The following is a 72,089-nucleotide window of genomic DNA, read 5'->3' as shown; positions in this document are numbered from 1 at the left end:
TGCAGGCAGGATGCTGGCCCACCTGACCCAACAATCCCCCCCAGCACCTGCCAGCCAAACTAGCTGCACAGCATGCCTTCCGTGGGATTCGAACACGGGACCTGGCTCTGATACCACTTGTAGGATCACGCGCTTACCACTACGCCAAAACCAATTGGTGTTAGTGAGGGCGCAACATTATTTCTTATAGCGTAGCAGACAGCGCCCCGTTTCGAATGCTACCTGCAGGCAGGATGCTGGCCCACCTGGACCCAACATATTTCCACTAATTAAACATGCATTTTAAATATTTTCACTAAATAAGAAAAATAAAATCTGGCTTAAAATACGGTTAATCATTTTCCATACTGAATACGGTAAATCATTTACCATATTGAAAACGGAAAATGAATAACCGGATTTACAGTGAAACCCATCCACGACCGAGCACTGCAACCCACTCGTACCCATACTCATTTCATGCAATTTCGGACAACACAACTTACCTCTAATCATCAATCGACTACCCTAGTGTTGAATCATTCACCTAATTTAAACTTAAATGAAATCAAAAGGGTTCAAATCAAGACTTACGTGTTTGATGGAATGAGGGACTGGTTCAACTTTGATGGAGGTTGGATGATGATGAGATAACACCTTTGAAGGAGTTCTGGTGAAGGAACGAAGGATTGGAAGCGATTTGGAAGCGACCTCCACCCACCCAGCGACGGCGGTTCCCGGCGACCATGGTGGCCTCTGCGGTGGCGTTTTCCCGCGAGAAGCAAGCATAACATGCGATTCTAACAGGAGAAGTGAAGAACAGAGGATCTGCAACAGAAACCATTACCTTGAGCGCCGGCCTCCACCCTCCCTGCGACGACGGTTTCCGACGAACGTGGTGGCCTCTGCGGCGGCATTTTCCAGCGAACAGCAAGCACAACAGGCGGTTGGAACAAAAGAAGGGAAGAACAAAGATCTGGTGCATTTTAATTTCAAAGGGACAAAACAACACTGTTTTAGAAGCCAGTAACGTTGTGGACTATATTTTGGCTCTTGTAATTTTACTTTACAACAAATTATTATAATTTATAGATATAATTCAATGAGGAAAGGATTATTTTAACAGATTATTTTGTGTTTAAAAACATTATCACTTGTTATTTTCTATTTGGTTTTTTTTTTATAGCCAAAGAAGGTATTTTCTATTTGGTATTTAGTATTCACAAAGATGTCATATATTATCTATAATTTTTTATATGTATATAAAACTATATTATTTAATTATTACGGTTCGACCTCGGTTCAACCTCGGTTCAACTTTTAAACCTTAAACCAGTATCTCAACCGGTTCGATGTCCGGTCCGGTTTTCAGAACATTGGAAAAGAGAGTGAGAGAAAAGTTAATTTTGATTGGGTGGGGTGGGACCGACGCAAGAGAGAGAAAGTGATAGGAAAAATTGAATGTGTGGTGAGGATGAGAGGAAGTGATGTGGAATTTGAATTTTGAATGAGTGGTTGTGGGGAAAAAGGAATTAAAGATATTATTTTGTGATAGGCTATCACAAGTAAATAAGAAAGGTGACCTGTTAGTGCAGGTCATCTCTTTATAATGGAAAAAGCTAACTTGGGAATATAATTTCTTAAATTTAAAATAGAATAATACGCACAAAAATAATTAATACATCGAAAATAAATTATTAAAATGATTATTTAATTTAGGGTCTTACACCCTCCGCCCTCCTTGAAGAGGAAATCCTAAATATTTCCCCAAATTTTGGACAAAGGGAATTGGAGCAATATTGCGGATTTCATTGCGAGTAGCCTGACTAACTCCCCTTGAGGCAACGGCTTTGGACTTAGATATATTAATCTTCAGTCCAGAGCTATCACAAAAGAGCCTCAGATCATCGACCACCAATTGAACCTGGGTTCCCGAGGCTTGGCAAAACAAAAGAACATCATCCGCAAAAAATAAGTGAGAAATCGGTGGACCATCCCTAGAGAGCCGGATGGGCTGCCAAGAATTCTCCTCCACAAGAGATTGGATATGCACTGAAAGCCTCTCCATGCACAGAACAAACAAATAAGGAGACATCGGATCCCCTTGTCTCAGCCCTCTCCCCGGATTGAAAGCAGGAAGACGCTCTCCATTCCAAAGAATTGATGAGGAGGAAGAGGTAACACAACACATAATCAGATCAATGGTACGACGGGAAAAGCCAAAGAGAATCAAGGTCTCCTCCAAAAAGGTCCAAGACACAGTATCATACGCTTTTTCCAAATCTATCTTGAACGCCAAACTACCCTTCCTAGCACGAGAGTTACTCATATAATGGATAATTTCTTGTGCTAGGAAGGCATTGTCCATGGTACCTCGCCTTGGGAGAAAGCTATTTTGCATTGGGATAACAATCCCATCCAAGAAGGGTCTAATACGCCCTACCAGGACTTTGGTAATAAGCTTATAAATGACGTTGTAGAGACTAATTGGTCGAAACTCCTTTATGCTCGCTGGGTGATCAACTTTGTGGATCAACACAATCAAAGTCTCCATAATACCACATCCACTGCTCCTGTATGAAAAGCATGAAGGCATGAAAAACGATAGAAAGGGGGGTTTGAATAGCGTTTTCAGATAAAACTTTTCCCACTTGAGATTTTAACAAATCTCTCAAACAAAGAATGCAAAGTGCTAAGATAAGAGTTGAGGAAAGCACACAAGGATTTTATCCTGGTTCACTTGATAAATCCTTCAAGCTAATCCAGTCCACCCGTTAAGGTGATTTCTTCCTTCTTAGAATGAAGGCAATCCACTATTCAGAGTTTGTTACAACTGCACTAGCAACCTGCTCAGTGACTAACAATACAATGAACTAGTAAACACTAAGATTCACTCTCTTATTCTTCTCAAGGATCTGACCAACCTTGGTCTCTTAGGGAAAAACAAACTAACTATTTGAATGTTTGAGTTTACAATGAAATGCTTCTCAGAAAGCTAAGGTAAACACAATGAGATCGGTTTGAAGAAAGATTTCTAAGAGAATATTTTGATATTGCTTGAGCTTGAACAAAGTTTCTTGGGCGGCATCTTTCATCTTCAGCCTCTTTATATACTCCAAGGATTAGGATTGTATCCGTTGCATGGATTGCTACCGGTTGAGGGCAACTCTGTAACTTCCAGATTCTGCTGTGGCTGAATATCATTGGTAAGGTCGTCAGGATAGTACAATTTCTTTTGTACTTGGACAACGACGTGACCTTTATCCTAGTTGACTTCTGATCAGAGCGATGCTTCGTGTTGGAACTTGTGAAGCTTGGTGATCAAAGTCAGAGGGAAGCTTGGATCCTCTGACCTTCGTAACTTCTGCTTCTGGACCTCAGAGTAGAAAGTACTTGGTCTTCAGAGCCAGCTTACTCTTGGACTTCAGAGTCTTCACTTCTCAGCTTCTGGACCTTCAGAACTTCTGATCCTTCAGAGCTTCTGGACCTTCAGAGCTTCTGGACCTTCAAAACTTCTGGTCTTCAGAACTTCATGTGATCTGAATCCATATCAGAGCTTGTAAACTTCAGAACTTCTGAAGCATATACTACTGTTCAAAAGAACATAATGAGTGCGAAAGCGTTGCACAGGTTACTCTTTGGGCATAGTGCTTCTGATAAGTGTGAGTATTGACCAGAGTCAGAGCCTGTCACATAAACACTCAGAAAATAACGTTAGAGAACCATAATTGTTCATACACAATAGTTAACATGTAATCATCAAAACATAGAGTTGTACTACATGATCAAATCTTGATCTTACAATCTCCCTCTTTTTGATGATGACAAAACCAAGTATTTTAATGAACAATTCTTAAACAATAAACTGAATTCACTCAGAGTTTAGAGAGCAGAGATAAACTTGTCCTGAGATGAATGGTTTATGTTGCTCATTCTGAATACAAGTCACAGCTTGATTCTGAGCTTAGCTCCCCCTGAATCTAAGACTTAATGAAAACATTAGTAATATCTAGATTCTGAGCTAAATAATAAAAGATATCAGAGTGAGAATTTATGACATAGATAATATGTGAATATCAGAGCGCATAAATATTTAAAGTCACGAGCAAGGTAAAGGTAACAGAGTCAACCTATTGAGCATACGATAACTTCAGAAGAAGTGAAAATGTATTCCTTGTATGTGCCCAGTGACAAATCTATGGTCATAAAGGTGGAACTCTTGAATTCTCCAAAAGAAAAAGAAATCACACTAACACATCTTACACATCAAAAACTGGGTTGTACTCCCCCTTTTTGTCATTAGCAAAAAGAATGGGGTGTGAAAAACTTAGCTTGAAGTACAAGGTACTCCCCATTAGAGAAGGTCTAAGTTAAAAAAAAGGAGAAAAAATAAAAAATTAAAGAAAAAGTAGTTAATTAATGCATATGCAGAAAATTAAATGAGAGAGTGGAACGTTTACCACCAGCCAAGGAGTTAAAAGTAAGCATCTATTTCCAATGAATAATCCTCGAGAAACTGCTTCAGCAATAACGTCCGAAGACTGAACTGAGCTTATAAATAGCGGTTAAAGCATAACAGTCTTCACATATCATCTGCTTCTGAAATCAACATTGCAATGACATCTTACATAGCTTTCATCGAAGAACTAAGGAAGAAGGCCTTTGATGAAGATCTCTTCATCAATGTGCGGCATCCAGAGGATCCGAGTGTCTATAGTCTGACAAACCAACTATTAGGCATGGGCCTAAGTCCATAATTGGACAACATCCTCAGAGGTTTCCTCGCGTTTGTAGAGGAGCTTCAAGATCTTTTCCAACGGGAGCTGGATAATTCTGCTAATATAGAAGCGGTGGAGACTGCACTGGAGACCATGGCGGAGGGTCCTGAGAGGCAGGAAGTGCGCTAGAGCTTGGTCCAATTAGAGTATAGGCAGCATCGTCTGGAGCTTGAGAAAGCAGCGATGCGTAGGCAGTGTAGATCTTTGAGGAAAAATCCTCCTTTTTGAATGTATGAATGCAAATGTATGAATGATTTTATTAAAAGAAGCTTGTTTGTTGATTAATGCATATGTGTAAAACTAAGTAACAAAGAACAAGTAATTATGCAAGCACATAAGAAAGAAAAGGAAATAGTCTGATAAAAGGAATAGAGTTAAATATAAGAAACGATAATAACATAATAATAAAAGCAGAAGAAAAGAGAGATCTTAAACTAAGGTTTAGTTGTCAAGAGCTTCTTAAGAATCAAGTCTTCTTTCAATAAGGTCAAGTCTGGAGTCTGACTGAACTGGAGCAGACGAAGCAGCTTCATCAGAGTGAGGAGCTTGTGCAGAGGATGAGGCGATCTTTGTAACCTGAACAGGAGCAAGCACTTGAGCTTTAAGGGAAGCAGCCTCAGTTTCTAGTTTTGCAGCCAGTTCCAAAGCATCAAGCCTAGCAGACTCATGTAGAGCTGCTTCAAGCCTTGCAGCAACTTCTGCTTCCTCTTTCTTGTTTCTTGTTTCTTCTATTTTAGTGTAGAGCTTTTCCCTTAAGCGTCTTTCATGTAGAGCTTGTCTTCTCATGGTTCTAGCTTCAAATCTCTATCTAGCAGCATTAATTCTGGCCTCTCTTTCTTCATTGTAGAGTAACATCATCTCATCAATATGGTCATGCATCCAATTACACAGACGACTCCAGTCTTCAGCAACCAAGTTGGGTTTCTCACTGTGGTCAGTCTGACCATACAAGTTGCGAATGCGTGTTGATGCTTGATCATGAAATAGGTGGAGGCAACCAAGTAGAGTGTCTGGTTTAGGGTAAGTGTATGAGATGATGGACAGATTGGTTTCAGGTGAGGGAGAATGATTACTGCTAGTGGCTTCAGAGGTACCTTGAGGAGAGCCAATATTCAGAGTCTTAGGAGCAGTGGTATTGGTCTCAGTGTTTTGGTTTGAAGTGCCAGTGTCAACATTAGGAAACTCAAAATTAGCAGATTTGACTGAAGAGGGATTTGAAAGGGACACTTTGGAGAAATCTTTTTCCTTCTGAGGAGGAGGAGAAGAAGGAGGAGAGGGAGGAGGAGGTGGTGCTGAGTTTAGAGGGACCGCATTGATTGGAAAATCAGGTGCAACCAGAGGTTTTGGTCTAGGTCCAGGATAGTGGTTTGGACTTGGAACATTGATGAAATGCTCAGGAATTTCTGAGATCCTTTCACTTGCAATTTGAACGAATTGGCGATTGGATTCAGATTTGTTGGATGGTGAGGAAAATGGAGTATTGGTAGGAAAATAAACAGATGGAGCGAGAGAGAGATTTTCTCGATCAGAGTGATCAGGTGATTTTGGTTCAGAGTCTGGCTTTTCAGAGGTTTTTGTTTCAAAAGCTTTTGTTTCAGAGGCTTGTGGATTATATGGAAGTATAATAGGTGAGGTTGGTTCAGAGGGTTTGGGATTTTGAAGCATTTGCCAGAGGGGTTCTTCCTCAATGGAAGGTTGAAAGAATGAAGGCCTAGGTTGTGAGATGTGAGTGGTTGTTTGGACAATAGGTGTGGTCTCCGGAAGATGAGAAGGTAAAGCTAAGGTTGGAGTGGGGTTAGACACAGCATCAACAACATCAAGTTCATCTTCATCAGTAAGGACAACGAACTTACTTGAATTTCTGACTGAAGATCTAGTAACTCTAGAGGTAATTGCTGCTCGAGTAGGTTCCAGCTGAATAACCTTTGTAGCAATTCTGACCTTCTTTTTCTTCTTCTGAGGTGGTTGCTCATCATCATCACCATCAGAGTCATCCTTTGTTTCAGCAGTATCCTCTTGCTTCCTCTTGGTCTTCTTTTTCTTGGGTGATTCAAAATCAGGAGCTTCTGGTAGAACTCTGAAGAACTCATCCACATCAATTTCAAAGCCTTGCCTCTTTAGATCATCAAGATAGAACATGATTGCCTTTGGATCATCAGCCTTTGACGAGAGGGGGTAGTCTGTGAGAGGGACTCTTCTTTTCCTGACTTCATCTGTTGTGGCAGCTGATTCAGCTTCAACTTTCATATCTATCAGACCCATCTTCTTCATTGATGTAGGAGTGAAAGCATCTCCAACAATAGTTGAGAGATCTTCAGAGCATCCTGCTTTGGTCAGAGCTTCTATCAACTTGCTCTCAATGAAGAAATCAGATAGTAGCCTTCCAAAAGGAATGTACTTGATTGTAGGCTTGGTAGAGGCTGCAGTTGTTCTCGACTTTCTGATGCAGTCCTTGAGATAGGTGAACAAGAAATAAGGAAGACAGATTTTATTGTGAGCCTTAATCAAGTACAGCATCACCTTCTGATTGAAGTTGATATAGTCTGGAGAACTTCCCTTTGGTCTGGGATTGAAACATTTCAGTATAATATTGTGCCAAATCCTCAGATCATGATGAAGATCCTTTGTCTTGCAATCACCTTTACCTGGTTTCCAGGTAGAGTACAACACCTTGTTGATTTTGTCTTTGGTTCCCTTTGTCTTGGGTTCTCTTGTCTGAAACCTGTAGCCATTGATGGTTTCTGCACCCAGAAGCAAAGCAATAGATCTCTCAATGATGATGATCCTTTTGCCCAGCACGTAGGAAACCACTTGAAGATCATCACAATCAGCATGTTTCCAGAATTCCTTCACCAATTTGTAGTAGACTGGACCGGTAAGTCTAGAGAAGTACCCTTCCCAGCCTTGAGCTTGCACTGCAGGACGAATATCAAACCCATTTGCAGCAATGTTGTTGAGGTCAAAACGCATCTCTGAAAGAACCTGAAGTTCTTCTGGAGGAGAATTGCAGGTAACTGCACAACCTCTCTAAGCAATTGGAATAACATTCCCAGTTTCTTGATTCGCAGCTTGAGTAGACTCAGGCGATTTTGAACGAGGAGCCGGACCAACTTGACCGGTTGGAAGACCCATGTAACACCCCGATTTCGGTGGCGTCACTTTAGTAACCAAAAGTAAACTTAATGCGGAAAACGTGAATATATTTTTTTTTTTGATAATAACTAAGACAAAACTGAATTAAATAAAACCCAACAGTAACGATAAACAGAACTAATATACAATATATAAAACAGCCCCCGCTGTAAGTAGCTAGCCACGTCACGAGTAAACCTCCAGTGACGGGTAATAGAAGAGTGAAGCCCGTAGGCAATATGTACAAACCAAATGAAAAGGTTAAGTGTCCGCAACACTATCCCTCAAAATGAGAATAAGCTGGCCCATCGGCCTGAAACAAGACTTCCTAAGTCCAACTAACTCTCTGTGATTCCCGTAAAGAAACCACACAAAAAGCTATAGGTGGGAAACTACCCTGTCCCAAATGAAACAAATGATGTTCAGAGCTAAGACTCTACTCCTACACTAATCCCATCTCGAGGAGCTCACACTAACACTCAATCCTACATGCTAGCGTGATCGTCGTCCGAATCTGAATCCAGTACGACCAAGTCTAGGTACATCCTCCGTCCTCCGCTCGCTATCGCGATGCGCTCCTGTTCCAGCATCCCAACTCTAGCTCTCCCCGAAGGGTGAACCGTCGTGAACCAGCCCGCCAAAGACATCTGACAAAGGGCGTTTGTCCGCCAAAGCACACACAGAAGACGCGAGGGTCAACTCCAAAGAATTATGTAAATAATACCACCAATAGATATAGATAAGAGAATAGCCGCTTAGGCTTATAGCTAAAGATAACATTCCTAGGGTTGCACATTCCACAATAACATAAACAACAACGATAACATTTAGCATGTTCCAAATAGGATTAACAAATAACAATCACATTCGCCAACTAAATTAGTATGCATGTTGCATGATATGCAAATGACGGTTAACCCAGTTAACCAAATGCATTCCGGAAACGGATGGACATCAAACGGATCAATCCTAGCACCAGCAACGGTGGGGCCATTTCTGCCCGCGTGCCTCTTACACCAAACAAAGGTATGGACAACAACGAGTCAATCCTAGCACCAGCAACGGTGGGACCATTTCCGCTCGCGTGCCTCTGGGATGGACATCAACGGGTCAATCCTAGCACCAGCAACGGTGGGACCATTTCTGCCCGCGTGTCTCTTACACCAAACCAAGGTAGCCAGATCAGCAGTAAACCCGTAGGTCTGCCATTTCGGTCTGCTACAAGAGTCGTCTACAAACGCTCTTACACGGCATTCCGGGTCTTATGACCATTTTGGAAACCGACGAGGTCCAGAGTACGTCCTGTGTTAATACCTCATTAATGTTGCATGAATGCAGGATGATTAGTCAAACAACGTCTCCGAATCTCACTCGACACGTCGCCACGTGTTCTAGCTAAATTAATGTCTCTAAAAGCTTACCCTAAGGTAAAGTCGATTCTGCGACAAAAGACACTTCTTCACAACAAAACACATGTAACTCATGATGATCTCCAAATCATCCGACTCATCTCAATCCGATGGTCAAAACTGCTCAACGAGCACAGAGTATCACACTCTCGGAAACTAACGGTTTCCCGGACTTATCCCCAGGATAGCCCAACAACATAGCTGCTCCAACAGCACGACAACAAACGCTGCTCCAACAACACAACAACAACAACTGCTCCAACAGCACAACAACATCAACATACTCAACACTTGGATCCGACGACACTTCTCGTTTTCCGAAACTAAGATTTGCATCCGAAGCTTCCTTTCGAGTTTATTATCCTTATTTGAAGATTTAGAGGTTGTTTAATGTCTTATGAGTTTTCTTTTCAAAATAATATCCTTTTTAGTCTTATCGCAATTCCTATAAGTTCTCGGGATCTCCTAATCCCCAAAAGACTCCAGAGAATGTCTCGATCCATAAACATCATAACAAGGCCCGAATCTCATTCGTCCTATCAACTTTCTCAAAACTCTCAAAATAAAATCGGCATGACCTGCCCGCTATTCTCACCATTCAGAAACTCAGATTTCATTGCAAGAGCATAAATAACTCAACACAATCAATCAACATGTCATATATCAACATATTAAGCAATAACCACATAGCACTTAGCATATAAGGCATGCACCACACATCCTAGATTACCCACATAGCACGTAGCATGTATGTCAATCATCAAAAACATTCAGTAGATGCATCATCTACATTGTCAGCCGAAGCCTCAGAAAACGTTTTTCCAATCAAACACAGACAATTGCATAAACAGTAAACAATGTCGAAAACATCGACCCTAAGCATTATCTAGAGATTCAGTGAGAAGCCCTCACCTGTAGATTCTCCACGACGATTTTTCGGGTAAAATCGATTTACACCGACTTTTGATCGTTTGCCTTAATTCCAAGAAACCTGTTTCGAGTTCTGGAATTCTGTTGCCAGAACCTATCTTAGAATTCACAGAGGAATGTCCGGAAAAACTGGAATCGCGAAATTTTCATTTTCCCGCATTTTCCCTCACCTATAAATAGGTGAGAAATAAAAAAAAAAAACTTCATCACCATCAACTAGGGGTGTACAAGACCCGACCCTACCCTCCAACCCGTCCCGGCCCAAGCCTTTAGGGCCGGGTTGAACCCGGCCCGATCATTAAAAGAGACCGGGTTCGGGTTGATCTTTGAGTTACCCGACTTCGGGTAGGGTCGGTTCGGGTTGACACTCGGGTCACCTGGCCCGTCCCACATATATATTTTATAAAATTTTAATTTGTTATAGTGATTAAACTGTGATACATGGTGCTCAAATTTATCTTACCATGTAGATGAGATTAAAATGTTTAACATCTACCTTATGAATTAAATAAACGTTGGTCAAACTATGGACACTTTCATGCTCTAACAAGAGAAAATCATGTGTGCGTATTATGCATATGTGAGACAAGTGAAGAAATGATCAAACAAAATGTAAACATCTCAAGTGCAATAGATTATGAAAGAATTGGATCCTTTCAAGTTATTTCTTCTAAAAAATAGTTCCAACTTATAACTCTTTTAGTATGTTATTATTTTTAAATTTTACAATTAGTATCAAATAGTCTTAAACTTATTGTCCCTCGGGTCAACCCGGTCCCGTCCTACATAGACCCGTCCTAAATTGGACCCGCATAATGTCGGGTTGCTTCGGGTCTAGGGACGAGTTAGGGTCTATGAATTGACCCGATCAACATTTAGGGCCGGGTTAGGGTTAACCAAAACCCGTCCCAACCCGTCTCTTGTACACCCCTACCATCAACACCAAACCCGCGAGCTTGAGAGGAGAAAGGGGAGAAGAGATTTTCACCGTTTCTTACCTGATCGTCGCACTGACAGTTGCTACGTGTAGACCTCGAGGTATAGATGTTATTCTTTACTTCTGATCGTCAATTCTGTCGCTTTTCTCTATGTTTTTCTGTGCTCAAAGTTTCGAGCTTTTTGTAAAACTGTCCAAATAACTTGATTTTTACTGTTTAAACATATTCCCTACTAACCCAAGAGTACTTCTAGCGGATTACATTTCGCCGAATCGTCGCCGAGCTTCGATTCTGCTCAAATACCCATTTTTCGGCTAAAGTTTCGCCCTTTTGACTTAAAACTCTCGACTGAGCTTAGCGCCAGTAGGATTAGTTGTCATAAACGTCGTTGGTGACGTCCCTATCCAATTTGTTTTTCGAAATTCCAATTTTGAATTTCTGAGCTAAAAACACTAACCAAAATACCCCTGCGTCAGTTTTCGATCCGATAATTTTTCCGAGCTTTAATTCGCCTTAGTTACGACTAATGATAACCTAGGAATCAAGTTTGATCGAAGAAAAAGCGCCAGTACACTAAAAATAAGTGCACGGCCGAGAGCACCCTAAGGGGGGGAGGAAAATTTCCTTTTTCGAAAACTTGTCTTATCGCGTTAGGTTATCGTACTTCGGAGTTTATAATGCTTCGTGTAACCTTAGTAATTATTGTTAGCTGAGTTTCTGACTTGTTGTGATTGAATTCTGTGATTTCACATTTTGAGGTTTATACACGGCGGGAAGTCGGACCTCGATGGATTCCAAAATGGTCCTAAGACCCGGATTTCCATATAAGAACACCAAGAGTGCTTCTTAGTAGCAGACAGAAATGGCAGGCCTACGGGTATACTGTTGATCTGACTACATTTTATTTGGTATAAGAGACACCCGAGCAGAAATGGTCCCACTATAGCCGGTGCTAGGATTGACTCGTTGGTGCCCATCTTTCCGGATTGCATCTTGTTCCTCGTCATATCATTCATGCACCATGCATACTAACTTAGCTGCCGAGTGTGATTGATACTTGTTAATCTTACTTGATATATGTTAATTGTCAGTAATTATCATTTATATTCAATTGGAAGATATACAATTTATAATGCTATCTCAAACCTCTAAGCCTAAGTAGCTATCCCTTAAACTTTATCTACTGGGTGTATTATTTATGTAATTCCTTGAGTTGACCATCTCACCTGCTGTTTGTGTTTTTGCGGACTACGCCCATTGTCAGATGTCCATGGCGGACTGGTTTACGATGGTCCACCCTTCGGGGGGGACTAGGTTCGAGATGCTTGATCAGGAGATCCCCGGCTCATGGGTGGTCGACCCCGCCGGCCACCGAGCGATCTACTCGGGGAGAGTAATGGAGGATCGTGTCGACAGTCTGGGACATTTGACGGAGGAAGTACTGAGGTGTTACACTGTCAGCTTTAACCTGCCACCCGGCGTGCATTGTGGACCCGGTGTAGGAGCACCCCCACCACCGTCGTCTTCCGACGGCGAGGACCTCTCGGAGGAGGAGCCCGTGGGAGGGACTTCATCGGACTCTAGTTCACCTACTGTTGCTGTTGCTGATGATTTTGGATCGGGTTCCGGACCCGCGAGACCAGCCCAGGAGAGTGTTGCTGTAGCCACCCTTCGCTTGAGGACATCGACTTCTCCCCGTGGTTATCTTGTTGTGCCTTCGGCGCGCCTGATGGAGGAGGACGCGTTCGTCCGCGTAGTGGATGCGGTGACGGGAGTTCCTAGGTTTGAGACCCAGGCAGTAACGAGAGAGGAGATGGATGCAGACAGTGACCTAGTCGTCCTGGATTCTGATTCAGGCGACGATCATGCCAGTATGTAGTTGGGAGTGCTATGGTGCGCTCCTCTGGGCAGGATTAGGGTAGGAGTAGCGTTACAACTCTGGTCGTCATGTTCTCATTTTGGGGCCGGGTAGGTCCCCGACCTTTAGCTTTTTGTGTGGTTTTCTTTATGGAAATCACAGAGAGTTGGTCGGACTAGGTGGTCTTGTTTAGGCCGTTTTAGGCTGACCTACTTTCGTTTTGGAGGACTGTATTTCGAACACTTGACCTTTTATTTTGGTTTGTACATACTCGCCCACGGGCACTACTTTAGGTTACTTTCCCGTCACTAGAGGTTACTCGTGACGTGGCTTACTTCTTACAGTGGGGGCTGTAAATATATTGTACATTAGTTATGTTTATCTTTCGTTGTAGAGTCTTTATTTCGACAAGTCTTTTTTTATTTAAACAAATCGAAAAAAATATTCACGTTTTTCCGCTTTATTTTCTTTTTGGTTACTAAAGTGACGCCACCGAAATCGGGGTGTTACAAAATGCCTATATGGTCTTGGTGCAAGAATGACTTCACATTCTACCCTAAGTGTGATGTGCTCCTGAACAATCTGAGTGAGTCCTTCAATGCAACCATCCTTCTGGCAAGGGACAAGCCAATCTTGACTATGATGGATTGGATCCGAACTTACCTAATGGGCAGATTTGCAACTCTAAGTGAAAGGTTTCAGAAATATGGAGGAGAGGTGATGCCCAAACCCATGAAGAGGTCAGCAGTGGAGATAGAGAAAAGTGCATACTGATTTCCTACATGCAGTTCAGAGGATAAGTTTGAGGTTAAGTTCATGGGTACTAATGGTGATAGCTTCATTGTAGATTTGAGGGCACATACTTGCACTTGTAATCTGTGGGAGTTGGTAGGAATACCATGCAGGCATGCAGTTGCATACATATCATACAATTGTCTAAACCCACTGTCTTTTGTGCATGATTCCTACAAAAGAGCAGCATATGAAGCAACCTATGGTCATGAGATCAGTCCTATTAATGGCCAGAAAATGTGGGAACCTACCAATGACCCTGACATACTACCACCACTGTTTAAAAGGAGGCGTGGAAGGCCTAAGAAACTGAGAAGAAGAGACCCTTATGAAGATACAGAGCAGGAACATCTAAACAGAGGAGTTGCAAGGCATAGGTGCAGCAGATGTGGCCAGCATGGCCATAACACAAGGAGGTGCAGTCTTCCTCCACCTGTAGATGAAGTGTAAGATCATGTTTTGATCTAGTAGTACAACTCTATGTTTTGATGATTACAAGTTAACTATTAAGTATGAACAATTATGGTACTCTAACGTTGTTTTCTGAGTGTTAAAATGACAGGCCATGACTCTGGACCTATCTCACAAGAATCAGAAGCACAATGCTCAAAGAGTAACCTCTGCAACGCTTTCGCACGTACTATGTTCGATCTGAACAGTAGATCAAGCTTCAGAAGATCTGAAGACTACAAAGCTCTGATATGGATTCAGCTCACTAGAAGCTCTGAAGGATCAGACGCTCTGAAGGATCAGTAGCTCTGAAGCATCAGAAGCTGAGTAGTGAAGACTCTGAAGTCCAAGAGTAAGCTGGCTCTGAAGACCAAGTACTTCCCCTCTGAGTCTAGAAGCAGAAGGTACAAAGGTCAGAGGATCCAAGCTTCCCTCTGACTCTGATCATCAAGCTTCACAAGTTCCAAGATGAAGCATCACTCTGATCAGAAGTCAACAAGGTTGAAGGTCATGTCGCTATCCAAAGTACAAAAGCAATTGTACCATTCCTGACGACCTTACCTAACTGATTCGATCATAGCAGAACCTGGAAATTCCAGATCTGCCCTCCAACGGTAGCATCTCCATGCAACGTTCAAACCCTAATCCTTGGAGTATATAAAGAGGTTGAAGATTGAAAGATGTCGTCTAAGAAACTTATTCACGCGCAAGAAATATTTCAAATCTTCTTAGCAATCTTTCTTCAAATAGAACTAAGTGTGTTTACTATCAGCTTTTGAAGAAGCACTTATTTGTAAACTCAATACATTCAAACAGTTGTTTGATTTACCTTTAGGAGATCAAGGTTGATCGGATCCTAGAGAAGACTAAGAGAGTGAATCTTAGTGATAGCTAAGTCAGTGTATTGTTAGTCACTTTGTAGGTAACAAGTGCAGTTGTAACAAAACTCTGATTAGTGGATTGCCTTCATTCTAAGAAGGAAGAAATCACATTTGTGTGCTTTCCTTATCTCTGATCTCTGCACTTTTATCATTGGTGTTTGAAGAGATTTATTTAAATCTCAAGTGGGTTGAGTTTTTAGTTGTAAAACGCTATTTAAACCCCTCATTTCTATCGTTTTTCATACCTTCATGAAGAACCAGAAAGTTCTCAAGCACAAAATGAAAGTCAGGTTATCAATGAAACTCAAGCACAAAATGAAATGCCCACTGTAAGTATATTTGTTATTTGTATGGCTAGATCTATGGATTTCACATACCTATATGTTAGTTCTATGATAGTTCTATGAAATTAAATTATTCAACCGGTGAATTAAATTGCATATGCACTGAAATTGAACTGCAGGATGGAGGAACCTCTCAAGCTGCATCTCAGGCTGGGCCATCTCAGCCCCGTCCAGTTGCTAGGCGCAAGTGCAGCAGATGTAAGCAGGTTGGTCATAATTCAAGGATATGCAGTCTTCCTGTGATAACACAAGACCCAAATACAACTCCAGCTGCTAGTTCTCAAGCTGTTGATGAAAGTATACTTGACAGATCTGCCTTCAAATACAACAAATCATGAATCTGAATTAATTTCTGAAATTGCTCAGGTTGGAGGGTCCTCTCAAGCTGTGCTATCTCAGGTTGGAGCTGGAGGACCAACTCAGGAAGAAGGTGTGGGAAATCTGGCAGCATCTGGAGCTGCATCTCAGGTTCATGGTGGGGAAGATCTGGCAGCATCTAGAGTTGAAGGAGCTGCATCTGGAGCTGTTTGATGAGAAATGAATGATGTAGTTAGGGTTAATTATTGTGTTGTTGTTTTTTGATAGCACATGGGGGCTCATTTTGATATACTTTGTGTAACACCCCGATTTCGGTGGCGTCACTTTAGTAACCAAAAAGAAATTAATGCGGAAAAACATGAATTATTTTTTTTTTTTGATATCGAATTATAACTGGAAGAAATGAAACTCAACAATAAAAGATAATCAGAATTAATATACAATATAAATTACAGCCCCCGCTGTAAGTAGCAACCTCGTCACGAGTAACCTCCAGTGACGGAAAGTAGAAAAGTGTAACGCCCGTAGGAAAAATGTACAGACTGAAAGTAAAGGTTAAGTGTCCGCAACACAAACCTCAAAAATGAGAATGAGTTAGCCCAAACGGCCTAAAAGAAGACCTCCTAAGTCCAACCAACTCTCTGTGATTCCCGTAAAGAAACCACACAAAAAGCTATAGGTGGGAAACTACCCTGTCCCCAAAGAAACAATTGACAGTCAGAGCTAAGACTCTACTCCTACACTAATCCTATCTCGAGGAGCTCACACCAGCACTAAAACCTACATGCTAGCATGATCGTCGTCTGAATCCGAATCCAGAACGACCAAGTCTACGTACACCGTCCTCAGCACTCCTTCCATCAAGTGTCCTAAGCTGTCGACACGATCCTCCATGATTTTCCCCGAGTACGTCGCTCGATGGCCAGCGGGGTCGACCACCCATGCGCCGGGGTCATCCTGCTCCAGCATCTCAAACCTAGTTCCCCCCGAAGGGTGAACCATCGTGAACCAGCCCGCCAAAGACATTTGACAATGGGCGTAGTCCGCCAAAGCACACACAGAAGACCCGAGGGTCAACTCCAAAGAATTATGTAAATAATAATCCCAATAGGTACAGATAAGAAATAGCCACTTAGGCTTATATGTTAAGGATAGCATCCTAGGGTTGTATATTCCACAATGAATATAAACGACAGTAATAACAAATAGCATGCATCAAATAGGATTAACAATTATCAATCACACTCAGCAACTAAATCAGTATGCATGTTGCATGAAATGCAAATGACGGTTAACCCAGTTAACCAAATGCATTCCGGAAAAAGGATGGACATCAACGGATCAGCCCTAGCACCAGCCACGGTGGGACCATTTCGGCCCGCGTGCCTCTTACACCACACAAAGGTAGCCAGATCAGCATAAAACCCGAAGGTCTGCCATTTCGGTATGCTACTAAGAGTCGCATAATAGCGCTCTTACGCGGAAATCCGGGTCTTATGACCATTTCGGAATCCACCGAGGTCCGGAGTTCGTCCCGTGTTAATACCTCAAAATGTGTGCATGAATGCAAAGTGATTAGCCAAACAACGTCTCCGACCTCACTCGACACGTCGCCACGTGTTCTAGCTAACTTATTGTCTCTAAAAAGAATACCCTAAGGTAAAAGTCGATTCTGCGACAAAATACAATTAATCATAAAAAGAGTGCAAACACTCACGATAACTGTTCGAGTCATCAATGCTCTCACGAAGTCTCACGCTTCAGTGGAGTCTCACACATTCACAAAGTCTCACGCTTCAGTGAAGTTTTATGCTTTCACAAGGTCTCACGCCTCAGTGAATTTACACACTTGCACGAAGTCTCACGCTTTAGTGAAGTTCCATGCTATTCACGAGGTCTCACGCCTCAGTGAAGATCCATGCTTTCCACAAGGTCTCACGCCTCAGTGAAGATTCACGCTTTCACAAGGTCTCACGCCTCAGTGAAGCTTCTCGGCTCATCCCTTGAATGGCTAAACAAACTACTCAAAGAGCGAAGGAGTATCAACATACTCAGAAACTTATTAATTTTCTCAACACTGGGATCCGACGACACTTCTCGTTTTCCAAACTAAGATTGACTCCTAAGCTTTCATTCGAAATTGTTATCCTTACTTAAAGAATTTAGAGGTTGTTTAATGTCTTATGAGTTTTCCTTACAAAATAGATTCCATTTAGTCTTATTGCAAATCTTATAAGTTTTCAAGATCTCCTAATCCCAATTCAACTCCCAGAGAATGTCTCGACCCACTAAAACAATACAAGGCCCGAATCTCCGTTCGTCCTGTCAAACTTTCTCAAAACTCTCAAAATAAAATCGGCATGACCTGCCCGTTATTCTCACTCCTCAGTACCACAGTATATATGAAAAGGCATAGTTATTCCAGCACAGTCAACCAACATGTCATATATATCAATACATTCTAGAATAACCACGTAGCACTTAGCATATAAGCAGATATCACACATCCTAGATTAACCACTTAGCACATAGCATGTAAGTCAATCTCCAAAAACAGTCAGTAGATGAATCATCTACATTGTCAGCCGAAGCCTCAGAAAACATTTTTCCAATCAAACACAAACAGGTGCATAAACAGTAAATCAAGTCGAAAGCATCGACACCTAATCATTAACTAAGGATTCAGTGAGTAGCCCTCACCTGTAGATTCTCCAGGATTCTCCTCGAAAGTTCCTACACAATCAGCTCCTTGATCTTCAGGAAATTCTTCAAAAGAACCTTTAGAGTAAAACCACAGAATTCCATCAAAAACTATTAGAAACTCAGTAGTCAATACTCACTAAGGTTACACGAAGTAGTATATACTCCGAGGTACGATAATCTAGCGCGAAAGGACAAGTTTTTCGAAAAAGAATTTTCTTCCCCCTCCTAGGGTAGTCTTGGCCACTAACGGTAATTAGGTGGGTCGATTTTTCTTCGATCAAACTTGGTTCCTAGGTTATCATTAGTCGTAACTAAGGGTATTCTAAACTCGGAAAAATTATCGGATCGAAAACTGTCGCAGGGGTATTTTGGTCATTGTTTCTAGCTCAGAATTTCAAAACTGGAATTTCGAAAAGCAAATTGGATGAGGACGTCACCAACGACGTTTATGACAACTAATCCTACTAGCACTAAGCTAAGGCGATAGTTTTCAGTCCAAAGGACGAGGCTTTACCCCAAAATGGGTATTTTAAGCAGAATTGAAACTCGACGGTAGTTTTTCGAGAATCGGCGCAGTATTATTCGCTAAACATGCTCTTGGGCACGTAGGGAAGATGTTTAGATAGAGAAATGAAGTTATCTGGATAGTTTTGTAAAAACCTCAAAACTATGAGCACAGAAAGACATAGTGAAAAGTTACGGAAACGACGATCAGAGGTAAGGATTAGCGACTATACCTCGATACCTTGAAGTAGCAACTGTTGAATCAACGATCAAGCAAGAAATGAAGAAAATCTCTTCTCCTCCTCCCCTTGTGAAGCTCGCGGCCTTCTTGGATGAAAATGGAGAAGTTTTGTGATATTTTCTCATTTTCATGCTATATATAGAGGATGGAAAAACGCGGGAAAATGAAAGTTTCGCGATTCCGATTTTTCCGGCTTCATTCTCCGTGAATTCTAAGATATGTTTGGGCGACATAATTCCAAAACTCAAAAGAGGTTTCCTTGTATTTTTGGTGACTAATGCAAAGTCGGTGTAAAACTATTTTACCCGATAAGTTACTTTTTGCATCGGATGTCGGAAGAGAAAACTTCCTTCTGAAGAAAGATTGAAATCATCGAGAGAAGGTCCGATTTTACGCGTGTGGAATCTTCATTTGAAGCTCCGAATAGAAAAAGTCTTCATAATCGGTTAATTCTAGGGTTCTTGAACTATCAGGGTTTTAGTTTCGGCAAACTTCCGAGGATTGGAATCGGACGTTCGTACATTCTAGGGTTTCGCCTTGAAACGCTTATTATATATGGATTAAGAGAAGGTCTAACATTTCTCTGAAGATTTTTGGAATTAACTTCCATCGTGACTTTAAGTGTAAACTAGCTATTTACTAGGGTTTTCGCCCTAGGTTTAAGCGTATAACGATCGTGCTATACCTTTTATCGACTTTGATGCAATCCTTAGACTTTTCCTAAACTTTCTCCTTCACAAATTTATTCCATTTGATAAACTCTTGTTCAGGTTTCCCTTCACGATACATCAACCCTAATCGTAAATGGAAATCTCTTCCACTTATTCTAAACTTGAAAACTTGGGTCTTACACTTTGGATAGCACATGTGCTCATTTTGGTATACTATGGACACCATATGGGTGGGTTTTCTAATGTAGATGGCATTTAATGTGGACCACAAGTTGTCATGTTTTGTTTTTTATTGCTAGTGGGATGGACCACTTCTTCCTATTTGAATCAAATGAGTCAATGAGATTCTCTTCATTGTTTGCTGTTTGCATTGGTTAAAGGTTAAAATTATTTGTTTAAGTTATTTTTGCTTTCTAGGTGAGTGGAGAAATCAGAATCATTAAAGGGACAAAATGTAAGACCCAAGATTTTAGAATTAAATAAATACTTAATTTCCAACTTACGCATAGGATTCTGTGTAAGCGTGAGGGGAACTTGACTTGTGTTTAACGTTTGGATTAGCGTTATGAAAAAGAAAGTTCAGGAAATGGTTAAGAATAGTTCTATAATCGCTATAGGTTATAACACGAGTTTCATTCACTTCCGCCTTAGGCGAAAACGTTAGTAAAGGGCTAATCTGCTCTTAAAGCACTGTAGAAACGAATTAAAAAATAATTAGAGGAATATAAGAATTTCTCTTATTCCTTTCCATGACGAGTGTTTCGACACGAAACCCTAGAATGTACGAACGATCGATTTCAATCCTCGGAAGTTTGCCCAAACTGAATCCCTGATAGCTCAAGAACCTTAAAGTAAACTGTTGACGAAGACTTTTTCTATTCGGAGCTTCAAACGAAGATTCCACACGCGTACACCCATTTCTTTCGATGTTTCCAATCTTTCCTCAAAAGGAGGTTTTCTCATCCGACATTAACTGCAAAAAGTAACTTTTTGGGTTAAATCGATTAACAACGTTAGTGAATCGTTTGCTTAAATTCTGAGAAACCTGTTTTGAGTTCTGGAATTATGGCGCCGGATTCTATCTTATAATTCACAGAGGAATGTGCAGGAAAAATCGGAATCGCGAAATTTTCATTTTCCCACGTTTTCCACTTCCTATAAATAGTTGAAGAATAAAAAATTCTTCACCATTCAAGCACCAAACCCGCTGCCAAGGAGGAGAGAAAGGGAGGAGATCTTTTCGCCGATTCTTGCCTAATCGTCGCACTGACAGTTGCTATACGTAGGCCTCGAGGTACTAATGCTTTTCCTTACCTCTGATCGTAAATTCTATCGCTTTTCTCTATGTCTTTCTGTGCTCAAAGTTTTGAGCTTTTTGTAAAACTGACCGAATAACTTGATTTCTCTGTCTAATCTTATTCCCTGCATGCCCAAGAGCATGTTTAGCAGATTACATTTCACCCAATCATGCCGAATCGCCGCAGAACTTCAATTCTGCTCCAATACCCATTTTTATGCTGAGGTTCCGCTTTTTGAATCAAAAACTCTCGACTGAGCTTAGTGTGAGTAGGATTAGTTGTCATAAACGTCGTGGGTATCGACCTCATCCAATTTAATTTTCGAAATTCCGACTTTGAGTTTCTGAGCTAAAAATCTTGACCAAAATACCCCTAGTTGCATTTCGAATTCTAAAATTTTTCTGAGGGTTTCCCTGGCCTAGATATCGCCTAAGAATACCTAGGAATTAATTTAGATCGAAGAAAAAGTTCGGGAAACCCTATTTTGAGAAGTGGCCGAAACTTAGTGTTATGGTACCTTGTCCAAAAATAATTTTTGGGTCTGTATGGCCTGAGCTAGAGCGTAGCTCTTTCGATTGTCGAAATTTTGACTTTGGTTTCGTGTCATTCCGAGTTCTGTAGCTCAAGTTATGCGCGTTTTAGAAAACGAAGTTCTGTTGTCAATTCGTGCCTAAATAGGAACTCTGAAGCTTTAAAAGCTTTATTTCCGGTTTCAATTATTGTTATTAGATAGTATTGTTTCTAGTGGGGCTTGTGTTGACGATTGTGTTTCCTTGTTCTAGGTTCGCAATTTCCATGCACAACTTCTACTCACGAAGGTAAGGGTAAGTCAGTTTTAGAGCGTCCTTGAGTCTTGTCTGCTTTTATCGCACTGCATGTGTTTAAATTTGATTGGCATTTGATTTTGATTATTGTGCTGAACTTGGAAAATGTTTTCTGGAGGCTTCGCCGCGTGAACTTATTGAGACGTGTGTCTCCGTTTTCTGAGAGGCTTCGGTCGTTTACTGGTTTCTGTCATTACTGCTTTCTAGTGGATTGGCCATGATTATGCTTTACAGCACTTAATTATTGTTTCATCGCTCAGTAGAGCTTGATGTGTTTGTGCGAATGTTGTGATTATGAATAACATGTGGTTACTCTGAATTGCCTATTGGATTGGGAGTTGTTGTCTGACTTGGCATATAAGGCTTAAGGTGAAAGTGGCGATGAGGAGGTGTGGTCCTATCACTGTCCCGCCTTGTGTGGCGATATAAGAGGCGATGAGGAGATGTGGTCCTATCATTGTCCCGTCCATTGTGACGCTAAGTGGCGATCAGGAGGTGTGGTCCTATGATTGTCTCGTCTTGAGAGACGATATTGATCGATCCAATTTGATAGCAGCATATAGTTGCATTCTAGAGCACTAACATTTGATCTTGTCAATATCTGATCTGACTTGTTGAGGTTATTGTTATCTATTTTAAATCTATGTTATTACGTTGCTGATATCTGATTAAGTTTAAGTTGTTGGTATTTGATTTAATGTTATATGGTTGAGGTTCTTGATATCTGATTTGACTTCATGTTGTTGGATATATGTCGTCACCTATCTTGAAATAAGTTGCTAGTTTATGTGCCATGATATGCACTTAAATTTGAATAGCATGTTTTTCCTTTTTATACGTGGTAATGGCATGGAGTTAACCCTTTCTGCTTGCTACTTGTTGTTTGGGCGCTTAATGCTATTAGGCGATGGAGATCCTTCCGCCGAAGCTTAGCTGCTCGAGTGGAGATCAGGTTGTAGGCGGTGGAGTAGAGGTGTAAGAAGTAGCTTTGCTTCTCTTCTTGTGGACTATGTTTGAGTCTCCTTTTCTATATGAGAACTCTGATATTAAAGCCTTGTTTCTGCCACTGTTAAAGTGCGCATGCTTATTCTGAACCTTACTTATGGTATTGTATTATTACAGTATATCGGGAAACAAGTTATTTAAATAAAGTCATGATATGTTTCCAACCCTTTAGCTGAAGTGTTTAGTTGTTTTCAAAAAAAGATATATTCTGTTTTCTTTAGGATTGCGAAATAGTCCTTAGACTTTGTTAGGTTACTAATGTGATTCCTCAGTTGAGAAATTGGGGCGTTACATTTGTGGTATCAGAGCTTTGGCTTAGAAAACCAGAGCTTTTGGGTAGATTGTTTGCTTAAGATGTTTGAACTCTGAGACCGATTGATGGGGTGTCAATCAGAGGAAGAGTGTACTTGATTACTTCTTGTTTTGATATTATTTGAAGGTTGTTCGTGAGTGAATAACCCTATGCTAGTTAGTGTTAACTATACATTGATATAAGTATATAGATATGTATATACATAGTTAGTTATTATAGAACTTTGTGTTGTTCTGACCTGAGTGTCTGTTTTGGTCTTTGACTATTCATGAAAACATGAACAGGAGGTTTCCACAACTGAACGAGACTCAAGGTTCAGACAACATGAATCCGATGGAGCAAGTTATTGCTAATCTGACTGCCCTTATGGCACAACAAGTTACTAACACTGCTGCACGGGAGGAAGCTGAAGCTCAACGTGCTGCTACTGCGGTTTTGGTGGCTGCCCAAAACCAAGCTGAAGAGAATGCTCTCCGTGTGCAGCGTGAGGAACGTGAACTAGCTGCTGCTCAGACCAGAGGTCTGAATGATTTCAAACGTCAGGATCCACCGAAGTTCTCTGGAGGCTTCGATCCGGAAGAAGCTGACCTTTGGCTCCAAGAGTTGGAGAAGATCTTCACCTTTCTGCGTACGACTGCTGAGATGAAAGTGGATTATGCGTCCTATCTGCTGAGTGGTGAAGCTGAGTACTGGTGGCGTGGGGCTAGGGCTATGATGGAGGCCGACAATCAAGCCATCACTTGGGAGTGTTTCCGTGGAGCTTTCCTGGACAAGTACTTTCCTAGTAGTGCTAGAGCCGCTAAGGAGGCCCAATTTCTGAGACTCCGTCAAGGAAGCATGTCTGTAGCTGAGTATGCTTCTAAGTTGGAGTCGTTGGCGAAACACATTCGCTACTTTCGAGGATTGGTGGACGAAAGCTATATGTAAGAGCGCTTCATGGATGGGCTGAACTATGAGCTGCAGAGGGCGGTGCAACCGCTAGGGCTGAATCGCTACCAAGTGCTGGTGGAGAAGACCAAGGGGATTGAAACTATTGATAACGCAAGGGGCAAGTACCAAGGTATGAACAAGTCCCACCAAGGAAGTGGAGGTCCGACTAGGACTAATCAAGGAAGAAATGACAAGGGTAGGCACTACCAGAAGAAGCCGTATGTTCGTCCTTAGGGTAAGGGGGCAGCCTCCGGGTCCTTTTATCCTTCGGGCGGAAATGCAACTACACTGGGAAATCCACCGATGAGCCGGGAGAATGTGACTTGCTTCAGGTGCAACAAGAAGGGGCATTATGCCAACCACTGTTCTGAAAGTCTTAAGACGTGTTGGAACTGCAACAAGCCAGGCCACACTGCTGCAGAGTGCAGGATTCCTAATGTTGAGGTTGCTGCTAATGTTGCTGGGGCCAGGAGGCCTACTGCTGGTGGAAGAGTCTACTCGATCAGTGGAACTGAACCTGAGGAAGACGATGGTTTGATACTTTGATCCGCAGTACCTGCGAGATTGCGGGTAATTTCCTTATCGCGCTATTTGATTCCGGTGCTACACATTCATATATAGACTTAGCTTGTGCTACGAGGTTAAAGCTAGAGGTGTCAAAGTTACTGTTTGACTTGTTAGTATCTACCCCTGCATCTAAGAGTCTAGTAACCAACACTGCATGTTTGGAATGTCCTTGGATGTACCTGGATAAGGAGTTTGTGGCGAACTTGATCTGTTTACCTCTCAAGGGTTTGGATGTGATCATAGGCATGGATTGGTTGTCCCACCATCATGTCCTTCTTGATTGCGCCAATAAGGTAGTTATCTTTCCTGATGCTGGACTCGCCGAGTTTCTAAACTCGTAATTTTCGAAGCTCTCTTTGAGGAAAGGAGCTTTGAGTTCCCTTATGTCTACAACGGTGATGGAAGCTAAGGAGAATGGAGTACAAGGTATTGTCGTTGTGCAAGAGTTCGAGGATGTATTCCCCGAAGACGTACCTGGAATACCCCCGGTCAGAGATATGGAGTTCACCATCGATATGGTCCCAGGCACTGGACCTATATCAATCGCACCGTATCGTATGGCAACGGCAGAACTGACTGTGCTGAAGAGTCAACTTGAGGATTTAACCAAGAAGGGGTTTATTCGACCTAGCGTTTCTCCATGGGGAGCGCCAGTGCTACTTGTAAAGAAGATAGACGGAAGATCGCGACTTTGCGTGGATTATCGACAGTTGAAAAAAGTCACGGTAAAGAACCGTTATCCGTTGCCAAGGATTGACGATTTGATGGATCAGTTGAAGAGTGCTGCTATTTTCTTGAAGATTGATCTGAGATCGGGATATCACCAGATTAGAGTCAAAGATGAGGATATCCAAAAGACGGCGTTTAGGACACGCTATGGGCACTATGAGTACTTGGTGATTCCGTTTGGAGTGACGAATGCACCGGCTGTATTCATGGACTACATGAATAGGATCTTTCATCCATTCTTGGATCACTTCGTTGTGGTGTTCATTGACGACATCCTGATCTACTCCAAGGATCAGAAGGAACACGAGGAACATCTACGTCAAGTATTGCAAGTTCTTCGGGAGAAGGTATTGTATGCTAACGCGGCAAAGTGTGAATTTTGGTTGGAAGAAGTAAAGTTTCTAGGACATGTTATCTCAAAGGAGGGCATTGTTGTGGATCCCAGTAAAGTTGAAGCGGTACTTTCATGGGAGCGTCCTAAGACTGTGACAGATATAAGGAGTTTCATCGGTTTAGCTGGAAATTACCGACAATTCATCGAAAGTTTTGCTAAGATTGCAGGACCATTGACGAAACTCACCCGGAAGAACCAACCTTTCGCATGGACAGAAGATTGTGAACAGAGTTTTCAGGATATGAAGGAGCGTTTGACGACCGCGCCAGTTCTAACTTTACCACAAGAGGAGGAACCTTACGAGGTTTACTGCGATGCTTCGTACCACGGGTTGGGCTGTGTGTTGATGCAACACCGAAAGGCCGTGGCTTATTCTTCAAGGCGGTTGAAGATACATGAACAGAACTATCCTACGCATGACTTGGAGTTGGCGGTTGTGGTATTTGCGCTCAAGATTTGGAGGCACTATCTTTATGGGAGCACTTTCACTGTTTTTAGTGATCACAAGAGTCTGAAGTACTTGTTCGATCAGAAGGATCTGAATGAGACAAAGGTGTTGGATGGAATTTATCACGGAATTTCACTTTGCTGTACTACCCAGGAAAAGCAAATGTTGTAGCAGACGCTCTGAGTCGCCAGACAATTCATGTTTCATCGCTGATGATTAAGGAATTGGAACTTATCGAGACTTTTCGCGACATCAGTTTGGGTACGCAAGTGACACCTGGAAAATTGAGCTTTGGGATGGTGACGATCACTAGTGATTTTCTGAATGAGATCAAGATGAAGCAATTGTTAGATGAGGAGCTGATCGAGAAACAGAACTTGATCATTTTGGGAAAAGCGTCGGATTTCGAAGTAGGAACCGATGGCATTCTACGTTGCAAAGGACGTGTCTGCGTGCCATGTGACATGGAGTTGAGAAGGATGATTCTTGACGAAGGTCCCAAGAGCAGATTGAGTATTCATCCGGGATCGACAAAGATGTACCAAGATCTAAAGTTCAATTTCTGGTGGTCAGGAATGAAGAAGAATGTAGCAGAGTTTGTGGGGGCATGTCTTACATGTCAGAAGGCGAAGATAGAACATCAAAAGCATGCGGGTATGTTACAGTCACTTGATGTGCCGGAGTGGAAGTGGGACAGTATCTCTATGGATTTCGTGGTAGCTTTACCAGCTACAAGGAAGAGATTTGATTCCATTTAGGTCATTGTGGACCGCTTGACGAAATCAGCGCATTTCATACCGGTGAAGACCACGTTCAATGTGGAGGCACTTGCAAAAGTGTATATCGCTGAGATTGTACGACTTCATGGAGTACCCTCGAGTATTGTTTCTGACAGAGATCCGAAGTTTACTTCACATTTCTGGAAGGCCTTGCACGAGGCGCTTGGGACGAAGTAGAGGTTAAGCTTTGCCTATCACCCTCAAACGGATGGGCAGACAGAGAGGACGATACAGTCATTGGAAGACTTGCTGCGAGCCTGTGTTCTGGATAGTCAAGAAAGCTGGGATGAGCTGTTGCCGTTGATCGAGTTTACTTATAACAACAGTTTTCATGCTAGTATTGGAATAGCACCTTATGAGGCTTTGTATGGGAGGAGATGTAGAACTCCTCTATGTTGGTTTCAAGATGGCGAACATCTTCTCGTTGGACCTGAATTAGTGCAACAAACTACTGAGAAAGTAAAGCAAATACAAGAGAGGATGAGGACGTAACAGAGTAGGCAGAAGAGTTATGCTAACACACGTCGGAGAGAACTGGAGTTCGAGGTGGGAGACCATATGTTTCTTCGTGTGACACCAACTACCGGAGTGGGAAGATCGATAAAGTCGAGGAAGCTGACACCGAAGTTCGACCGTATCATATTATCGAGCGAGTCGGTAAAGTAGCTTATCGGATTGCGTGGCCACCATTTCTGTCCAAGATTCATGATGTGCTACAAGTGTCACAATTGAGGAAGTATATTCCTGATCCCTCTCACATCATAAAGGAAGATGACATCCAGCTTAGAGACAACTTGTCTTTTGAAGTGGCACCAATGAGGATTGAGGAACGTAGGATCAAGCAGTTGAGGAACAAGCGGGTTCCTCTCGTAAAAGTGATTTGGAACCAAGTCACTGGCGATGCTACTTGGGAACTAGAAGAGAAGATGAAGGAACAGTATCCGGAACTCTTCACTGATCCTTAAGTTTCGAGGACGAAACTTTCTTTTTGGGGGGTAGTATTGTAAGACCCAAGATTTTAGAGGAGAAGCACGAGAATCAGAGGCATGAGAACTAGAGGCACGAGAGGAAGAAGTGGAAGACAAGGCTGGCTTCTCATTGTGTTGCTCGATAAAAAGAAGAGGAAGAACGGAGAAGAAGGGGAAGAACAGAGAAGAAGAGGAACAACAGAGAAGAAGGGGAAGAACGGAGAAGAAGAGGAAGAAGAACTGAGAAGAAGAGGAAGAAGAACCCTATCTTATCAATTGGGGAAAAGGAGGTCGGATTTGGGGATTTAGGGTTAGAGATTGAGGTTTATATTAGGATTAATTATTAAATGATTAATTAGTAATATTAATTACGAAATATAAAATATTCAAAAAAAAAATCCACGTCAGATCTCATTAATTGACGTGGAAGAACATGTCAGCGTTGGCCGGAGGGACGGGTCAATTTTGTTTTTGAAAGTCTGAGGACGGTTTTCAGATAATTTTCTGGCGAGGGACGGTTTTTAAAACTCGCTCAAAGTACAGGGACGGTTAAAGTTTATAACCCTTTACACAAAATGCTAATAAAATAAAATTCATTGTTTCTAAATTACTTTTTGGCGACTATTGTCACGAAATTCATTATCCAAAGTAATTGCTGCTGAAAATTCTACATGCATTCATCAACTTTATGCTTAGAATTGTTAATCTTCACCCTTAAGTCACATCTTGCTTATTTTTCTTTGAAATTTAAAAATCTCAGTATAGTTCTTGATTTTTTCAAGGATCTATCATTTTTGGCAGCTGTGAAACTAATTTCTGACGGTCGGAAACCGCAAATAAATATGTTTACAAAGTGACTCAATGACTTTTAGCGGCAATAACAAATGCCATAAATTGTTGTCGGCGGTTCATGACGCGCCTTTACTGGCGCCCTGTATAATTTATGGAAAACCCTTTACTGACCCCAATACACCGGTGGAATTGTGGTTGCTGGTAAAAGTCACTGCTGTCATTTTTATTTCCGCTAAAGGCAATATTTATTGCTGGCAGCCGGCAAAAGCGATTTCTGTTGTAGTGACATTAGATTCTAAAAATATTAAATAAAAATTATGTAAACAAAAGGCTTATGAAAAACCCTATATATTTTCGGGTCATCATTATCTAACAACTAGGTAATACCAAAAACCGTAAGTGTATGTAATTGTTTTCCATATCTTATCTACACATAATTATGATAATGGAAGTTGAATTGCTAAAACTGTTGAGTTTTACTAGCATAATGCAAAAAGAATAGATCACGAGTCGAATAAGATGTTTAGTCGATTGATTTGGCAAGGATTGACCTAATATATCTTATTCTTAAATATCAAATCGCTTGTGAACTTTAATCAATTGCTACTTGTTGAATGATCCAAACCATTGTGCAGAACGTGGATCACGCATGCATTGCCTGAGGATATAGATTCAATTCAACGAAGATTTGACATATCGCTAGCTTGCACCGAAAGGAAACAGAAAATGGCACAGTAATACACTACTCGATCACAAATTATTATTAACAAATTAGATAATTAATAATGCATGTATTATATATATATATATTTTAAATCAATAATGCATGTATTATAAGTTTAAGTTAAATTAGATATATAATAATTATATTGTTGCCGAGGAGAATGATGAGATTTTGCCATTGTGGAAATTACAAGTGATGAGGAAAAGATATAGCTAGTAGCTAGCTGCATGACCCACGCCCGGGGTTCAGTTTTAATAAGGGAGTTGAAAATATCCAAAATATCCCTGTTTAAATAATTTCCGAGCTTTGGTATTTCGGGAAAACCCCGAGCTTTAAGTGTTTGAATATATAATAATTTTTCTGATGATTTTTCCGAGTTTTGGTACCTCGGGAACACCCCGAGCTTTAAATCTCGAAATATTTTATAACGTCTCTTTATGCCTATCCCGGGATTTGGTGGTTCGGAAACATCCCAAGGGTCTAATTCCTGAAATCCTTTCGAGAGCTATGCCTCGATAATTTATAAACGTGGATTTCCCGAGATTTGTCAAGTTCTTATACCTCAGTAAGAATAACGTAAATTTTTCTAGTTTTTCCGAACTTGCAATTCCAAGACCTAAAGCTTGGGAACAAGTTGCAATTCCGATATCTAAAGCTCGTGAAACAACTTCTAATCCCGAGACATAAAACTCAGGAAAATCCTCAATCAGAAATGTCCAGCACAAATAGGAAGACTCGGGAAAATGGGTGTTAAAACAGGGGGCACTTATAGGTTTTTTAGAAAATACATGAGGTACCAATTCTAAGAGGGGTACCCATTCAAACTCCCTTTTAATAATATAGATATAAAGATACGTACATGGCCGAATCATTCTTCATCTACCAAGTAGTAAATCATAGAATATTTCTGCTGCCAATTGGAACTAAATCTAGATGTATGTTTCTGTTTGTCATATATATCCGTCATGGTGTTAATAAAGTCTACAACGTACCCATAAATTATTCTGAGCCGGCTCTCTCTCTCAATAAGTCTTGTCGTTGCTAATTTGGTGCTATAATTGCTACTATCTTAACTTAACTCTATCCCCACCTTTTTGGCATTTTCCTCCTGTGATGCTAACTAGTAATATTTGTATTACACCCATGCATCACCCCACATATATCACAATCAGTACCTATAGAAACATCTACGTCTATATTAGTACATGTCTCTCATCATAATTAAGCTAGCATTGTTTAATATCTTTTCAAGTTCCTTGAGTCATTTTGACTTTTCAATGCTCACATAAACACACTCTTTCACTAACGAAGGGAACAAAAGGAATACCATATTGGGTTCTAAATTGCTCTCTGCAACGTAACGAGTTTTGAACTTTCCATAACAGCGTTGCAATGACAATTGCGGCCATTTCAACAAGTATTTGTCTGCAACTCCGCAGCTAATTTACCGCAACTGCAACTGTTGCCGCAATATGGAAGCAGAAGTGAGTGGAGAAAATATTGTGAGTGAGGCAATGAAGAGTTCTGATGGTGATGTGTTTCAAAGAAGTAGAAGAGAAATAGATGAAGAGGAGGAGCTGAAGTGGGAGGCTTTGGGGAGGCTTCCAACGTATGATAGGATGAGAAAAGGGATTCTGAAGCAAGTTCTAGACGATGGAAGAGTCACTTATGAACAAATTGACATCACCAAGCTCGGAGTGCAGGAAAAGAAGCATCTCCTTGAAAGTATACTAAAGACTGCAGAAGAAGATAATGAGAGTTTTCTCCATAGGATGAGGAACAGAATTGATAGGTAATTAAAGCCCCGTTCTTGAAGAGTTTATTTGAATTTATCTTATAACATACGGTTGTACTTGTGTTTGTGAGAGCTTAGGTAAATAGTTTATGGTCTATTTATAAGCTGTTCTGAGCTTATTTCGTAACTTATATATAAATAAGAGCTTATACTTACATATAACATATTTTCAGCTTATTTCAATAAATTTCTTAAATTAATTAATTAATAAGCCCTTATTTCATAAGAGTTTTTGCTACAAGCACTTAACTAAGTTGTTTTTCCAAACGCACTCTAAGTAGCCTTTTAACTAAGAATTTTGGTTGAATTTCTTTTGTTTTGACTAATTTATCTGTTTGATCGTGATTCTAGAGTTGGAATTGAGATTCCCAAGATTGAAGTCAGGTTTCAGTATTTATCAGTTGAAGGAGATGCATATGTTGGAACCAGAGCCTTACCCACACTACTCAATTCTACCCTCAATGTAATAGAGGTATGTTCAACAAACAGGAGCGTATTTACAAATTCAACTAAGAAATGTGTGTATTATATAGATTTGTTTGCTTTTGCTGTTTTTTCATTAACATGTGGATGAATGTTTATGTGGTTTACATGGTTCAGCTTTCTTTGAAAGGTATTAACTAATTTATGTGGTTTCTGAAATTCTGGTTGTGTAAATAGGGACTTCTGGGTTATATCAAGCTTTTGCCAGTTAAGAAAAGGGCTGTCAAGATTCTCAAAGATGTCAGTGGAATTGTGAAACCATCAAGGTAATTAATTAGTGATTCCTGCCATGTTAAGTTAGATACTTCACAATTTATTGACAAAGCATATATTATGGAGACCCCTTCCATTCATCATAAAGTCCCAAAAAAAAAGTTATCTTCACTCTTCATTTACATCTCCACGTCTATTTTTAGAAGAAAAATAAAGGAATGACATGATGGATGATGTGATTGAAAATGAGTTAGAAGAGAGAGTTCAAAAAAAAAAAAGGTAAAAAGATGTATCAAAACTCAGTTCACAACTTTTCATTAATATCTTTTTTCCTATTACATCATTTATCATATCTTTCATTTGTATTTCTCGTTTTCCTGTCTCTCTTTAAATACGGGCGAACTTGAGGTGTTAACTAAATATTTTCCCTCTGTAGTATTTGTATTTTCTGGTTGACATTTTGGTAGCTAGACTTGATTTTCCCTCTCTGTTTTCAGAATGACTTTGCTTTTGGGACCTCCAGGGTCTGGAAAAACTACACTCCTCCAGGCCCTAGCTGGAAAAATGGACAAAGATATAAGGGTTAGGCATCCTGTTTCTCCATTTTATTGGAATGATGAAAAAAAAATTATCATACAAAATATGAACTGAAACTTATTTACTAGGTAGGCGCCAAACATCATTTTTATTAACACTGAAACTTTTCAGGAATACTATTATCAAATTTAATATTTTTCAATCTTTAGAATCGCAGCTACACAACCTATAATTATTTTAAAACGGAAGAGGATCCTGGTAGCTGAATTTGGAGTCATGGACATGCTGTTCACCCTCTATCACTGAATTGTTATTGGTACATTTTTTAAAAATTCAACACATTTATCTCATTTCTTAGGCCCAACGAATTGGGTTTTCCCTATTGGGCAAGGTCATTTAGAGGTATTTATGTTGACTTTTTCGAATATTAAATCAATCACATTAAGAGTGATAGAGAGTGTGTTCAAAAGAGCATGTTGCTAGAACTCTTCAATATTTAACTCTTGTAATAAAACTAATGATAAAATGACAAACATGGTGTTATGAAGATGGGCTATGTGCTAGGTCCACGGAGGGGTTGAACTCCCTTTATGGATCTAATGTAGGCAGTCTTTCCTTGCTTTTTTTGCAAGAGGCTGATTCCCCAACTGTGACTCCAAAGTACATGGCACAACCTTACTTGTGCTCCTAGGCTGGCTCTCAAAATCAATACTAATAATAATACACAAAATAAATAAAAACCAAACAAATTAAATAAGAAATTTCAATATATAACTCTGAATCATAATATTTCTCAACAGGTATCAGGAAGAGTCACTTACTGTGGTCACGAACTGTCAGAATTTGTTCCTCAAAGAACATGTGCTTACATTAGCCAGCATGATCTTCACCAAGGAGAGATGACTGTGAGAGAGACCCTGGATTTCTCTGGACGCTGTTTGGGAGTTGGAATAAGGTATGAGACGCTGGTTGAACTGTCAAGAAGAGAACTAGCAGCAGGTATCAAACCGGATCCTGAGATTGATGCTTTCATGAAAGCCACATCAATGGAAGGCCAAGAAACAAGTCTTGGTACAGATTATATTCTCAAGGTTTGCCGTAGGTTGATGATGTGTTTTTTTTTAACTTGTTCCCAACTTTCTTTCACCTAATTTATTGAGATAATGCAATAGATTCTTGGACTGGAAATTTGTGCTGATATTTCGGTGGGAGATGAGATGAGAAGGGGCATATCTGGTGGACAAAGGAAGCGTTTAACTACTGGTAAGGTGTCATGTAGTACTTGTGTGTTTTCACAGAAGAGGAAAAAATTGGCAGAGACTTCATCTTTATTCATCCTTCACAAACACCACCAAATTATCTGTACTTCCGTAGTACCGGAGACTGGGAGTTCGTTAGGATTACTGCAGCATAAAATTATGTTTGATATAATGAAGTGAAGTCTAAAAAAATGAATGTGTTTGGATATGACAGGTGAAAGTAAGTTTAAAAAACTGAATCTTGTTTGGACAGAACAAAGCAAAAGTACTTTTAGATATAAAATTAGGCTGGCTTAAATAAGTTTTTGTTCCCTAACCTTTACCACATGTATGGTTTTCGTCCCTCGCCGGAGCAAAGGAGGGCTTTAGTCCCTAACCTTTGCCAAAACGTTTGGTTTTGATCCTTTCGGAGATCTGGGTCAACGCCAGAGCTCCGATTGCCCATGTGGCATGGCCACGTGGGATTAAAGAGCTGACATGAATTTTTTTTATTTTTCATTTAAAATATTAAAAACACGTAATTTAAAATATTAATAAAAAATAAAATTTTGAAAAATCATTAATTCATACTAATTTAATTGGTACATTAACTAAATAAACACAATTTTCATCCTCTTCAACTTCAATACTTCATCTTCATCATCATCATCAAAAACCAAGAACACAGAATCATGAAAACCAAAAAAAATTATGAAAAACCCGAAAGGATAACAACAATCAAAATAACATCATAAACCTAAAACACCAAATACAGAACACAACATCATCAACTCAGAACACAAACACCAACCCCAAACCCAGCAACATCAACCCGAACCCCCCTCCTAGACTCCTCATCTGAGATTTATAACCCTCCCACCTTCGTCTCTCTCTTCTCTATTTTAGATCTGAAAACTCAAACATTGTTGAGGCATGGCTTCAAAACCAAATCGTTGTCACAGATGGAGATGAAAGAATCGGAGGAAAACTGGAGGCTTTGGGGGTTAGATCCATTGGATGTTGCAGGCCCTGACGGGGCTTGGGAGGTAGCGGAGAGTGGCGATTGTGGCGGCGTTTGGGGTACGACGACGGAAGAGAGAGATGGCCTCTCTCAGAACGATTCTTCTCTTGGACAACACAAACCCCAGAAGAAGCACAACACAAATCAAAAGGGTTGATGAGAGAGGGAGCAAGTTTGAAAATTTAGGGTGGTGAATGAACAACAAAGAGAAAAGAGCGTGTTTATGGAGAAAGGTACAGACCAGGGCACATTGTAAGTATGTTGAAATGGAAATGATTTCTCTAGATGCCCAAATTGAGTATGCCCAAATCGCACCGGGACCCAATTGCTTTTCCTCTGTGAGTGTTTTTCATGATGCCCAGATGGAACTATGTGCTCAATTTGCTCAAAGATAGCACCTTTTGTTTATGGGGGTAGGTATGTTTTGTTCGATTCACTGTTTGGTTTGTGTTTTTGGTGTGGAGAGGCAATTTTCGTTGATGTAGTTTGTAATTTGGGGGAGAATGGTGAGAATGTGAGATGAAGAAGATTCAAGATTGGGTTGAATACTTGAATTTCTCATTTTTAATGTTTTATTTAAATAATATATGCAATTAATTAGGGAGGTTAATTAGGGATTAATTATTGAGGTTTAATTCTGTTTTTTAATATTTTAAATGAAAAATAAAAAAAATCCATGTTAGCTCTTTAATCCCACGTGGCCATGCCACATGGGTAATCGGAGCTCCGGCGTTGACCCAGATCTCCGGAGGGACCAAAACCAAACATTTTGGCAAAGGTTAGGGACTAAAGCCCACCTTTACTCCGGCGAGGGACGAAAACCATACATATGGTAAAGGTTAGGGACCAAAAACTTATTTAAGCCATAAAATTACTATGAAATTGATAAATGTGGGTGGTAATGAAACAAAAAATTGAGTAATTTTGTAATTGATGCATTCCAACGAAAAAGTGAAATATCACATTCCTTCCTTTTTTTTTCTTAATTACGTTGAAACTTATAACATCATTTTTATTAACAAGATTTTGGACTCAAACACCACAACAAAATGAAAAGGTACGTTTTGGACTCAATCTGAAAGTTATTCTAATTTCTTAATTTAAAAATAAAATAAAATTGGGAATAAAAGCCCCACAAACATATACTCCAAGGAAAGGCATTGAATAACATATTGCTTCTACTATAACCTTCTCTGAATGGAGTTTGTGAGGAGAAGTGTCGGTATTATCAATTTCAGTTTGTCAGTTCTCACAAGACATAAACATGAACTAATATAAACTGAATGCAGGTGAGATGCTGGTAGGACCTGCAAAGGCATTCTTCATGGATGACATTTCAACTGGTTTGGATAGTTCCACAACCTTCCAAATTATCAGGTTTATGAGGCAGATGGTTCATATCATGGATGTTACTATGATGATCTCTCTTCTCCAACCTGCACCAGAAACATATAACCTTTTTGATGACATAATACTACTTTCAGAAGGAAAGATTGTCTATCAAGGTCCCCGTGAGAATGTTCTAGACTTTTTTGAAAATGTCGGCTTCAAATGCCCAGAAAGAAAAGGAGTTGCAGACTTTTTACAAGAGGTAACTTCCAGAAAAGACCAAGAACAGTACTGGTTCAGAAGGGACATACCTTACTGCTATATCAGCGTGCCGGAGTTTGTAGTTCGCTTCAACGATTACAGCATCGGTCAACAGCTTTATAAAGAGATTCAAGTTCCATTTGATCCAAACAAAACCCATCCTGCTGCATTAGTAAAGGAAATGTATGGAATCTCCAAATGGGAACTTTTCATGGCTTGTTTTTCAAGAGAGTGGCTATGGATGAAGCGCAACTATTTTGTATATATATTCAAGATTTTTCAGATTACATTCATATCTATGATTACCATGACAGTGTTTTTCAGAACAGAAATGAAGCAAGGTAAACTTGAGGATGGAGGAAAATATTACGGTGCACTATTTTTCAGTCTCATCAATGTAATGTTTAATGGAGTGGCAGAGCTTGCAATGACTATCAATAGAATTCCAGTTTTCTTCAAGCAGAGAGATTTCCTGTTTTATCCAGCATGGGCTTTTGCATTGCCAATCTGGGTCCTCAGAGTTCCTCTCTCTCTGTTGGAGTCAGGATTGTGGGTAATCCTCACTTATTATACAATCGGCTTTGCTCCCGCAGCTAGTAGGTATGAGAAAGAATGCACACAATCTATAGATATTTAATTTCTTAGTAACATGTGGTTGTATCTAAATGAATTAATATATATACTTTTGTGTCATTCTTTACTTTTATTGATTTGTGTTCAGTGATGAATCTGAAACCCTGTTACAGGTTCTTTCGTCAATTATTGGCATTCTTCTGTGTGAATCAAATGGCTCTATCCCTTTTCCGCTTCATTGCTGCAGTTGGAAGAACAAAAGTTGTGGCAAGCACACTTGCTTCCTTCACAATCTTAGTTGTTTTCGTCCTAAGTGGATTTACTATTTCAAGAGGTAAGTAACAATTTCTCTTTACTCCACCTATATACTCTACTCTAGAAGAACTCTTAATTATATTAAATAAGTTTTTGCCCTTTTTCATTTGAATTTTTTTTCCTTTTAATCTGATCACTGAAACCTTTCTCTATTTGTAGATGATATCGAGCCATGGATGACATGGTGCTATTATGCTTCACCTATGATGTATGGACAGACTGCAATAGCCATCAATGAATTCCTAGACGAAAGATGGAGTGCTGTAAGATCTTATAGTTTTATTTAACTTTATAGTGGATGTATTTGACCATATAACACCACAGCATTATTAGTTTATAGCTAATAATTCACTTTTTACAGCCTAATAATGACCCAAGAATTCAAGAGCCCACAGTTGGGAAGGCTTTTCTTAAAGCCAGAGGCATATTTACAGAAGACTATTGGTATTGGATATCGGTCGGTGCCCTTATAGGATTTTCTCTGTTTTTCAACATTTGTTTCATTCTCGCTCTAACTTATTTGAATCGTAAGTTTCCATACTCATCTTTCTTTAGGCTGCATCTATGAGAACTTTCTTCTTAAATTGTTTTAAAATCTTTCAAACAAGAAATAAACTTGAGAATAGTACAAAGAAGAATTTGAAACATACTTATCAGAAAATCACATTAAGAAAGCAAAGCCACCACCCCCTACCATATCTAAAAATCCACTATCTAAAACTTCATCTGATATTGTTTTGAAATTAAATTGCAGCATTTGGAAGCTCTATGTCTATTATAGTGGAAGAGGAAGACAACAGGGAAAGCATACCTGAATCCTTCTCAGTGGAGAAATTATCAACAGTAGTAACAGATAAGAATACAGCTTCAAATGCTGAAGGGTTTGAAGGTAATAGTAGATTTCATTGCAAAGAAATGGTATAAATAACTGCCCTCAATGAGATCATAAACAAAACAATATTTTTTATATAAAATACCTTATAGCCTAAAGTCAGCTTTATTTGAATGTGTAGCTTATCTCTTTCCAGTGTACCATTGATATAACCTCTGCATTGTTGTTTTACTACTAAGCAATTTATCGTAATTTGTATTCTCTATTGGCAATAAACAAATAGATAATTATAATTATTACAGGTATTGATATGGAAGAAAAAAATATCACACATAGCTCAATTCCAAAAGCTGCAGAGAATGCAAAATCCAAGAAGGGAATGGTGTTGCCCTTTCAGCCTCTGTCACTTGCTTTTGAAAATGTGAATTATTACATCGAGATGCCAAATGTAAATTTCAATTCGCCCCGCTTGTACTACTATAGTCATCACATTCTTTCTCACTTCAAATACAATCTTTTTCAATGAATTTTCTTTTATCCTTCTCTTTGACATTTGGATTTTGCTGGGGATGCCTATGCCAACTATCCTTATTTATGTTCTTTAACTTTTTCAATCATATTTACAAATTATAACTAAAATTCCACCACGATTCTTTACTATAATTGAAAGAAGATATATGTATGTATATATATATCTGTCTCTGTGTGTGTGTCTTCTTATTATTATTTGGACAAATAAAAACATTCTGAAGTCTGAACACAGAAATTAAGTTCACATGGTAACAATTTGTTTTAATAAAATCATCAAAGTTTGAAAGTATATCATGGTATAACAACTACCAAATGCTCAAAATGACACTTTAGTGATTTATTGTCAGGAAATGAAGAAACAAGGTTTTCAAGAGAATAGACTCCAACTTCTAAGAGATATAAATGGTGCTTTCAGGCCTCGGATTTTAACAGCATTAGTTGGTGTAAGTGGTGCTGGAAAAACCACCTTGATGGATGTGCTTGCAGGAAGGAAAACCGGTGGTTATATTGAGGGAAGCATCAACATATCTGGCTATCCGAAGAACCAAGCAACTTTTGCGCGGATAAGTGGTTATTGTGAGCAAAATGATATCCATTCCCCAAATGTCACAGTCTATGAATCTCTTCTGTTTTCTGCTTGGTTGCGTCTCAGTAACGAGGTTGATCAAGAAACACGAAAGGTATGTTTACTCTCAACTAATTATCATTTTTAAGTCACTCAGAGCCTCCCATGTCTTAATATTTGTAACATGTACCCATCTCCTTAGTCAGAAACTTGACTTGACTATGTTCTATGGCACTAGTGCATCTCTGGAAGGACAAGCATATTGAGTGAGATCAAGGTTTCAAATACCAGCAGTGTATATGCACATGTTAATCACCCATTATAAAAAAGAAAATATTTTTTTATTCCGCAAGGGATTTTGTTTTAACTTTCATGGTTCAAACAAACTAGGTCTTTTGTTCTTAATTTCAGATAGCCTAACATCTAGGTTCAGGTCTCAATATTTAATCACCCAGGAATTTCATGATGACATTAGTAGGTATTTAGTTATTGCTTGTAAGACTATTATTTAAACTCAGAGAATATGAATTATGACAATTTATAAAGACTAGACTGTAGACATATTACCAACAAATCTGCTATAGATTTATTTTGTTATAATTGATGAAAATAAACAACTCATTATTCTACCAGTGCAGTTGCTCATCTCAATCAAAGAAGATTCAGTATAAGAAAGGAAATACATGTAGGATGATGAGGAATCCTCCATTTATTGACACTAATAATAATCATTCATAGTAGCATATAAATATACCACTTATCTTACAGATGTTTATTGAGGAAGTTATTGAGCTGGTCGAGCTACATCCAGTGAGGAATTTTATAGTAGGCCTTCCTGGAATAAATGGCTTATCAACTGAGCAGAGAAAGAGGCTTACTATAGCTGTGGAATTGGTTGCAAATCCTTCCATTATATTTATGGATGAGCCAACAACTGGTCTGGATGCTAGAGCTGCAGCAGTTGTTATGCGTACTGTTAGAAATACAGTAGATACAGGGCGAACTGTTGTCTGCACAATTCATCAACCAAGCATCGATATATTTGAAGTCTTTGATGAGGTAAATATAACACCAATATTTTACAGATGAAACTGATATTTTTATAGTAGCTTTTAAGGCACTGTACTCATCCCTTGAACTACATTTTAACTTCAGCTTCTGTTGATGAGGAAAGGTGGACAAGTGATATACGGTGGTCCCCTTGGTCCAAATTCTCAGAAACTCATAGAGTACTTTGAGGTAAACCTGAACCCTGATAATGTATAAATTCTGAAATTATTAAGGTGTTAGTAATTTTACTAACTGTGTATAAGCTTTTTCAGGCTATCACAGGAATTCCAAAAATTAAAGATGGATATAATCCAGCCACATGGATGCTGGAGATCACTTCTCCAGTAGTTGAATCTCAGCTTTGTATAGACTTTGTAGAATTATACACTAAGTCAGATCTTTACCAGTAAGTGGCACTCAGTCATATAGCACATTTGTCTCCTATTTGTCTGAAATTTCGCATGATGTTTTGATAATTCCTTTTCAGAACGAACCAGGAAGTTATTAAGGAACTATGCACACCAGCACCTGGAAAAGAGGACCTTTACTTTCCGTCTAAATACTCCCAATCCTTTGTTACTCAATGCAAAGCTTGCTTCTGGAAACAGAACTGCTCCTACTGGAGGAATCCACACTACAACGCTGTCAGATTCTTCATCACAATAGTTATTGGTGTCATTTTTGGACTTATTTATTGGAACAAAGGAGATAAGACGTAAGTCTAGAAGTTATTTGACACGATTAGATTCCAGCATTACCTGCTGTGCATGTTTAAAAAAGTATGTTGCTAGCGCTTCTCTTACTATAATATACATAGTATCCCCAATATATTTGCCTGACCCATTAGGGCAGAAGGAGCATTTCGAAATTGTGGCCAAAATTGAATTAACATTGAGCAGAAGTTATTCATAGAGAGAATCATCTTGCAACAAAAAAAGAAATATAAAGATTCATCTGCGAGCTGGCCATCAATATGAACTCTTGCTTTCCTATCTAAGGAAGATGTAATCAACAATTTATTTGTCAACATGCCCCGTGATAAAGTTGATTTAAGAAACACACATGGAACTTTAATAATTGTAATATTATTTCATGAGAACCAAATATGATGTTTGCAGGGAAAAGGAACAAGACCTGTTGAATCTCCTTGGAGCTATGTATTTATCTGTTATTTTCCTTGGAGCGTCCAACACCAGCAGTGTGCAACCTGTTGTTGCAATAGAAAGAACAGTCCTCTACCGCGAAAGAGCTGCTGGAATGTACTCAGAACTGCCGTATGCAATTGGTCAGGTAAAACCATTTGATTGCCTTTCACTTCAAAGTTCAAACAAGTTCAGCAAAGAAGCATTAACAAAATAATTAATGTCTTGCAGGTAGGAATTGAAATCATTTATGTTGCAATCCAAAGCCTAGCATATTCCACTATCCTCTACTGGATGATTGGGCTCCAACCCCAAGCTGAAAAATTCTTGTGGTTCTACTACTTCATATTCATGTCGTTCTTGTACTTCACGTTGTACGGAATGATGACTGTGGCCCTCACGCCAAACCACCAAATTGCTGCAATCATTATGTCTTTCTTCATCAATTTCTGGAACCTCTTCTCTGGATTTCTTATCCCAAGAACGGTATGTGCGTGTATCACAGAAAGCAATCATCAAAGAGCAAATTTTTTAACTAATCATCTAAATTTCAACAAATTGGCGTTTTTTGTTTTTCACTATTTTTGCAGCAAATTCCAATATGGTGGAGGTGGTATTATTGGGCATCTCCAGTGGCTTGGACTATTTATGGATTAGTGACATCCCAAGTGGGTGACAAGAACAGTACAATAGAGGTTCCTGGCTTCAGACCTATGACAGTAAAAGATTACCTTGAGAGGCAGTTTGGGTTTCAACATGACTTCCTTGGTGTTGTTGCTCTGACTCACATTGCTTTTAGCCTCCTCTTCCTCTTTGTATTTGCCTATGGCATCAAGTTCCTCAATTTCCAGAAAAGATAATGCCTTTTTTTTTTCTGATAATGAAACATCAAAGGAATGAATATCAAGACTCAGAAGAACTCAGCTGTTAAAGAGACAAAGGAAAAAAAAAATCCTAATAAATGCACCTTCTTCATTCTTCCATACCTATGATTTATTCGTGTTTTGCTGTAATATATCACTAGTCGTACCTATGTTGCACGGATACGAGTAGGAGATACGCCATTTTTTGAAAAAATAGGGTACGGTTACGCCAGTTATTATATATCTTTATTTATTTAAATAAATATATATATAAGTAGAAATAAAATGTTTTCTACCACAATATTATTAATTAAAAATAAAATACTCGTATTTCTTGGTCAATACTCATATTATGTTTCTCTATGATACTCATATCAAAGACCAACGTGATGGGAGGAAGAAGAACGTGAGCGTGGTCTTCTCTCTTCTTTCTTCATAGCAGTCGTATGTTAGAAAGAGTGAAAGGTAAATTAGGTTTTGGTCTTTTGAATAAATTGAGAATAAATTTTTTAATTTCTAAAATTAAATAAAAAAGGCTTAATTCCATTTTGGGCCCCTGATCTTTCAAAAATGAGCGATCCGGGCCCCCTGTGTTTAAACGTAGCAGTCAGACACCCTAACGTTTCAAAAAGGTGCGTTCCAGGTCCTTCTGTTAGTGCCGTTTGTTTGACCAAACGGAGCCAGTGACGTGGATTTTCTTTTTCATTTTAACATTAATTTTTTTACCCAAAAATTCCCCCCCCCCCCCCAAATCAGAAACACGATTCTCCCCCAACCCAACCTTCTCCTCCCACTCTTTCCCTCTTCTCCCTCACGACCCCTTAGGGTTCCCCACCGCCCAAACACTATCGCTGTTGCCAGATCTGAGTAACCTCTACAAAAAGCCCTCGAAGCAACATGAAGTGTTTGGAGAAGAGATTGAGGCGACGAGATCGAAGTGTTTGGAGGCATGAAAGTTCAGATTTAAGAACGAAGCGGCGGGATCGAAGTGCTTGGGGCTTTGAGTCTCATGGAGGTTGGGGTTTGTTGGTTTGATTTCAGGTTCTCTTTCTCTGACTCGATCCCTCCTTCTCCTCCCGGTTGTTTTTCTGGCTCGGTGGAGAGGGTGAAGGGTGGCGATGGAGGTCGAGGAGGGTTTTGGGGTTTCTGATTAGGATTCAGAGGTGGTGGTGGTCGGGTTAGCAGAGAGCTTCCGGATCATCCGTGGGCGGAGAGGGATTTTGGTTGCTGGGGCATGGTTTGGCTGGGGGATATTGGTGAGTTCGGGGTCCGGGGAAATGATGGCGGTGGCGACAGTGGCTGGTGGGGTGGCGGAGGAAGGAGGTTGAATCTGGGTTGGGGTTTAGGGATTGGTGTTCACCAGCCTCCTACCTTCGACAACTTGAACACCCCATTCCTCCCTGTTTCACATTCTATTATGAATCTTCTTAATTTCCTGAGTTTTTGTTTTTGTGCTTGAGTGTGGATGAAGGTTGGGTTGGGGTTGAAGCCGCACCAAGAATGCACCAAGAATATCCTCTGAATCTCTCTTCTCTTGCTAAATTAGGATGAAATTAGGGTAAAAAATTGGGGGGAACCGTGTTTGTGAATTGGGTGAGGGGGGGGGGGGATTTTTGGGTAAAAAAATTAATGTTAAAATGAAAAAGAAAATCCACGTCACTGGCTCCGTTTGGTCAAACAAACGGCACTAACAGAAGGACCTGGAACGCACCTTTTTGAAACGTTAGGGTGCCTGACCGCTACGTTTAAACACAGGGGGCCCGGATCGCTCATTTTTGAAAGATCAGGGGTCCAAAATGGAATTAAGCCAATAAAAAACTACAAAACGACATAGTTTTGAACATTTTTCATTTTTTTTTAAACTTATCCAGCACACTCACAGTGTACCCAAAACGTACCCACGGCATACGCAAAACGTACCCAGTTTTTTTTGTTTGGCGATACATTTGCCCAGTATCGGTACTCTGCCAATTTTGGCGTACCCGTGCAACATCATAGGTTGTACCTGAAAAAATCAGTAAGAAGACCGACCTAGAGCGTGTTTGTATCAGTAAATTTTAAGAATTAATATCATTTTGGAAAATCAATAGCAGGTTAACTATCAAATTGCTCCTTATGTTTCTCACCGGGTTCAATTTTCATCCCTCACCGAAAAAGTTTGATTATTGTCTTTGTGCCTTATTCACTATTTGCTTAGGCTGAAATCTTATGTTTTAAAACTATAATGTGTATATTACGTGCAAAATATTTGTGCGCAGACATTGATGATATACTCACATCTCATTTTTTTCTCCACTTCATTTCCACCTATTTTTATTTCTATCTCTTTCCTCTTATCATCTATCAAATCTTATACTTCTTCTCTCTTACTTTTTCTTTTCTTCCTATCTCTCTTATCCTCCACCTATTTCCACCTAAAAAATGAGGTGTGAAAAAATAATTATTCTATTTATATACCATTATGTTCAATTGTTAACTATTGTCTATTGCTCACACAAAAAAAGTTCAATTGTTAACTATATGGCTTCTGTCAAACTGCCTAATGTTATTGGTAAACTCTACAAATATGTTTTCAACATTTTTGTTTTTAGGTTATGATGTGCTTGGAGTTTTGTTCGGAAACAACTATGTCATTTCGTAATTTTAATATACAAGACCTAATAATCACAAGAATATTATCAGCGGTAAACCTTCTGGGTTGAATGTGAGATGCAAATATACTACAAAAGAAAGAGAGGTTTGAATTGTGTACTTAAAATTTACGTTTTAAAACTTTATTTTATGAAAGGTGTATAAGTTCTTTCAAGAAAACGTTAAGTGTGATTTTTCGTAAACCGTTTTGTGCAGCAGAAGTAAGTAAGTAAATAAAACAGAACAATCAGCACACAGAGATTTATACTAGTTCTCCCTAAACGATTGGACTACGTCTAGTACTTGGCCACCACCAAGATTTTCCCTAGCAAGTATCAAGGACTTCTCCAGTACAAGTATTTGACAGGACTTCTCCAACAAGTAATATCACAGACTCCTCCAAGTATTCTACAGGACTCCTCCTACAAGTATTGGTCAGGACTTCTCCAATAATCTTACAAAGATTAAATGACTCTACAGAGATTCTGTTCGTTCAAGAGTAATACTAGAGAATTTATGGTACTGAAACTCTAAGTGTTTGGGTTCTGATCTGACTTTGGATCACTTAAGAGTTCTGAAACTGAGTGAGAAGAGAATAAAGAGATTTGACTCTTTTAAGGTACGAGGTTCTCTCTTTCACTTGCAGAAGTAAAAGCTTGTGTTTGACTCTAGGAAATTTATGCGTGAGCTTTGAATGCTTTTGAGAAGTTTTGAATGAATGCTTGAATGCTTGTTCTCTCATTATTAATTCTCTTATGCTTCAATTCTTCAAGAGTGCCTTAAATACTCGCTTGCTAGTGTTGTAGCCGTTGTGAGACAAGATCCAATCGTTGTTCTAGCCGTTGTAAGGTGAGATCAAACCGTTGATTCAAATGGCTTTGGTTGGTAGCTCTATTTAATGCGGACTCAGAAGCAAGTCTATCCTTTAGCTATAAAGATGATATTTGTCAGTTAGTAGGTGGTGATAGACTTTGGACTACTTTTCAGACATGAGACAATTTGGAAGTTTGATCTTGACGGCCTGTACTTTTCCTCGTTGGTCAGCGTGCCTTTAGCTGAAGTAAATTATCTTCACGTGATCTGGTTTGAATATAAGTCAATTGGTTGCCTTTGATTTGAATGTTGGACAACCCGTTGCAATCAAACTTTAACTTTGGCGCTCAAATTTTGTCTTCAATAAGTCTAACTGATGACGTGGCTTTGGACGGTCAGAGTCATATAGCTTGAGTCAGAGTCAGTTCGCTTTACAAAACTGTCTTGCAACTTCTGAAGTTTTTTCCTTTTTGAAATGATAGAACTTTGAAGCATATAACATTCCTTGATTTTCTCTTGAAATTCAAATGTTATAACGAGTTTAATTTCCAGTGATACTTCTTTTACAAAATTGTTATAATCAAAACAAGATTTTAAAAACGTTATGATGCGTTTGAACTTAACAATCTTCCCCTTTTGATAATGACAAGTTTTATAGAAAAGCCCCCCTAAGTCTAGCAACGTTTTCAAAAAGATAGAGTTTGAAGATTATTATCTAATTGACTTTCTTTTCTTTGCTCCCCCTGAATGAAATATCGTAGGTTAAAGATATTTGAAATAAACGTAGTACGGTTTGCAAAAAATATGAATATATACAGATTTCCCCTTTACTTTTCTATATCATTTCTCCCCCTTTGGCATTATTAAAAAGCGGTCTAATAAACATTCAGAAGCGGCATCAGAGCCTAAGCTAATCATGTCATAGATAACATCTTGAACATTAAACATGACTATGCAAAGCAGGAAGTAACAGAGTGCAATTGTTCAATAATTAAACTGCGTAAGTAGAAAAAGGATAGGGAGTGGCCATTAGCCAAAACGATTCAGGAGTTGCGCAATCTTGGAGGTGAGATCGTAGAAGAGGTTGTTGATGTGATTCCGATGATTCTCGAAATCCTCTCTGCTGACAAATTGATTTGCCAGAGGTTGGTCTTCATTATCAGTATCTTCTTCATTGCTCGGATCATCATCTTCATTATCATCATCAAAGATGATAGACTGTTCAGCAGCAGACTCCTTGTTCAGTGGAACTGAACATTCACCTTCTTCCTGAAGCTTAGCTTTCCCTTTTACGACATGAAGCCTTTCTGGGTGCAAAACAATCTCCGGAATATTTGTTGGAACTAGTATAAATGTCCAATTGCCCAAAAGAACAATTAGAGCAGAGATACTGTTCAGCAAAGAGAATGGCTTGGTGCCAACATAGCCTTCAGTGGCACAAATTTTCCATTCTTCCCAATCTGGGACTTTGCTCGCTTGCAGTTGAAACTTGTAGCCTACATTTGAATGTCTTTTCCAAGACACAGAAACATGATGATTTGGGGCCTTCTCAATTCTTTTGATTAGCTTCTCTTGAAAGACCTTGAAATTGACCTTGGTGGTTCCTACAGTGCGTCTTTGCTTGATAGCAGAGGATACAAGCGTCTGAAGACGCCTCTTTCTCGCTTGAGAAAGGATGAGAACAATACCAAGCCTATAAAGGCGTTTCTGGGTTCTTTCTGTTGTTGGAGTTTGTAGATTTTGGGTAGTACCTTGGAGAGGTTGAACGGTCTGAGTGGAAGGTGATAGGGGAAAAGGTTGAAAAACCTGAGAGGAGGTTTTTGTCACAACCCAAAATCCTAAGTCATGACCGTCGCACAGACTAACACCCTAGTATGGCAAGCCTGTTTCTCACAAGAAACCTTTTCCAAACTATTCTCTAAAGTTACATGTAACGCCCCGATTTCTCGAGTGTTACACAATAACTAATTAACCAATTTTCGTAAAGAGTTTTCGTCGATTCACTTATTAATCTTGAATTAATGATAAAAGTTCAATTTTACAAAATTCTCGAAACTTAACCATTTCAAACTTGCGGAAATAATCATCAACGTAAACCTCAAACTTTATTAATCATTGAAAAGAGTATGAAATAAATATCCGGAAGAAAACTTCAAAGTAAATTACATCAAGTTAAACTATCTCAACTAAAATAAAGTAATGGTTCAATACTTCCAAAACTCGGTACTCTCAACCCAAAAGAAAAATGGATGTCTCACAACCCAACCATATCCTTGGCCCCTTCCTCTTTATCTTCTTCCTCTTCATCAGAAGTGTAGTCGTCATCCGGTAGTGGCTCGTCACGTAGCATCAACTCCCAAGAATGAGTCTTCGTCATTATCTTCACGACCATCTACCCCCCCCCCCAAATAAACACATAGCAAACAAGCAGGGTCAGGTCCAACAAAAAGAATAATAATGACAAAATCAACAACAACATAATATAAGTACATTATATGTCTTTTATGGGAAAGAGTCAGTTACTAACGGAATCTCACATCACACAACCCACCAATCCTGCCTTGGCCAATCACTTACATCCGCAGATGTACAATCACGTGAAGCTGCAATACTTCACAAAAATCTCATGGTGACCGCAGTCAACCAAACACGTGGAACCGCAATGATCCACAAAATCTCTAGGTGACCGCAGTCAACCTTTTCACGTGGAGACCAACAGTCAATCCAAAATTCTCCCTCGCGTGCAAGCCCATCGTTCTCATGGACTATAGTCTACACTAGACCTATGCCCATATTATTCACATTTACTTGCAAGCGAGTTAATTACACGTTTCTCTTAGTTTAAGTCTCTAAAGTCAACCTAGAGTCTTACATCAACATCGCATGAATACAACAATTAAACGATCACAGACACATCGGGAATTACAGCTAGATGAGCGACCCTTTGAACAATTTCCAATAATATCACAATTCACGTAAGGCATAGCATAAAATTACACTTACGCATGGCACATCATGGCATAAATTATCAAATAAGGTAACATAAGGCTTATGCATGGAAAACAACACATTTTCGCAACTTAGCTTTTTGGACAGCAGAAACAACGTTCATTGAAACTGGTCTACAGAATGCGTCCTCCAACAAAAAATCATGTATAATATCTTTCTGGAAAGCTATTTTAAAGATCTACAACTCTCTAGTTAAAATCATTTTAATTTGAGCCCCAGAATTAGGTGATATTACTCCTTAAAGTTTCTGTCTGACACAGGGAAAAACAGCAGGTATGACAGTTACCCAAAACGACCTACAACACACAATACTAGACCAAAATTTATGATCTTTATATGCCTGGAAAGCTCTTTCGAAGATCTACAATTTGTATGTTAATCATTTCTTTATTTGGCGACCAGAAACAAGTGAAAATAGGACCTGAAGTTTACTGTCCAGCACAGAAATCTGACAGAGAATGCATTTGCCATCAATTTCGTTTTAGCCATTCTATTCTAAGGGTTCTAAGTCATCTACCAGCATCAAATATAGTAACATGTTCACAGTGTAACCCAATATCACATGGAAAAAGTCCAGCACACATCGCATATTCAAAACCTCAAGCACATCAATCAAGTTCATACATAAAATCATGTCAAAGCATGGCAATATGGCCTAGACATGCTACCCAACTCCTAGGACCAGCCCTTACCTTGATTAAGAGTGAAGAAATCAGAAGTTGGGTGATGAAGAAGGTATCAAAAGCTGCTGTCCAAGACCCTCTCTTCCCTCCTACTCGAGCTCTCTCTCTCGCAGGTCTCCCTCTCTCTCGCGCGCGCACAAGGTGGCGGTGGTGGCTTGGTCGGCGGCGGCTAAGGGTGCAAGGGGTGGTTCTCTCACTCTTTTCTCTTCTGTTTTCTTTACGTAAGGAGTGCAAGGGTTTCTGTTTCAGAACTGAATGGAAAAGAAACTTTTCCCCCCTTCAAAACCCTAATACAACCGCGGGCTCCCCCTCTTCATGGGCTTGGGTTTCTTTTCTTTTCTCTTGAGCCCGCTCCAAGTCAAACCCTTGACCCAATAACTTAAGCACTTAATCAGACCTAAATCTAATTAAAAACTTAAGCCCTCTTAAGTAATTTCATAATCAAATTCGGAATTAGAAGAAAACAAACTAATTTACTCACAAGTTGACAGTTGAATTCTGCCGATTTCCAAACTTGAACAAAAACCTCATTTTTATTCAATTTTTCTCAAATCAATACAAAAATGAAATAGGGCCTTACATTACATATGTTTCTCTATATTTTATAAAAATAACTATGCAAGATTTCACCTGTATTCTCAATATCTCAAATGACAAAACCTGTCAAATAATGATCTCCATTTTCATACTTCCATTAAAAGGAAATTTTCAATTTTAGCACTCAAGTGCAACTTTTACCGTAAAACAATAAATAACAATCCCAAGTCTAAATCCTCCTAAAACTCCCTATAACTGCAGATAACTAGAATCAAATACAAGACACCAATCGAGGCACCAACCAAAGGAGGCCTACCAACAAGATAAATTGAACGATCTGAATCTGACACCAGCTTAATACTTAGTTGTCTGTGAATCTGTGGAGGGAAAAATGAATGGGGTAAGTCACAAAGACTTAGTGAGCAGTCATCAACCACCATGAATAGGAAAGGGAAACAAAATTGGCACGAGTTTTTCACCATCAGTTCAATGTGACAATATAAATAATATTAATAAAATTAATAAGAACCATTTCAAATAAGAGAGCATCAAACTTGCCAAGTTCATAAATAATCATTTCAATGAAGCTTGATAAAATCCAATCAATCATAAGAAAGCATTTGAAATCAGAAATATGATTTAATATCATAGGGTCACACATGTAGAACCATGAGGTGGCTCCATCTCGTTGATAGCCCTCTCCTCCTAAGGGATGGCCTCTCCGATAGGGGCGACTCCATCTAACGGATAGCCCTTTCCTTTCTTAAGTCACATCGTGTCATCGGGGGAAGCTACATCTCATTGATAGCCCTTTCCTCTTAAGGATTATCTTACCCAAGAGGTGGCTCCATCTAACGGATAGCCCTCTCCACCCGGAATCATGTCATATCTCATCAATCTCATCGGGGGAAGCTACATCTCGTTGATAGCCCTTTCCGTGCACTGGCGGCTTCATCTAACGGATAGCCCTCTCCTCTCGGAATCAACTAGCTAGGTGCACCTAGGCCGTTACCTCCGCTAACGGCTACGGGGTTCTATCAAGGATCCCCAAAACCATTTTCTCAAACCAATACAAGTCTCATCAACATTCTCAAAATCAGCTTTCAAATGCTCATCAAAGCTTTTCAAAATAACATTCTCAACATCAACTTTTCAATGCTCATCAAAGCTTTTTAAGTTCACAATCTCAATTTCACATAATTTCAAAATTAAACCAATGTCATTCTCTTATCATATCAATTCATAAAACATGCTCAAAATCAGCTTTCAAAGTTCAAGAATGATAGTCAAACATATAAAAACATGTTTCCCCAATTTAGATAAATAGACAATATGATAAAGTAATTAAATCAGTTATAAGAACGTTAAAATATGTCATAGTAGTTGAAAACCACTCACAACTAAGACGAATCAACTGAATCGCTCTCAACAGCTCCTCGCCAACCGAACGAACCACTAGCCGATAAATCTGAACACCAAAATTTAACCTTCAGCATCAATTACCTTGTGTCATACTACCCCTAAGCATTAATGAACTCCCCAATTATGCACCCAAACCCTAAAATAATCTTACTCAAGTCTAACATATACTATAATATCATTCTTTAAATCTATAAGTGATAGATATACCTCAATAACCTGACTGAGTAATTGTGAAGGTGTAGGTGGGTACTCTTCTCATTCCTTGGCACAAACCCTAACTTCCAAAACCATGCCAAAAGCCTTTCCACTTGCAAGATATATTTCGTTCTTCAATAGGATGAATTTCATGGTGTGATTTGTTGTAATTTTTATGGTGAAGAAGAACAAAAGATTGAAGAAGAAAGTCATGAAGGAGTGCTGCACTTTTGTCACTGCGCGAAGGAAAAATATCGAACAGAGAGATGAGAGTTGGCTGTTAGGAATTAGGAATAGATATTGGGCATTGTGGGTTTTAAAAACAGGCCAGGTTAGGATTTAATAGGTTTAAAATTTTAGAACTAGGAAACAGGGCCCGTGGGTCTTTTTTTTTTTCTTTTGATAAGTTAGTATTTAAAATATATTTATTTTTGTTATTATATATATATATATATATATATTTTGGATCGTTTCAATCTTCCCCTCTTAAGAAAATTCGTCCTCGAATTTTAAGTCTTGTGCATGATAGCCTCGGTTTCAAAGTCGTCTCTTCACCAAGTGATCCTCACCAAGGTTCTTTCATTAAACTAATGTCCTTAGAACGTAGACAACTCACCCTTTTTGTCCACTATTGCTACCGTAACTCCATCTAAGATAAATTTTCATCTAACACTACATCCTCATCACGAAAATTGAGAGAAAGGTCACAAAGGTATTTCTGAAGCATATAAACATGAAACTGTATGAACTGTAGAAAGATTTGGTAGAAGTGTCAATCGATAAGCCATAGGGCTATCCGTCTCTAAGACCTCAATAGTCCAATGAATCTTTGACTCGGGTTTTTCCTTACTACCAAACTGTGAAACTTCTTTCATCGGAGAATCACGTAAAAAACATAGTCACCAATTGCCTACTTTAAAGGGTGTGGTCTCCTATTGGCATAAGACTTTTTTTTTCTTCTCACTATAAGGTAATCAAACAATCATGAACCAACTGAGCTCTCTACTACATATTTTTCAAGCTACAAGCTTAGCTTCCTCATCTTCAATCCAACCTATTAGTGATATGCCCGCCTACCAAACAAGGCCTCAAGTGGTCCCTTATGTATGCAAGACTAGTCACTACTATCCTAGGTGCATTTCCTCAAAACAAGCATATATCATCCTAGATATTAACAGTCCACTCAAATTAGCCATCAGCTTGAGAATAAAAACAGTCCTTAAATTCAAGCAAGTCCTTAAAGCATGACTAATAACTCATTACAGTCACAACATGTTCTGAAGACTACCTTCAAAATGTCATCTTTTCTATTCCTAATTTGTTGCTACACAAGTGGCCACTCATATTTTCAAAAACATTGAGCTCATTGCAATCAATCAGATCACTCCTCTATGCAAGTTAACTGATTTTTTTTGTTCATTATGTACCTAATTGCATGGCTCTATTTTCCTTTTTTCACAAACAAAACTAGCATCAAGAACCAAATTTATGGAAAACTATATTCCCCTACTGGCCGGTACTTCAGGAAATTCTCCAATAATACATTAAGAATTTCACACTCTTCAAAAAAAGAAACTCTTATGTTTTTATTTCAACTGATTGAGTGTCCTCTTATCCAAAGTCAAGTATCCATGACAACCCTTCCTTAGTAACCTTCTAAATTCGACGCTAAAATTAGATTACATGGTTCCCAACTTCACTCACCCTGAATGAGAAAGATGATTGTCTAGGTAATTCAGATCTCATATACTTTGCTATGTTAGTCCAAAATATCATAATACCAAAAGACCACACCAAAATCAACAATTTCTACAAAAAACTCTCAATCCCCAATGGATACCTCGATTTAACAGCGCACATAATCAACTATCAACCACTCCTTCAAAGCATTTGAATGGAATAATGATAAGAATCAAAATATGTAATATTCAAACTTTAAAAAAATTATCAATATGTGTCTCTTCATGTATATATGACAGCACATATCTTTCTCAATATTTCCCAAGAACAACGCGACAAAAAGTCTTAAGCCAAGAGTCAATTTCAGTATCATGTTAAAACTAATCTAATGTAACTAAAGTTTTCTATAAGATACAAAGCAACTTTATGCCAATCTGATCCAATAAAATTGTAACAATGATCTTACGTCACACATCCAACCTGCCATTTTAATAAACTCAACATCTTTCGCAAATTGAAGTTTCAAAATCAATTCCAATTAAGCATTAATAACATGGTATAAAACTTCTCTTGATTCTATTCCCAAAGATTATGAATGTCCAAAGTAACCTTTGCATCACCACCAATTTCCTAAAGCCAAATGCCACACAAGTGTTGTAAGGGTTAGAGAAAATGCTAAAGACGCTCCTTCTTATGCTTATCCACGACTAGAGGAAGTTGCACCACAACCACAAGACAATCCTCCATAATATGACTTATCTCAATGCACTAATTGCACACCCTACTTTCTCCAAAGAAAGCTACATGATGAATCTTTTGACAAGCAAAACAAGGCGTAGAAAATTTATTATATGAATCTCCACAAAGCTTGAAGATTGTTCACTATAACCACCCTATGAAATCATTGTACTCAGTCTACTCTAGAAATCAAGCACTTGTGTCAAACCATCTATGACATTCTACGAAAGAAAACAATCAATGAATCCCTATGAAAAATCAGCCATGCTAACGAAGGTGATCTCGTCGCTCTCGTACGCGTAGAGTCATCAAACTAATCATCTGCTACAACTCCCAGCTGAAAAATGTTAGTTCTATTGCATGGTAACTACTTGTTTTTGTTATCTTCTGTCTAACCTCAAGCTATTGCTCGTAATTTCCTTATGTAGGTTGTTGCGGCCAAAAATCACTCAGACGTGTCATTGCAAATCATCTTATGATTCCCCTATACCAACCACAAGCTCTATCATCCCTAAATTTCATTACCTCGATAAAAGCACCTATACGTTGACGACTTCAACGGATAACCAGCGCCTAACAGCAATGGTCCTAGGCTTACATTACAATGCCGACCACGACCACCTTAAACAAGGTCCTAATAAGAAGACTCATCTTCTAATAGAAATTCTAATTTAGGTGGCAACCTCACTGAACAACGAATATTCATTGAATATAAGACATGACTCCGAATTTTGTGAATGAGGAACGAACTCAAATCACACTTGGAAACAACATTAAGACTCTCATGAGGCGTTAATAGCAACTTTGAAGTAAGTTGTGCCGCGATTCTATCACTACCTCATGTCTGCAGCAAATAGGACCTACAACCTGGCTCTGATACCAACTTTGTCACGACCCAAATTCCTAAGTCATGACTGGCGCACAGACTGTGAGACCCAAATTTTAAGTTTAAAATAAACCGAATAAAATTTCTTTTCACGATTAATTTGATGTAACGTGAAGGAAAACCTGAACCAGTGTTTATTGAAGGGAATCAATTTGTGAAGGAGAAAGTTCAGGAAAAAGCTAAGGATTGTATCCAAGTCGATAAAAGTTATAGCACGACTAATATTCGCATTAAACCTAGGTCGTGAACGCTAGTAAATAGCTAATTTATATTTTTAGACGCGATGGAAATTAATTCCAAAAATCTTCAGAGAAATGTTAGAACTTCTCTTATTCGTCTATAAACAAGCGTTTCGATACGAAACCCTGGAATGTACGAACGTCAAATTCCAATACTCGGAAGTTTGCCGAAACCGAATCACTGATAGTTCAAAACCCTAAAATCAACGGACGATGGAGACTTTTTCTATTCGGAGCTTCAAACGAAGATTCCACACAAGTACACCCATTTCTTTTGATGTTTTGAATCTTTCTTCAGAACAAAGTTTTCTCATCCGACATCAACTGCAAAAAGTGATTTTTCGGGTAAAATCGATTTACACCGACTTTTGATCGTTTGATTTAATTTCAAGAAACCTGTTTTGAGATCTGGAATTCTGTCGCCATAACCTATCTTAGAATTCTCCGAGGAATACGTAGGAAAAATCGGAATCGCGAAATTTTCATTTTTCCAAATTTTCCAAAACCTATAAATAGCGGGAAAATGAAAAAAATTCAAAAACTTACCCATTTTGGAACCCAAACCCGCGAGCTCAAGGAGAGAAAGGGAGGAAGTGATTTTCGCCGAATCTTGCCCGTTTGCTGCACCGATCGTTGCTAATCGAAGACCTCGAGGTAGGATTACCATATCTCTCTTCTGATCGTCGTTTCTGTCGCTTTTCTTTATGTATTTCTGTGCTCAAAGTTTTGAGTTTTTTGTAAAACTGTTCAAATAAGCTGATTTCAGTGTCTAAACTTATTCCCTGCATGCTCCTGAGCGTGTTTAGCGGATTACATTTTGCTGAATGTCGCCGAAATGCCGCCGGGATCCATTTCTGTTGGAAAAACCCATTTCTGGGTAAAGTTCCGTTCTTTACGTTAAAAATTCACGACTTAGCTTAGTGCTAGTAGGATTAGTCGTCATAAACGTCGTTGTTGACGTCCCCATCCAATTTGTTTTTCGAAAATCCAGTTTTGAAATTCTGAGCTGAAAATAATGACCAAAATACCCCTGCGACAGTTTTTGATCCAAAAAAATTTCTGAGTTTAGAACCGTCTTAGTTACGACTAATGATAACCTAGGAACCAAGTTTGATCGAAGAAAAATCGGCCCACCTAATTGTGAATAGTGGCCGAGAGCTACCCTAGGGGGGGAGGAAAATTTCGTTTTTCGAAAACTTGTCTTAACGCGTTAGATTGTCGTACTTCGGAGTTTGTAATATTTCGTGTAACCCTAGTACGTATTGTTTGTTGAGTTTATGACTCATTGTGATTGATTTCTGTGAATTTGTCCTAAGGTTCTTTTGAGGAACTTAGTGGATTCGAGGAAGAAGATTGTGAAGGAAAGTTTGAAGAGCAAGCTGGAAAACCTACATGTGAGGGCTACTCACTGAATACAAGATAATGAATTAGGTGTCGACGATTTCGACTTGATTTACTGTTTATGCACTTGATTGTGTTGGACTGGGAAAAACGTTTTCTGAGGCTACGGCTGACAATTGATAATCTTTTATTGCTTGATTGTTGTTGAGGTTGATTCACATGCTATGTGCTACCTGGTTAATCTAGGATGTGTGATATCTGTCGTATATGCTAATTGCTACATGGTTATTCCTCAATGTATTGATATATGTGCCGTGACTGTTGGATTGTATTGTTTTGAATATGCAAATACACATATTTTTTGATTCAACAGAGTGAGGATGACGAGCGATTATGCCAGATTTATCGTGAGATTTTGATAAAGTTTGACGGGACGAACAGAGTTTCGGGCCTTGTTATTGTTTTGATGGATCGAGACCTTCTCTGGGAATTACTTGGGATTACGGGATCTTTTAAACTCATAAGGCTAGAGATAAAACTAAATGGAAACTGTTTTTACTAGGAAAATTCATAAGACATAAAACAACCTCTAAACCTTTAAATAATGATCACATTCACAAATAAGAGCTTAGGATTTGGATATTAGTTTTGAAAAATGAGAAGTGTCGCCGAATCTAAGATTTAGGAAAACTAATGAGTTTCCGAGTATTTTTATACTCTTTCGCTCGATGAGCAGTTTTGTTGTTTGGCTATCTAAAAGATAAGCCGGGAAAATTAATAAGTTTCTGAGTACTTTGATGCTCTTTCGCTCGATGAGCAGATTTGTTGTTTGACTATCTAAAAGATAAGTCCGGGAACTATAAGTTTCCAAGTACATTGGTACTCTTCGCTCGCTGAGCAGATTTTGACCGTCGGATGGAGATGAGTCAGATTTTGCCTATTGGATGTACTATTATGTAATTCTTTGAGTTGACCCTTGCGCGTGCTACCTGTGTATGGGGGGCTATGTATGCCCTTTATTGTCAGATGTCGATGGCCGACTGGTCCGAGATGGTTGTCCCTTCGGGGGGGACTAGATTTGAGTTGTTAGATACAGACACCTCGGGCTCTTGGGTGGTCGACCCCGCCGATCACCGAGCTATTTACACGGGGCGAATAATGGAGGACCACGTCGACCGAATGGGAAACCTGACACACGGAGTCTTGAGACGTCACACCGTCAGCTTCAACCTACCACCGGGCGTGCACTGTGGCCCTGGAGTTGTAGTAGCACCACCGTCGCCTGAGGACGAGGAGGACCATTCGAAGGAGTTGCCTGTAGGAGGGACTTCATCTGAGTCTAGCTCACCCACCGCCGCGGCTGCTGCCTTGGGATCGGGTACAGTACCCGTAGTCCCCACTGTGAGGACCGATGCAGTCATCGACCTGATCGTCTTGGATTCAGATTCAGACGACGATCACGGGGATGCGTAGTTGGTAGTGGTGTGTAGTACTCCTCTAGTAGGGATTAGGGTAGGAGTAGCGTCGAGGCTCTGATCTTCAGTTTTTCTCATTTTGGGGCAGGGTAGGTCCCCGACCTTTAACTTTTTCTGTGGTTCTCTTTACAGGAGTCACAGGGAGTTGGTCGGATTAGGAGGTGTTCGGGCTTTTTTGAGCTGACCTACATTCTTTTTGGAGGACTGTATTTCGAATACTGACCTTATATTATGTCTGTACATATTTGCCGTCAGGCACTACTTTTCCGTCACTGGAGGTTACTCGTGAAATAGTATGCTGTTACTGTGGGGAGTGTATATATATTGTACATTAGTCTTGTTTATATTTTGTCGATGTTTCTTTAATTCGGCAAGTCTTTATTTATTTAAAACAGTTATCGATCGGAAAAAAAATATTCACGTTTTTCCGCTTTTATTTTCTTTTTGGTTACTAAGGTGACGCCACCGAAATCGGTGTGTTACACAGACTAACACCCTAGTCTGGCAAGCCCGTTTCTCACAAGAATCCTTTTCCAAACTTTTCTCTAAAGTTACATATGTTTCTCTATATTTTATAAAAATAACTATGCAAGATTTCACATGTATTCTCAATATCTCAAATGACAAAACCTGTCAAATAAAGATCTTCATTTTCATACTTCCATTAAAAGGAAATTTTCAATTTTAGCACTCAAGTGCAACTTTTACAGTAAAACAATAAATAACAATCTCAAGTCTAAATCCTCCTAAAACTCCTTATAGCATCAGATAACTAGAATCAAATACAAGGCACCAATTGAGCCACCAACCAAAGGAGGCCTACCAACAAGATAAATTGAAGGATCTGAATCTGACACCAGCTTACTACTTAGTTGTCTGTGAATCTGTGGAGGGAAAAATGAATGGGGTAAGTCACAAAGACTTAGTAAGCAGTCATCACCATGAATAGAAAAGGGAAACAGAATTGGCACGAGTTTTTCACCATCAGTTCAATGTGACAATATAAATAATATTAATAAAATAAATAAGAACTATTTCAAATAAGAGAGCATCAAACTTGCCAAGTTCATAAATAATCATTTCAATGAAGCTTGATAAAATCCAATCAATCATAAGAAAGCATTTGAAATCAGAAATATAATTTAATATCATAGGGTCACACATGTAGAACCATGAGGCGGCTCCATCTCGTTGATAGCCCTCTCCTCTTAAGGGATGACCTCTCCAATAGGGGCGACTCCATCTAATGGATAGCCCTTTCCTTTCTTAAGTCACATCGTGTCATCGGGGGAAGCTACATCTCGTTGATAGCCCTTTCCTCTTAAGGATTATCTTACCCAAGAGGCGGCTCCATCTAACGGATATCCCTCTCCACCCGGAATCATGTCATATCTCATCAATCTCATCGGGGGAAGCTACATCTCGTTGATAGCCCTTTCCGTGCACTGGCGACTTCATCTAACGGATAGCCCTCTCCTCCCGGAATCAACTAGCTAGGTACACCTAGGCTGTTACCTCCGCTAACGGCTACGGGGTTCTATCAACGATCCCCAAAACCATTTTCTCAAACCAATACAAGTCTCATCAACATTCTCAAAATCAGCTTTCAAATGCTCATCAAAGCTTTTCAAAATAACATTCTCAACATCAACTTTTCAATGCTCATCAAAGCTTTTTAAGTTCACAATCTCTATTTCACATAATTTCAAAATTAAACCAATGTCATTCTCTTATCATATCAATTCATAAAACATGCTCAAAATCAGCTTCATGAAATCAGCTTTCAAAGTTCAAGAATGATAGTCAAACATATAAAAACATGTTTCAACAATTTAGATAAATAGACAATATGATAAATTAATTAAATCAGTTATAAGAACGTTAAAATATGTCATAGTAGTTGAAAACCACTCACAACTAAGACGAATCAACTGAATCGCTCTCAACAGCTCCTCGCCAGCCGAACGAACCACTAGCCGATAAATCTGAACACCATAATTTAACCTTCAGCATCAATTACCTTGTGTCATACTACCCCTAAGCAATTATGAACTCCCGAATTATGTACCCAAACCCTAAAATAATCTTACTCAAGTTTAACATATACCATAATATCATTCTTTAAATCTATAAGTGATAGATATACCTCAATAACCCGACTGAGTAATTGTGAAGGTGTGGGTGGGTACTCTTCTCATTCCTTGGCACAAACCCTAACTTCCAAAAACATGCCAAAAGCCTTGAAGGTGTGAAAAACGACTAGAAGGGGGGGGGGGTTGAATAGCGTTTTCAATATAAAAACTTTCCCCTTAAGATTTAAAGTAAATCTTTTCGGTTTCTCTAAGATAGATGGTGCAACGGATAAAGATAGAGAGAAGAGAAAAGCACACAAGTATTTTATCCTGGTTCACTTGATAAATCCCTCAAGCTAATCCAGTCCACCCGTTAAGGTGATTTCTTCCTTCTTAGAATGAAGGCAATCCACTAATCAGATAATTGTTACAACTGCACTTGAAACCTACAAGTGACTAACAATACACTGACTTAGCTATCACTAAGATTCACTCTCTTAGTCTTCTCTAGGATCCGATCAACCTTGATCTCCTAAAGGAATCACCACTAAGATTCACTCTCTTAGTCTTCTTAAGGATACTGACCTACCCGGTCCCTTAAGGAAAATCAAACAACTGTTTGAGGTTGGTGTTTACAAAAGTTTGCTTCTAAATAAGCTGAGTGTAAACCAAATAAGAATAGATGAAGAAAGTAGAGGCTTGAATCTTTTCTTGTATTGCAGCTCTTTGTTTTCTCTCGCTCTTGCTTTCTTCTTTTCTTCAGCCTTTTATAGTCTAAGGTGCAAAGGATATTTCTGTTGAGAGAATATGACCGTTGGAGGGCATTTCTGGAACTTCCAGAACCTGCAGTGGCTGAACTTTGGTAGGTAGGCATTTCAGAATAGTACACTGCTCTTGTACTTCTCGATAGAGACATTTGCCTTTAACCATTGACTTCTGATCAGAGTTATGCTTCGTGTTGGAACTTGTGAAGCTTGGTGATCAGAGTCAGAGGGAAGCTTGGATCCTCTGACCTTCGTAACTTCTGCTTCTGGACCTTCAGAGCTTCTGAACCTTCAGAGCCTCTGGTCCCTCAGAGCTTCTGGTCTTCAGATCTTCTGATCCTCAGATCTTCTGATCCTCTGATCTTCTGATCCTCTGATCCTCAGATCCTCTGATCTTCAGATCCTCTGATCTTCAGATCTTCTGATCTTCAGAGCTTCTGATCCTCTGATCTTCTGATCTTCAGAACTTCTGTTCTTCAGATCTTCTGATCCTCTGATCTTCTGATCTTCAGAACTTCTGATCTTCAGAGCTTCTGATCCTCTGATCTTCTGATCTTCAGAACTTCTGTTCTTCAGATCTTCTGATCCTCTGATCTTCTGATCTTCAGAACTTCTGACGAATATATCTTCTGGTGTCAGAATCAGAACCTGTTTGTCAAAACACTCAAGACAAACATTAGAGTATCATAGTTGTTCATCCACAAATAAATACTTGTTATCATCAAAACATAGAGTTGTACCACATGACCAAATCTTGATCTTACAATCTCCCCCTTTTTGATGATGACAAAACCATGTATTTTGATGAACAACTCTAAACAAATAAACTGAATACACTCAGAGTATAAGGTATCAGAGTTAAAACTTATCCTGATGTGTATAGTTTATCTTGCTCCTTCTGAATCCAAGACTCGTGCTTGATTCTGAGCTAAGCTCCCCCTGAATCTAATACTTAATATCAACGTTAGTAATATCTAGATTCTGAGCTTAATAAAATAGGAGTTGTCAAGATACTATAAGTTCTCCCCCTTTTTGTCATAAGCAAAAAGAATGAAGGTGGAGGGAAAAAAAATAGTAAGAGCATAAGACGAAATACTCCCCCTCAGAAGGAATACCAAGGGATACTTGGCTTCTGATTAGCATATCTTCTGATGAGAGCAGAAGTGTGGTTCTGGTGACATCTCCGTTCTGGACAAAATTTCATCTTTAGATACTTCAGAATGAGAAGCTAGGAGCCTACTCTTCTTCTGATGACGCAAGTCAGAAGTTGTAGTAGCATCTTCTGATGTTGTTGCTTCTGGTTCGTCAAGTTCTGAGTCTTTGTTACTTTCTGAACCGGTCATGCTCATCTCTACAAGCTTTTTCAGCTAGCTTTGACTTGACCAAATCTTACTCTACTGATGCCTCCAAGATCAACTTCACCTTCAGGTTCAAGTTTTGGATCTTGGGACATATGCCTTTCTCCCGTCATGTGTTGCTTGCATCCACTGTCCAGGTTCCATGGTTGGAGTTTCGATGGACCTATTGAAGATATCTGCAACATAGATAATCTTGTCCTTAGGTACCCACTTTCTGGGTCCTCTTTTGTTAGTTACCCCAAAGGTTCTGATCACCTTGGGTGTCTCAACATGATATTTTAAAGGAATATTTGCATGATATTTAGTCATAGAGAAAGATCCCTTTTTAAGAGGGTTTTTAGCAACTTCAGCAGGTACAGGATCAGGCAATATGGTACCAGAGGGAACAAAGCATTCATACAAGGATTTAGCTTTAGACACAGAAGGCTCATTTCTAATTGGTTTAGAATAGCCAATGCCATGCATTCCATTTCTGCTTACACCATAGATCATTGAAGCCATTAAGCTTCTATCTACGCTTTTAGCCAGGAATCTTTGAAAAGATTTTTCATACTTAGATTCATGCTTACTATCAGAGGCATCGCAGGCAATAACTTCTTCTAACTTTGCAATTTGATTCTTAAGCACAGAGTTAGAATTAACTAAAGCATGGTTATCATTTTTCAAATCAGATATGATTTTCTCATGTTCAGAAGGAGTTTTAGAAACAGCAGATAAGTTCTTTTTCAGCTTCTTATGCTTAGACAACAAGGAGTTATACTTATCCATGATATCAGACAAAGCATGTTTCAGTTCAGAGGTAGAGAAGGAAGCAAATACCTCATTTTCATCGTCAGAGTCTGGATCTCCTTCTGATTCTGAGTCAGAGTCAACAGCTTCCTTTGACTCTGTTCCTTTGTCTTTGACAATAGCCATGAGTCCTTGGACTTCACCATCAGAGTCAACATCCTCTGACTCTGATTCATCGAATGTCACCATCAGACTCTTCTTGGTCTTGAAGTGCTTCTTTGGCTTCTTGTCCTTCTTCAATTTTGGACAGTCACTTTTGTAGTGCCCTGATTCTTTGCACTCAAAGCAAGTGACTTCCTTGATTGATGACTTCTTCTGACCTGAGGATTCAGACTTTCCTCTTGCCTTTCCAGAGCCTTTGAACTTGCTCTGCCTGTGCTTCCAGATGCGGTTGAGTCTCTTGGAGATCAGAGTCAGCTCATCTTCATCAGAATCTTCTGATTCTTCTTCAGATTCTTCTTCTTCAGCTTGAAGAGCCTTTGACTTCTCAACCTTAGCCTTTTCAGATTTGGATTTCAAGGCTATGGACTTTTTCCTCAGATCTTGCATCTCTGAGCGCTTCAGCTCATGGCATTTCAAAATGCTGATGAGTTCTTCTAAACTCATATTCTCAACATCTCTCGTGAGCTCTATTGAAGTCACCAAAGGCATCCAACTTTCAGGAAGACACCTGATGACCCTTATGACGTGATCTTTTGTTGTGTAGCTCTTGTTGAGAGGACGTATGCCAGCTACAAGCAGTTGAAATCTGGAGAACATTTCTTCAATGGACTCATTTGGCTCCATGATGAAGGATTCATACTTTTGGATCAAAGACAATGCCTTTGATTCTTTGACTTTCTTGTTTCCTTCATGAGACATCTTCAGAGAATCAAAAATGCCTTTAGCAAACTCACGATCTGTAATCTTCTGGTACTCCTCATAGGAGATAGCACTTAGAAGAATTGCTCTTGCTTTATGATGTTGTGAGTACAGCTTCTTTTGATCTGCAGACATCTCTGACCTTGGGATCTTCTTGCCATCTGCATCAACTGGACGCTCGTAGCCATCCACAATAATATCCCAGAGATCTGCATCGAAACCCAGAAAGAAGCTTTCCAGTCTATCTTTCCAATATTCGAACCTTTGACCATCGAACATAGGAGGCTTTGCGTTGTAACCATCTCTTTGAGTTTCACTGGTGGTGGCAGCCATTGTTTTTCACACCGGCCCGGATCACTGAACACTGTTAGGTGTGGTAATCAGAACTTGCGCTCTGATACCAATTGAAGGTGTGAAAAACGACTAGAAGGGGGGGGGGTTGAATAGCGTTTTCAATATAAAAACTTTCCCCTTAAGATTTAAAGTAAATCTTTTCGGTTTCTCTAAGATAGATGGTGCAACGGATAAAGATAGAGAGAAGAGAAAAGCACACAAGTATTTTATCCTGGTTCACTTGATAAATCCCTCAAGCTAATCCAGTCCACCCGTTAAGGTGATTTCTTCCTTCTTAGAATGAAGGCAATCCACTAATCAGATAATTGTTACAACTGCACTTGAAACCTACAAGTGACTAACAATACACTGACTTAGCTATCACTAAGATTCACTCTCTTAGTCTTCTCTAGGATCCGATCAACCTTGATCTCCTAAAGGAATCACCACTAAGATTCACTCTCTTAGTCTTCTTAAGGATACTGACCTACCCGGTCCCTTAAGGAAAATCAAACAACTGTTTGAGGTTGGTGTTTACAAAAGTTTGCTTCTAAATAAGCTGAGTGTAAACCAAATAAGAATAGATGAAGAAAGTAGAGGCTTGAATCTTTTCTTGTATTGCAGCTCTTTGTTTTCTCTCGCTCTTGCTTTCTTCTTTTCTTCAGCCTTTTATAGTCTAAGGTGCAAAGGATATTTCTGTTGAGAGAATATGACCGTTGGAGGGCATTTCTGGAACTTCCAGAACCTGCAGTGGCTGAACTTTGGTAGGTAGGCATTTCAGAATAGTACACTGCTCTTGTACTTCTCGATAGAGACATTTGCCTTTAACCATTGACTTCTGATCAGAGTTATGCTTCGTGTTGGAACTTGTGAAGCTTGGTGATCAGAGTCAGAGGGAAGCTTGGATCCTCTGACCTTCGTAACTTCTGCTTCTGGACCTTCAGAGCTTCTGAACCTTCAGAGCCTCTGGTCCCTCAGAGCTTCTGGTCTTCAGATCTTCTGATCCTCAGATCTTCTGATCCTCTGATCTTCTGATCCTCTGATCCTCAGATCCTCTGATCTTCAGATCCTCTGATCTTCAGATCTTCTGATCTTCAGAGCTTCTGATCCTCTGATCTTCTGATCTTCAGAACTTCTGTTCTTCAGATCTTCTGATCCTCTGATCTTCTGATCTTCAGAACTTCTGATCTTCAGAGCTTCTGATCCTCTGATCTTCTGATCTTCAGAACTTCTGTTCTTCAGATCTTCTGATCCTCTGATCTTCTGATCTTCAGAACTTCTGACGAATATATCTTCTGGTGTCAGAATCAGAACCTGTTTGTCAAAACACTCAAGACAAACATTAGAGTATCATAGTTGTTCATCCACAAATAAATACTTGTTATCATCAAAACATAGAGTTGTACCACATGACCAAATCTTGATCTTACAAGCCTTTCCACTTGCAAGATATATTTCGTCCTTCAATAGGATGAATTTCATGGTGTGATTTGTTGTAATTTTTATGGTGAAGAAGAACAAAAGATTGAAGAAGAAAGTGATGAAGGAGTGCTGCACTTTTGTCACTGCGCGAAGGACAAATATCGAAGAGAGAGATGAGAGCTGGCTGTTAGGAATTAGGAATAGATATTGGGCATTGTGGGTTTTTAAAACAGGCCAGGTTAGTATTTAATAGGTTTAAAATTTTAGAACTAGGAAACAGGGCCCGTGGGTCTTTTTTTTTTCTTTTGGTAAGTTAGTATTTAAAATATATTCATTTTTGTTAATATATATATTTTTTGGATCGTTTCAATGCCTGTGACGCCCGGGGCCGACGAGGGCGGGGAGTGATCGTCGGTGCAGTGAGGCACGGACAAGGAGCGGCTCATGGCAGACTTCTAGGCGAAGGGGCACATGAATGAACTGATCTCACACCCGAACAAGAGGTATTCTGAGACTGTATAGGGATGGACTATACAGTTGAGGAGGGCATAATAGATTTGATTGGTACTACTCATGACAACAAGTTGCAACTTCTTTTCGGGAGCCCAACGCATAAGAACTACATGGTTAAGTGTGCTAGCCTTGGAGTAATATTGGGATGGGTGACCTCCTGGGAAGTTTTCCCAGGAAGTGCACGAGTGAGGACAAAGCGCACTGAAAAGACACGTGTTGTTACCGTGAGGTCAGTCGTCAGATCGGGATGTTAGTAATGGTATCAGAGCCGACCTCTCCTAGTACGGTGTGGTTCGGGGACGAACCAAGCGGAAGTTGGTGGGCCTGTGACGCCCGGGGCCGACGAGGGCGGGGAGTGATCGCCAGTGCAGTGAGGCACGGACAAGGAGCGGCTCGTGGCAGGCTTCTAGGCGAAGGGGCACATGAATGAACCGATCTCACACCTGAACAAGAGGTATTCCGAGAGTGTATAGGGATGGACTATACAGTTGAGGAGGGCATAAAAGATTTGATTGGTACAACTCATGACAACAAGTTGCAACTTCTTTTCGGGAGCCCAACTCATAAGAACTTCATGGTTAAGTGTGCTAGCCTTGGAGTAATATTGGGATGGGTGACCTCCTGGGGAGTTTTCCCGGGAAGTGCACGAGTAAGGACAAAGCGCACTGAAAAGACACGTGTTGTTACCGTGAGGTCAGCCGTCAGATCGGGATGTTAGTGTTTTGGTTGCAGTTTTGACTGGTATTTCCTCATCAGAGGAATCCAAAGTGAGAACAAGAGAGAATCTTGGAGAATTGTGATAAGTGGGATTCACAGTTTTTTTTTTTTCATGGTGTGGAATTGGAGAGGGAGGCTTCAATGGTTCAGATGATTGTTTTTCAGTGTTTGTTTGTGGAGTGTGTGGTGAACGGTGTAGATGTTGTGGAGTGACAGAGTAGTGTGGATCATAGGAATCATCAAACAGAGAATCAACAAATTCTTGGTTGGAAAGATCAGATGTTACCTCTTGATAGGGAAATGTGGTTCCCATGGAGTTGGTCAGTTTGATGTTAAAAGCAATATTTTCTTCATCAATTGGCTCATCAGGTTCATTTGCCAAGATCTTTCTCTTACGGTATAGAGGTTGTTGTACTTGTTCAGTAGGTTCATCTTCAAATTGCTTCCTCAAGCGTTTGAGCTATTTCTTGGGCTCTGTAGGTTTGCTTGCAGGTGACCCTTTTCCAGATTGAGTTCTTGAAGCAACAGGATGAGACTCAAACTGTACTGGAGCTCCACCTTTGGTGATTCTTATGGACCGTTCCTTGATAGGTGCCTTGGGCACGATCCTGGACTGTTCAGGCTCGTCCTCAGGACACGGGGTTATCCTCAAGGCAGCAGGAACAACTCTCTTAGATGGTTCCTTCTCAACTTGATCAGACAGTTCTTTCAGGTTCTTCTTCTTTCCTTTGCCATTTTTAGCGATGGCATTGGCTTTTTCTTTTCCTCTTACTGCTCTTTTCTTCTTTGTCGAAAATTCCTCAGGAACTTCTGAATCATCATAGGAGATATTCATCTTGCTCACATCTCCCAGCTTGATTGGCGTAGGCCAAATGATGTCTTCCTCCAACTGTTCAAACTTGCATGCCAAGAACTCAATGGTGATTCCTTTCTTCTCAAGGATCAAAGTCAGCAAGGAACCAAAAGGAAGGTATCCTTTTCCAGTTTCCAGAAAGTTGAGCAGGTAGCTCCACATCAAATGGGTTGGGTTGATCTTCACTCTTTTGACAACTTTGTACAGTGCGTACCTTGCATGTGCATTTACATGGCCTCTAGCGCCATCCTTTGGAAGGAAAACTTTGCTGATCACATCATTGTTGAATTTGACCTCATCCTTGAGGTTGCTAACTTCCACCAGCAGAGGGTCTTCTGGTTTTTTCCAGATGCACCTTGGGTCAGCCACTTTCTTGAGCCAAACAGGAGAGTACCTTTCTCCTTCATCAAGGCTAACGTTGAGGGCTTCAGCCATGTCCTTCAGAGTGACTTCTATGATCTTATTGTTGGCTTTTGACTTGATGGTTTGCCTGTCTTTCACTACAGCACAGTCATAGAACTCCTTGACGAGAGGCACATAAACCTCACGATGTGCCATGTTGTAGACTGTCTCCCAGTCTTGATACAGAAGATCATCGAGTCCTGCCATCTTCACGAAGGTGAAAACCTTCATGTCCAGATACCTTGGTGACACAAGAGCATTGTCACCCAATTTCTCAGTTTTGACTACTCCCACCTCTTGGAGTTGAACAGATCTTTGGTGATTGATTCTTTCAGTTCGTCGTTGAATGATTTCCATTTCAACCGTAGTGTAAGGGGACTTGCCACCTTTCTTGGAAGGATCTTTGGATGAGGTTGCAAGAACTCCGACCATTTGGTTTTTGGAAGATGAAGAAATTTTGCAGAGAGAATATGGTTGCTTTTCTTGGAAGAGAGAGAGAGAGAGAGAGAGAAAATTGCAAATGAGATAGCGTGTAAGTTGTTTCCAAAATCTCTTAGGGATATGGTTGATTGAGAATATGGAATGACGGTTTTGGAAGTATGTGCAATGACGGTTTCTTTTAGAGAGAGAAAACATTAAATAATGGGTTGTGGTTACACGCGCGGTTAAAGCAAATTGAATAACTGCTTCACATTGAATGTGATGTGACTTTTCAGAAAGGAACTGTTGAAGCACGTGCCATAGATATGATGACTTTCGAACTTGACAATTGTTTTGCCAGCTGTGAGACGGTAGTAGATGATAATTTCATAGGACGATGTGATACTGAACGATTCCCATTAAATTCTTGTTGATAAATATACTGATCGATTCATGATTTGTGTTGGACGATTGATTTAGAGAACGGTACCTGCAAAATAGAAAAGCTACATTTTCGTACCTTCAATATGCAGTTTGCATATTAATTCTTCTTCTCAAATCAGTAAATCTGCTTTCCAGCAAAGGTTTTGTGAGAATGTCACAAAGTTGATCTTCAGTGTGCACATGAGATATTTCAATATGCCCTTTTTCCACTAGATCTCTAATGAAATGATGTTTGACTTCAATATGCTTTGTTCTTGAGTGTTGAACTGGGTTCTTTGCTATGTTGATGGCACTTGTGTTGTCACAAAGCAAAGGTATGTTGTTCTCATGGATATTGTAGTCTTCAAGTTGATGCTTTATCCAGAGAAGTTGAGTACAACATGAACTAGCTGCTACGTATTCAGCTTCAGCAGTAGATAGAGATATGGTACTTTGTCTTTTACTAGACCAAGAGATCAAATAGTTTCCTAGAAAGTGACATCCTCCACCAGTGCTCTTTCGTTCAACTCTATCTCCGGCATAATCAGCATCACAGAATCCTTTTAACCTGAAATCACTACTTTTCTCATACAATAGACCAAGATTAGCAGTACCTATTAAATATCTGAATATTCGTTTGTCTGCACTAAGGTGTGATTGTTGAGGATTTACCTGGAATCTTGCACATAGGCAAACGCTGAACATGATGCCAGGTCTGCTTGATGTTAGATATAAGAGAGATCCTATCATTCCTCTATACGATATTGGATCAACTAGTGAACTCTCATCATTCTTGTCCAGAACGGTGTTTGGATACATTCGTGTGTTCATTTCATTTGAGTTGTGCATGTTGTATTTCTTGAGCATATCCTTGATGTATTTGGTCTGATGTATCCATCTTGTCTTTCTCTTGCTTGATTTGTAGACCGAGGAAGAATTTTAGTTCTCCCATCATACTCATCTCAAATTCGCTTTGCATGAGTGAGGAAAATTCTTTGCATAGTTTATCACTGGTAGCTCCAAAGATGATGTCATCAACGTACAGTTGTACAAGGATGTAATCATCTTTCAGATGTTTTCTGAACAAAGTATTGTCGATCTTTCTTCTTGAGAAACCGTTCTTCATAAGAAAGCTGCTTAGTCGATCGTACCATGCTCTTGGAGCTTGCTTTAAACCATAGAGAGCTTTCTTGAGTTTGAACACATTCTGAGGCTGATGGTTCTACAAATCCTGGAGGTTGCTTCACATAAACTTCTTCTTCAATTACTCCATTCAGAAATGCACTTTTGACATCCATCTGATATAGTTTGATGGAGTGTTGACATGCAAATGCTAGAAGAATGCGAATGGCTTCAATTCTTGCCACGGGAGCAAACGTTTATGTGTAGTCAATTCCCTTTTGTTGATTGTACCCTTGAGCTAATAGTCTTGCTTTGTTCCTTGTTACTTTCCCATTTTCATCCATCTTGTTCCTGAAAACCCATTTTGTACCGATGATTGATTTTCCTTTGGGTTTTGGCACAAGTGACCAGACTTCACTTCTCTCAAACTAATTCAATTCTTCTTGCATGGCTAGGATTCAACCTTCATCTTGTAGAGCTCATCCATAGTTTTAGGTTCAATCTCTGAAATGAATGCGCTATTGGATTCTTCTCTGAAAGCTGATCTTGTTTTGACTTTTTCTGAGACACTTCCAATAATCTGTTCCGGTGGATGATCAGACTTGTATTTCCATTCCTTTGGTAGAGAAATACCACTTGATGTCATTACTTGGTCAAACAGTTCTGGAGAAGCTGGTTGAGATGGAGTGGACAGTTCTTCAGGTGTGACGTCAGATGGTTGAGCTTCCTTGGAGATCTCTTCATCTTCTCGATCAGATAGATCAAGATTTAGAAAGTCTCTTTCTAAAAGATCAGTTGATTTAGTTGAGTGATCGTCAAACTTGACATTGATGGATTCCTCGAATGCTTTGTCCTAGAGTTAAAAACTCTATATGCTTTAGAGTGAGTGGGGTATCCAAGGAGAATACCTTGATCAAATTTGTTGTCAAACTTTCCAACATTGTCCTTTGTGTTGAGGATGAAACATTTGCAACCAAAGGGATGAAAGTACGATACGGTTGGACGCCTTCCTCGCCATAATTCATAAGGGGTCTTCTTCAGCATGGGTCGCATAGATATTCTATTTTGGATGTAGCATGCGGTTTTAATAGCTTCAGCCCAAAAGTATTTTGGTAGAGAAGTTTCACTTAGCATCGTTCTTGCCATTTCTTGAAGTGACCTAGAGCTGTCAATATGGGTTCCAACCCGCGAGCCAGCTCGACGGGTTGACTAAATAAGCCGGGTTGGGTTGGTTAAATTCCAGCTCGAAAAGAACTTGGGTTAATGCAACCCGGCTTGTTTAACCCGCGGGTTAGACGGGCCAACCCGCGGATCAAGCGAGCCAACCCGTCGGGTTAGAGTTATTTTTTATTAAAAAAATTATTTTATTTGTCTTTAATTTAAGGTTAGTTTTATGGATTACTTTTAGATAGAAAAATGGAAATTTTCATTTCTTTAAATTTGAGATAATTTTTTGTGTTTTATTTATTGTTATTCTATTATTTATCTTATTTTAAATGTGACAGTAAAATAATTGTGTTTTTAAATCTTGTCAACTAAATTATTTTACTATATTTTGTAACCAAAAAGTTACTTTACTATATTTCAAATGTGACATACAAATTAATGGGTTGATAAACCTCTTTCTTATGAGTTGTTACCAATTTCTTTAAGTATTTTTGTGAAATTATTTTTTTAAAACATTTTCTAATCCAATTTATCTATTTTTTATATTTCTTTTCACCCAACCCGCGAGCCAGCCCGCCAACTCGTGAGCTCGTAGCGAGCCGGGTTGGGTTCATATTTTCCTGACACAACCCAACCCGTTTTCAACCCAACCCATATGGGCTGACCCATATGGGCCGGGCTGGCCCGTATTGACAGTTAGTGACCTGTTCTTCCGTTCAGCAACACCGTTTTGTTGAGGAGTTCTAGGAGCTGAGAACTGATGAGTAATGCCTTCTT

At 39.6% G+C, this 72,089-nt stretch overlaps 1 protein-coding gene and 1 long non-coding RNA gene across 4 annotated transcripts; one reads left to right on the top strand and one right to left on the bottom strand.

Moving 5' to 3' along the window:
• The first annotated feature begins 30,921 nt into the window (after positions 1 to 30,921).
• Positions 30,922 to 42,567, top strand: LOC130718759 (ABC transporter G family member 39-like). Of its 2 annotated transcripts, XM_057569382.1 has the most exons (20): positions 30,922 to 31,491; positions 31,846 to 31,966; positions 32,155 to 32,243; positions 32,688 to 32,772; positions 33,528 to 33,818; positions 33,900 to 33,990; positions 36,276 to 37,176; positions 37,323 to 37,483; positions 37,624 to 37,727; positions 37,826 to 37,991; positions 38,219 to 38,353; positions 38,599 to 38,744; positions 39,175 to 39,507; positions 40,161 to 40,451; positions 40,548 to 40,631; positions 40,715 to 40,848; positions 40,930 to 41,157; positions 41,561 to 41,732; positions 41,816 to 42,070; positions 42,175 to 42,567. In XM_057569382.1, the coding sequence occupies exons 1-20, from the start codon at positions 31,172 to 31,174 to the stop codon at positions 42,442 to 42,444; spliced, it is 4,377 nt and encodes a 1,458-aa protein (XP_057425365.1). In that variant the 5' UTR covers positions 30,922 to 31,171; the 3' UTR covers positions 42,445 to 42,567. The 2 variants fall into 2 exon arrangements, with proteins under 2 accessions (XP_057425365.1, XP_057425366.1); XM_057569383.1 differs by lacking the exons at positions 30,922 to 31,491; positions 31,846 to 31,966; positions 32,155 to 32,243; positions 32,688 to 32,772 and adding an exon at positions 33,026 to 33,043.
• A 5,404-nt stretch (positions 42,568 to 47,971) lies between these two features.
• LOC130716651 (uncharacterized) lies at positions 47,972 to 52,030 on the bottom strand. Of its 2 annotated transcripts, none has more exons than XR_009012111.1 (3): positions 51,750 to 52,030; positions 49,593 to 51,588; positions 47,972 to 48,283 (listed from the first exon to the last, which is right to left on the bottom strand). It is a non-coding gene; the product is annotated as an uncharacterized LOC130716651 (long non-coding RNA). The 2 variants fall into 2 exon arrangements; XR_009012112.1 differs by lacking the exon at positions 47,972 to 48,283 and having other exon boundaries at positions 48,301 to 50,497; positions 51,519 to 51,588.
• Positions 52,031 to 72,089: the final 20,059 nt, after the last annotated feature.

This window comes from Lotus japonicus, chromosome 5 (genome assembly GCF_012489685.1).
Source record: "Lotus japonicus ecotype B-129 chromosome 5, LjGifu_v1.2".
Classification (NCBI taxonomy): domain Eukaryota; kingdom Viridiplantae; phylum Streptophyta; class Magnoliopsida; order Fabales; family Fabaceae; genus Lotus; species Lotus japonicus.
This window is presented reverse-complemented; position numbering and strand designations above follow the sequence as displayed.

Bases quoted from the DNA above. Each gene is read 5' to 3' on its own strand.
- LOC130718759 (XM_057569382.1), top strand. From the start codon at position 31,172: ATGGAAGCAGAAGTGAGTGGAGAAAATATTGTGAGTGAGGCAATGAAG. The intron at 40,632-40,714 runs GTAAACCTGAAC...AAGCTTTTTCAG, and splicing joins AACTCATAGAGTACTTTGAG to GCTATCACAGGAATTCCAAA. The intron at 42,071-42,174 runs GTATGTGCGTGT...CTATTTTTGCAG, and splicing joins GATTTCTTATCCCAAGAACG to CAAATTCCAATATGGTGGAG.